Here is a 72,089-nt window from a genome sequence, read left to right on the forward strand (position 1 = left end):
TGGCCTCCAGTGAGAATTTCGTTTTGATCTGTTCCAGAACTGTTTGGTTCATTATTCTGGTTGTCCACGAAATGTGAAACAGACACCTGCAGCATCCATCCATCCATCCATTCTCTTCCACTTATCCAAGATCGAGTCGAGGGGGCAGCAGCTTGAGCAGAGATGCCCAGACTTCCCTCTCCCTGGCCACTTCTACTAGATCTTCCGGGGGAATTCCGAGGTGTTCCCAGGCCAGCCGAGAGACATAGTCCCTCCAGCGTGTTCTCGGTGTTCCCCGGGGCTTCCTCCCGGTTAGAAGTGCCCGGAACACCTCACCACGGAGGCGTCCAGGAGGCATCCTGATCAGATGCCTGAGCCACCTCATCTGACTTCTCTCGATGCGGAGGAGCAGCGGCTCTACTCTGAGCTCCTCCTGGATGACCGAGCTCCTCACCCTATCTTTAAGGGAGAGCCCAGACACCCTGCGGAGGAAACTCATTTCAGCTGCTTGTATTCGCGATCTCGTTCTTTCAGTCACTACCCATAGCTCATGATCATAGGTGAGGGTAGGAACATAGATCGACTGGTAAATTCAGATCTTTGCCTTTTGGCTCAGATCCTTTTTCACCACGACAGACCGATGCAGAGCCAGCATCACTGCAGATGCCCCAACGATCCGCCTGTCGATCTCCCGCTCTATTCTTCCCTCACTCGTGAACAAGACCCCAAGATACTTGAACTCCTCCACTTGGGGCAGGATCTCTCTATCAACCCTGAGAGGGCACTCAACCCTTTTTCAGCCAGGCCTGCTCGTCACATGCCAGCTTCTGCGTACATGTTGAAAATATATATACATATTGTCACAAGAAGAGTCCAAAGACATTGAAAAAGGTTTGGGGCAGCCACCTGTATATTGTGCCCTGGCTGCAAAAGGGTCATTTGTAATGAGATGTGTACAGGTCTGAGTCCAAAACAGAACTGACTTAAAGGCTGTAAATATGGCGTCTTTAAAGGCCGTGATGAGAAGTGATGTCATCGGGACCAGGACCGGAACCAGAAGTGACCTCAACCATGGGGCCAGAACCATATGGGATTTCCCGTAGATGATCTGCAGAGGATTGAGAGAGAAAGTCAGTGCAGTTCGCCACCCCCTGGTCTGACATGGAACTACTGTTATTCAGGTCCATTAGCTGCCTCCCACTCGCACGTGTGTGACAATATATAAGGTATTCCATTTTCACTTGTCTTCAACAATTTGGACAATATATATTATTAAATCCATTACATAATATCCAAATGAAAACCCACTTTAATTCTAGATTTTAATGCGACAAAACAGGACAAACTCTGAGGGTGATGAAGACTCTCACAACCCAATCTAAGTAAAGATTTGGAAGAATTTAAATGATGGGACATCTTTCTGGTGCTAATTCTTCACCCAGTTGTGCTTCTTATGCTTTGTGATCAAAAGCCAAAGATACAAAAGAAAGAGTTTCTGAGGAAGCAGTTAACACTGTTCTTCATAATAATCGAAGTCAATGGCAGTGTAAAGTCAGTGTCAGTGCAAGAACTAGCAACACATTTGGAAAGAGACCTCCAAGCTCTGTGCTTTAAAGGGGGATTCAACCTGACCAAGTGGATGAGAAACAGAAGAACCGTCTAATTTGTCTATTCCTGAAATAGACACAGAACTTTTGAACCAAAGGATTTAGACTTGAGCCACAGTTTGTTCCAAACAGAGCGTGTCCTGGGCGTCCAGTGGTGCACCAAAACTGAAAGTTTTAAATTTCAGATGAAGGTACAAGACAAGCCCGCTACCAGGCGTGATGTTCTATCTATGTGCAGTTCAGTAGGTGACCCCCTTGGATTTTTAGCACCAGTTATACTGCCTACAAAGCTCATCTTAAGAGGTTTTTGCAAAGAGAAATGTAAATGGGATGATGACGTGGAAGTCAAGCACGAGCACAAAGGAAAAAAAATTGGATGGATGACTTAAAACTACTTTCTGGTGTGAATGCCATAATGGAGACACTAGCATCCCAACAGAGATGGGTGGCGATTCCTTGCCTGGACAGGACTTGATAATGGAAGAGAGAGGATGGACAAGCATCCCAGGTGGGTTGGTAGATGGTACCTTTCCCCTACTGGGAGGAAGGACAGAGGGAGACTGCTTCCCAGAGCCATACGTATTCCCCCTACACACAGGGTGGCAGCATCCCTCTGGTGGAACTCCCATTTGTACACACTCAAGGCATATTGGGAACTGTAGTCCTTATGGGCAGCCTTGTTGGGTTACTTGGGTACTAATAATTCTTTGCATTTATATAGCGCTTTTCTCACTACTCACAGCACTTAGAAATTGCAGGTTAAGCGCCTTGCTTAAGGGTCCAACAGAGCAGAGTCCCTGTTAGCATTTATGGTATTCGAACCAGCAACCTTCCGATTGCCAGTGCAGATCCCTAACCTCAGAGCCACCACTCCACCTACTAGAAGGGGGAACCTGCAGGGGAACACTAATGTTACTTTGAGGGGCATTCCACCTGGCCTGGAAGTGTTTCCAATGTGTGGTACTTGGGCACCAAAGGTACTTCAAGGTCCAGCATAAAGAAGCCACCTCCTCTGCATCAGATGGTCAGAGTCACGAAGCAGTAGACTATGACCACAGAGATGGCGTATTTTGAATATTATATCATGTTGGACCGGCTTTAACTCTCTGAAGAAGGTGGTTTATTTAACCTTGAATGTTGGGCTGAGTTGTGTCTGGTGTTTGGGGCTCAGGGCACCCCACAATGGCCACATTGGTTATAAAGTAAGTAGATGCATCAAACCAGTAGAATCGGGACATACACAGTATGCTCAAACGCACTTCTTTGCAGATGCCAGTGGAGATGCATGGATATGGCACTGTTACATGTCTTCTCTTCGACTAACTAAGAAACATTGTTCATTCTTAATGGGGAATACAAGAGTGGCACCTTTAGAACATGTCACAATTCCAAGACTGGAGCTCACAGCAGCTGTTGTGGCAGTCAAATTTGATAAGATCTTAAAAAGTGAACTTAAAATACTCCTTCAAGAGTCAACATTTTGGACTGATAGATTCCGAATGCTAAAATACATCTCAAATGAAAACACTCATTTCAAGACCTTTGTCGCCAACAGAGAGTCACAGGGATAAGAGGTCAATCACAACCTTCACAATGGAAGAACGTCACATCTGCCCTGAATCCAGTAGGTCAGACATCAAGAGGGCCGAGCATAGAAAGCTTCATCAAGAAGCAAAACATGAGCACCAGACCCAGGATTTTTATTGAAGCCAGGCCATAAAGTGACCAAAAAGACCAAACAACTGAATGGTGTCTTCATTTATGAAAACCCAGAAATTAATAACTGTGCAGTTACTGTGAGCAGGTTAGGTGGATTGGCGATTCTAAACTGGCCCTAGTGTGTGCTTGGTGTGTGGGTGTGTTTGTGTGTGTCAGTGTGGGTGAGTTGGCACCCTGCCTGGGATTGGTTCCTGCCTTGTGTCCTGTGTTGGCTGGGATTGGCTCCAGCAGACCCCCATGACCCTGTGTTCGGATTTAGCGGGTTGGAAAATGGATGGATGGACAGTTACTGTGACAGACAGAACCTACACTCTGTACTCAGAATGGTCACATTTTTAAAGAAAGAGCTGGCTTGGTTTCTCCAGTTTCATGAAATACAGTTAAACGTGCAACTGGACAACCTGAAAGTCACCCAGAAAAACATTGCAGAATACCTGACAAAGCACAAACTGACAATTAAACCAAACCCGCATGTTCTCCTGAAGATTTTGCTAAAGCTGGTAGAGCTTATCCACCTCGCTCAACTGAAAGAATAATGTAAAGAAAAATGCAGATCTTTAAACTGGACCCAGTCCTACAAAAAGAAATATTGAGAGCTGGAGGAAGACTCAGAAAAATTTCTAAGTCAGAAGAAGCTGCGGTATGTAGAACACGTATGAAGACACACTGAACTGGTCTCGAATCAACTCACCAGACAATTTAGGAGCACTTTTAGATTTGGCATGAATGTCATGTCCATTACTGCAAGAACATACCAGAAATAACTCACTACTGGTGACAATCTGAGGCAATGAGTTGGAGATCAACAGCCTGAAGTACTGAGGAAAAAAGAAAGGAAGGAAGAGCTGTAGGGTTTGCTGATCTCGTTGATTTTTCCGCTTCGACTTGCTAAAAAAGCCTTTTACACGCCGTGCGCTGAGCTGCGTGTTCACGAAAGGTCACCTTTACCTAAACGGGTGAAGCACTTTTGTTACTCTCATTACTGACGACACCGACGATGGCACTCGGGACACCACAGTCAAAAAGCCTGTGACGGATATGTATGCGTTTTTAAAAAGCCGAGTTCCTGTGGTCGTCCATAGTTGACTGCTGAAGGAAATGTCATGTATGTCGATATTTTTCAAAAGCGCTGTCCACATCAAAATCCAAGGCACTAATGAATGATGTGGATGTCAGAGGGTCACCATTAAATATCGGCACGAGGCTCGTCCTGATTTTTTTTTTTTTGCTGGATTGACATTTCAGTGATTGCATTCTGACCTTCCGTTTGTTTCCGCAAATCTGAACGGAGATCATCTCTTTGACTTTGAGCGTCGGTCCCTCTGTTAGACAGTCATTGTCCTTCTGCTTTAAACAACTCGCGCTCTCGAGTCCTTTGGAGAATTGCTTCAAGTTCGACCATTTTAAGCGTGGTGTAACTGCAGGTCGCCGTACCCAAGGGGGAGGCACTTTTTTGATAATTTTATTTGACGGGGCTTTAGTAAGCTAATGTGTGTTATTTATGTCAAAATTACATCGTTTTTAATGTTTAAAAATGGTTGCAAATTCATATGTTGCAGTTATATTTTACAAATCTGAATCTTCACCGGCGGCACGGTGGCGCAGTGGGTAGCGCTGCTGCTTCGCGGTTGGGGGACCTGGGTTCGCTTCCCAGGTCCTCCCTGCGTGGAGTCTGCATGTTCTCCCCGTGTCTGCGTGGGTTTCCTCCCACAGTCCAAAGACATGCAGGTTAGGTGGATTGGCGATTCTAAATTGGCCCTAGTGTGTGCTTGGTGTGTGGGTGTGTGTGTGTGTCGTGCGGTGGGTTGGCACCCTGCCCAGGTTTGTTTCCTGCCTTGTGCCCTGTGTTGGCTGGGATTGGCTCCAGTAGACCCCTGTGTTCGGATTCAGCGGGTTGGAAAATGGATGGATGGATGGATATTGTATATCATAGTTGTGGTGCAATCTTATTGTTGATAATAATAATTGCTTTTCTAATTGTAATTTTATTTACAGGTGCAGGTCATAAAATTAGAATATCATGACAAAGTTGATTTATTTCAGTAATTCCATTCAAAAAGTGAACCTTGTATATTAGATTCATTCATTACACACAGACTGATGTATTTCAAATGTTTATTTCTTTGAATGTTGATGATTATAACTGACAACTAATGAAAGTCCCAAATTCAGTATCTCGGAAAATTAGAATATCAATTAAGAGCAATGCAAAAAAAGGATTTTTAGAAATGTTGGCCAACTGAAAGGTATGAACATGAAAAGTATGAGCATGTACAGCACTCAATATTTAGTTGGGGCTCCTTTGGCCTGGATTACTGCAGCAATGCGGCGTGGCATGGAGTCGATCAGTCTGTGGCACTGCTCAGGTGTTATGAGAGCCCATGTTGCTCTGATAGTGGCCTTCAGTTCTTCTGAATTGTTGGGTCTGGCGTATTGCATCTTCCTCTTCACAATTCCCCATAGATTTTCTATGGGGTTAAGGTCAGGCGAGTTTGCTGGCCAATCAACAACAGGGATACCATGGTCCTTAAACCAGGTACTGGTAGCTTTGGCACTGTGTGCAGGTGCCAGGTCCTGTTGGAAAATGAAATCTGCATCTCCATAAAGTTCGTCAGCAGCAGGAAGCATGAAGTGCTCTAAAACTTCCTGGTAGACGGCTGCGTTGACCTTGGACCTCAGAAAACACAATGGACCAACACCAGCAGATGACATGGCACCCCAAACCATCACTGACTGTGGAAACTTTACACTGGACCTCACGCAATGTGGATTCTGTGCCTCTCCTCTCTTCCTCCAGACTCTGGGACCTTGATTTCCAAAGGAAATGCAAAATTGACTTTCATCAGAGAACATAACTTTGGACCACTCAGCAGCAGTCCAAAGGCGAGACGCTTCTGACGCTGTCTCTTGTTCAAGAGTGGTTTGACACAAGGAATGTGACAGCTGACACCCATGTCTTGCATACGTCTGTGTGTGGTGGTTCTTGAAGCACTGACTCCAGCTGCAGTCCACTCTTTGTGAATCTCCCCCACATTTTTGAATGGGTTTTGTTTCACAATCCTCTCCAGGGTGCGGTTATCCCTATTGCTTGTCCACTTTTTTCTACCACATCTTGTCCTTCCCTTCGCCTCTCTATTAATGTGCTTGGACACAGAGCTCTGTGAACAGCCAGCCTCTTTGGTAATGACCTTTTGTGTCTCGCCCTCCTTGTGCAAGGTGTCAATGGTCGTCTTTTGGACAACTGTCAAGTCAGCAGTCTTCCCCATGATTGTGTAGCCTACAGAACTCGACTGAGAGACCATTTAAAGGCTTTGGAGTTCATTAGCTGATTAGAGTGTGGCACCAGGTGTCTTCAATATTGAACCTCTTCACAATATTCTAATTTCCCGAGATACTGAATTTGGGACTTTCATTAGTTGTCAGTTATAATCATCAACATTAAAAGAAATAAACATTTGAAATACATCAGTCTGTGTGTAATGAATGAATCTAATATACAAGTTTCACTTTTTGAATGGAATTACTGAAATAAATCAACTTTGTCATGATGTTCTAATTTTATGACCAGCACCTTATTTGTACATAAGTTTGCAAAGTTGGTCTGAGCGGAAGGGCGCAGTAGTCACATGATAAGGTTGATTGGTGGAGCGGAAATGCACGCAGTGACACGCTTAATGGACTCTGAGCAGTTTAATCTTTAATAAGATAGTAAGAAGTGAAGTATGAGAGAGACTGTAATAGAGACTCCTGAATTTCTGGTCAGAAGGCGCACACGGTATGTTTTAATTTGTTATCCTTACACCTGTGTAACTCATTAATTGTTTAATTGAATAGCTTTATTTTATTTTAGTTTTTCACGGTGTTTGAGAGCTGTAAAGAGAGAGAGATAGAGCGAGAGTAAATAAATACTCTTTAAAAATCAGTCAGAGCGTGGTCTCATCTGTACCAGGAGAAAACCTTCGGGAGCAGCTACATTTTACAAGGGAGGAAGGTGGGAGAGAAGGCCACTCAAAGACAGCCCTGGGCGACAAAAACTTGTGCCGCAGCAGTTGGCTGTGACGGTAAAAAGCGTTCTTTACTTTCAAATATGTACCTTAAGTGTGAATGTTGAGGGTTCTGTGCGATTCTGACCTAATAATAATAATAACAATTCTTTGCATTTATATAGCGCTTTTCTCACTATTCAAAGCGCTCAGCAATTGCAGGTTAAGGGCCTTACTTAAGGACCCAACAGAGCGGAGTCCCTTTTTGGCGTTTATGGGATTCGAATCGGCAACCTTCCGATTGCCAGTGCAGATCTCTAGCCTCAAAAATCTCGCAGTAATAATTCGCGAAGTTGATCCGCTAACTGCTCATTTTGGTCTCACGAAGGGGATTGTCTCAGTTTGGCTTGTTTTATAAAGCCGAGCCATTGTTCTCGTTCAAAATCGTCGATTTGCATGTAGATCACTGATTTTTTTTTTCTTTCCGCTATCTTTAGCATTCAGCGCTCCGAGTTCACCCTGTTTATTGCGAAAGTCTGTTTCAAACCACATCCATATATTTTGTTAAACCAGCTAAATAAAAAGCAATCCATAATAAACAGATCACTTAGTGGGAACTTTTCAAAATAGTTCCATTAGTACTGCCAACTACAGCTAAGTAAAGACAAAATGCTGTGATATTACGTTATGTTAATTCATTTAGTTCATTCTACTAAACATTAATTGGTCCAGCAAAGTAAAACGATGTTCAGATTGTGTTAGTTAATTTAATTTGTTGAACATAGAAAAAAATCACTTGACCACATTATGTTGACTGAGTATAAGTCGTTTAAGGAGATAATACTACAAAATATTATTCTCAGTTTACATAACTCAGTTTTGTGGAAATTGTTGACATAACTCAGTTAAGTAAAATCCATCCATCCATCCATTTTCCAACCCACTGAATCCGAACACAGGGTCACGAGGGGTCTGCTGGAGCCAATCCCAGCCAACACAGGGCACAAGGCATGAACCAATCATGGGCAGGGTGCCAATCCACCGCAGGACTAAGTAAATTCAGGAAGAATTTTTTTTTTTTTTTGAGTGAGACGAGGGCAGATCAACGGGATCTCCTTTAAGGCTTTCGCTTTCAGGCATACGATGGGAAAGCTGATCTTGCCTCTTCTTTATTCATAAGGATTTTCAACTAATTCATATTTTGAGCCCGTTCTCAGTTCGCTTCCCGAGACTTCGCCGGGGCTCCACTCAAACATCCTTAAAGGTGCGCGAGTAACTGACCGGCGCTACCTGCAGGCAACATCTTCTCAACCGTCACAATCGAGCAGTTCCTTAGGCAAAGGTAAGTCAAACTTTTGCTATCTTGGCTAATTTCAAAACTATCATCGCGATGACAACACGATCACAGTGGTTAGCGTCTTTAGCTTATAGTGCCGATCGTGCATACAAAAATAGAAGAAGACGAGCACGACTAATTCCTATGCAAAAATCCATCCATCCATCCATTTTCCAACCCGCTGAATCTGAACACAGGGTCACGGGGGTCTGCTGGAGCCAATCCCAGCCAACACTGGGCACAAGGCAGGAACCAATCCTGGGCAGGGTGCCAACCCACCGCAGCAGTGCCTTTCACAGATCTATCTATCTATCTATCTATCTATCTATCTATCTATCTATCTATCTATCTATCTATCTATCTATCTATCTATTATATAGTGCCTTTCATCCAACCATCCATCCATTTTCCAACCCGGTGAATCCAAACACAGAGTCACGAGGGTCTGCTGGAGCCAATCCCAGCCAACACAGGGCACAAGGCAGGAACCAGTCCCTGGCAGGGTGCCAACCCACTGCAGCCTATGCAAAAATCCACAGACTAATGCGCCCGAGATAGCAGGAAACAATAATCTCCGCTTACTTATGGACATGGACACCAATGTGGAGGACAACAAGAACTCTCTGGGTTCAAGCAGGGCTGGGTCTACCGTATCGACCATCTAGACCAGGCATGTCAAACTCACTACCATTGGTGGGCCGCTTCGACTGCCATACGTGCGTCAGCGGGCTGTACTGTAACAAATACTATTATACTATTATACAAAGTTACTATAGCTTTCTTTCCAATACTGTAGTACTAGGGTGTTGTACCGTGTTAGCCATTATGAATGTAGAGAAAAGCCAAGCAAAATGACACCTTTTATTGGCTAACTAGAAAGATTACAATATGCAAGCTTCTTGCCTGAAGAAGGGGCCTGAGTTGCCTCGAAAGCTTGCATATTGTATGCTTTCCAATACTGAAAACTTTAAAAAATGTAACACTTAATGTTTAAAGAAAAGCAATTTATTTCCATGCAGTCTCCATAAATTAGAGTCTTAACCTCTTAGCTAGGTCCTTATTATATTACTAGGCTCACCCAACTTTTATCCTCAATTTGTGTGCGCTCCATGTGTACATCAGACATGTAAGTGTAGGGAATGAGAACATCAAAGTGCCCATTCATAACATCTCCCGAAAACCTAAGTTTTTTTTTTTTATCCCCTCGAGTGCCTGTCCAAACTTGGGAGTGTAGGACTCCATAATAATATACTTGAAACTCCTAGGGGAACAACACTCCCGCTGCCATTAGCTCAGAAATGGTACCATAAGTTTGAGACTTTGTAAAATCCTGTAGTACTTCTTTATATTCCCTGCTCTGCTCTCCAATAAATGAAAGTTATCGCAAATATACTAATAACCCAATTGTGCTTTACTCACTCAGAATATGGAACCAAATTAGAAAGCATTTTAAGATGGAAAATCTTTTATCAGTGGCACCTCTGCAAGAGAACCACCTCTTTCAACCTTCGCAAGTATATCCAGTTTTTAATACCTGGAAAAGTTTTGGGATTAAAATGCTCAGAGATCTTTATATAGACAACATATTTACATCTTTTGAACAATTATGTTCAAAATTCAACCTACCAGCTACACATTTCTTTCACTATCTTCAAATTAGAAATTTTGTTAAACAGAAACTGCCTGATTTCCCCCACCTTGCACCCTCCACAATGCTGGAAAAAATACTGCTCAATTTTGAGGAATTAAACACCATTTCCGCATTATATAAAATCTTATTAGAGTCCCTACCTTTCAAAGATCCAAGAGGACATTGGGAAGAAGATCTCTTAATCAATATATCAGAAAAGGAGTGGAAGGTAGCAAAGCAGAGAATTCACTCGAGTTCTATATGCGCAAAGCATAGAATTATTCAACTAAAAATTATATATCAAGCTCATGTCTCGCTTAAAACTGTCCAAAATGTTTCCAGGGCAAGATCCAACCTGCGAGCGCTGCAACCAAGCTCCTGCCTCACTGGGTCACATGTTCTTGGCCCGCACCCAACTAACATCATTTTGGACAAAAAATTTTAAGTGCCTTTCAGACAGCCTTGGTATCACAATCCCTCCTAACCCACTAACTGCTGTGTTCGGTGTTCTTCCAGATGGACTTGAATTGGAGAAGGACAAGCAAACGGTGATTGCATTCACTACACTTGTGGCACGCAGACTTGTTTTGTTAAATTGGAAGAATCCTAACTCTCCTCTGATAAGTCAGTGGGAAACCGATGTTTTATATTATTTGAAATTGGAAAAAATCAAATTCTCAGTTAGAGGATCTGTACAGAATTTATTCAAATCCTGGCAGGATTTAATCAATATTATTTTAGAATAAGAGAAATAACTATTATTGCATTTAATTCCCTTCTCCATCTCTTATTTATATAGATATTTACTTCTCCCTTTCTTTTGTTTAATGTTGCCTTATTAAAAAGCCCTAAGCAATTTTCCTTTAGCTAAGCTCTCCTTCTCAGGGGTAGGGTTTGATTTGTCTTCAATTTTGTTGGGTTATAAATTGATCTGTTAGTATGGAATGATTAAAATAAAAATATAAAAAAAAAAAAAGTTTGAGACTTTGACATTTCAGTGAGATACTGAAGCTCATTTGTATAAGAGATTCCTGACGGCATCATTGTAAATGTCTGAAACCTTGACCAATTACTTAAAACATGTCGTACAATGTCAGCCCGAATCTGTACCGCTAAAGACGGAGTTTCAGGCACTAAATAAGCTTGCTTATTCTCATCTATAGCTTATTTAGCTCCCCTGATATTTACTACGCGGTGAGGCATTTGTATACTCCATCAACATTAATTATTTCCAGAGACAAAATTTTGTCTATTTTTCCAGCGCATCGCGCACAAAAGCAAGGGAACGATGGGAACACCAGAACTCCGCTCACATCGCGTCGCTTCGTGCCGCAAGTAGTAAGTCTGTGATAAGCGGAATACCGCTACGCTTTGCACTCACGGGACGGAAGGACAATCCGGACCGCTTTTATATAGTGTCTTGATGATTGATATTCATTATATTATATTCATTGCTTATATAGGAGCCTTACAGTCTGAGATTTATTTCTTTTGTCCCGACACTTGGCATCTCTTGTTAGTAACCAGTTCGTCAATATCAGGCTTGAAATCTTGTGCAGCTGCAACTTTTATGAGGGATGAAAGGTGCTCGACGGTAAGTCTTGAGCGATGTGGGGTTTTGGTAGCTTTCATTAACAAAAAAACAATTGCTCACAAAGGTAAGTGCTTCCGAAAATAGACAGTACTCTCGATGCCAACTTACGGATCTGCACATACGAGGGTGGCAGGTAAGCATACAAGCCTGGCACACCAACTTCGTTGTATTTTGCCTTCAGAATAGAATCTGACTGCACTTCAATCAATTCCATTTGGATATTCTCAGGCGCATTCTCAACGTTGTATAAGAGAACAGCGCAATGCCCTGTTTGTGTGAACTGAAATCACGAAAATGCTCACTGAATTCATTGCTCAGTAATTCAAGTTGGAAAACAAATCCTCCAAAAATTAAATTTTACTTTACTAAGTTTACTTCAAAGTTTATATTGTAAAATAAGCCGATATGCAAAAAGCCACCTGACCTACAATAATTTTACAAACTCAAAATCACAAAAATGTTAATAAACAACTCGCCAACTTCTCACGTCCACTTCAGATCTTCAGCTGTAGTCTGCACTAACTGTTCGTTACAATACTAGCACAAAATTACATGAAACTAGAGCAAAACAACGTGAAGATATGCGGGCTATTACTACTCGTGATGGTCAGTTCTGCCCAGTGGCCAGTCTCAGCAGCCCAGTCAGTAGTGTAGCCTTAGCAGGGGCGGCATAGGCTCGTGGCGGCCCTGGGCAGAGAAAGAATCGGTGGCCCCTTCGCCCGCCAATGTCAATATGGTATCTTATACACGGCGGATGGCCACGTCCTTTGCGGACACTGCATAGCCGCCTTGTGCTCATGACACGCTTCTATATGCGCGTGTCCGTAACTTGAAAACCAAGTGGCGACCCATGATATTCTCATTACGGCAAAACGTTGTAATACTACATATAGCTTACTGCTCCGACCCTAGCGACATTTGTAAATACATCCATCCATCCATTTTCCAACCCGCTGAATCCGAACACAGGGTCACGGGGGTCTGCTGGAGCCAATCCCAGCCAACACAGGGCACAAGGCAGGAACCAATCCCGGGCAGGGTGCCAACCCACCGCAGGACACACACAAACACACCCACACACCAAGCATACACTAGGGCAGGGGTAGGCAACGTCGGTCCTGGTGAGCCGCAGTATGTGCAGGTTTTTGTTCCAACCCAGTTCCTTAACGAGAATTCAATTATTGCTGATGAAGCACATATTGCTTAAGTGACATTTTGATGCTTCATTTTAGTGGTCTCGCTTGTTAAGGTTCTCCAACCTTAATTGCTTATTTCAATCTTAAACTGCTGCATTCAGTGTTTTAATTGCTCCTTATTAGCAATAAGATGTAAAAGACAAAGCAGCCAGCAGTTCTCCAGCTAGCTTTTTTCCAATTCCATCTGTGTGTGTTCATCATGCACTGTTTGATTTAATAAAACACTTAATAGAAAAATGTGACAGACTGAAAATGATCTGTTTTAGGCTTCAAATCATTTGGATGATATCCTTGGAAAGGAAAAAAAATCTACGATATAAGAGCCTTACATTGCACAGACTAACAAGCCATAAAATTAAATAAGGTCTGAGATTGGCAATGATTGGTTTCTAATTAAGCAATTGGGTTGGAATGAAAACCTGTAGCCACTGCGGCTCACCAGGACCGACGTTGCCTACCCCTGCACTAGGGCCAATGTAGAATCGCCAATCCACCTAACCAGCATGTCTTTGGACTGTGGGAGGAAACCGGAGCGCCCGGAGGAAACCCACGCAGACACGGGGAGAACATGCAAACTCCACGCAGGGAGGGCCCGGGAAGCGAACCCAGGTCCCCAGGTCTCCCAACTGCGAGGCAGCAGCGCTACCCACTGCGCCACCGTGCCGCCATTTGTAAATACAGCGTACTAATTAACAAGAAACAGAATGTTTTTCGGCCACATTGCCGTCAGCTCTGTGGTTATTGTCCTCACAGGTGGCGCAGTGGTAGTGCTGCTGCTTTACAGTAAGAAGACCGTGGAAGATTGTGGGTTTGCTTCCCGGTTCATCCCTGTGTAGATAGCGCTTTGAGTACCGAGTAAAGCGCTATATAAATGTAATGAATTATTATTATTTTCTCTTTCTGTTTTATTTTCAGTATACATTGGCGTGGCGGCCCCAGGTGCACAGTTTGCACATGCCTAAGGCCACCCCTGCTGCAGCCTAGCACTTCAATTGTGACTCTGCGGCTTATTAACTTGTCAAGGCTCGTGGCTATACTAGCAGATGACGTTTCCGGTACCGTAATGCCATGGGAAACGCGCTTTTGTCAGAAGGCAGAAGTAAGAAAAGTCAATAAGTAACACCGAAGATGCAGAATACTATGGTTTGTGATTGAATCAATCATTTTGTACAAGTTCAGTGCTAACTAGGATCTGTCATGGGGGCCGCGTGTTTGACATGCCTGATCTAGAGAGTTGCTGAGGGCGGCTAAGTTTTCAAGGAGCGGCATGTTTAGAGGTAGCAGGTGACGTCGGGAGTGACAGTCTCTTGTTAACTCATTTTTGTCCAGTATGACTCTTGCTATGGCCAAGAAGAAGCAGCCTCTCCCCGCGTTATTCAATATTCATTTACAAATAGCGTCGTAGCAACGAGACCAACCCACTGCCACTTTAATTTATACCACTGTGAATGACTGTCATGAAATCCACGGTTCTTCGATTTGACACATGCGGATGATTCCAACAGAACTCCAAAGGGGTCCCTCTTAAACCACTGGAATTCACATCCTTGCTTGACTCGCGTGGCACTCCAAATGGACAGAAATTCTCCTTAAACCCTAAACTCCCAGTTTAGTTTAGGAAACAAAAATATCAAAGTTGGCACTGCGGATAAAAACCACCAAACATCGCCGAACCTAAACGAACCGACTTCGAACCGAAAACGTTCGGTTACATATCACCCTATTCGCACAAACTGGCACAGCATTTTGAAAATTGAGTGAGATATGAGAAGAAAGTGGATTTCCCGAAGATGTGACGTCGCCCTCGTCAGTTACATTTACTGCAATACACAAATGGACAAAAACGGAAGATTAAGTTGACCCAGTATTAAAGTTTTGTACTTTTGTTTTTAGCCTGCGATCGACTGGCGTCCAGTCCAGGGATAGTTCCTGTCTTGTGCCCATTATTGCTCTAGATAAATGAATATAGAAAATTAATGATTTATATTTTTCCTACTTAAATGTATGTGCCTGATTTATTATTAATAAATGTGACGTTCAAAACCGAACTGGGTCTCTCTGAATTAGAAGAATTTCTTACATTTTTTCCTCCTACAAGTTTTTTTTTTTTTGTCAAAGAAATATCAGGACCTGTTAAAGCCCATTGCGGTATTCCTTCAGTGATTTTTGGCTACTGCGGTGGGCTGGCGCCTTGCCCGGAGTTTGTTTCCTGCCTTGCGCCCTGTGTTGGCTGGGATTGGCTCCAGCAGACCCCCGTGACCCTGTAGTTAGGATATAGCGGGTTGGATAATGGATGGATAGATTTTTGGCTATACATTGAAGAGACGTTCAAAAAAGTTGCCGGACTTTTATATTTTCGTTGGAAACGGTGAAGACGGGGAGAGTAATAAATTGGGCATTAAAACTTGGTACGCTAGGAAAATTGCATCGCAAACGAAGGTGTCTTTGTAGAAAAGTGACGTGTCTTTGAAAGTCTTAGTAAATTGAGTTAAAGTAAGTGCGGAAACTTCCTCGTACCTCGTGTTGGGGATTTTATAAGGCGAGTTTTAAACCTTGGTGGTCTTAATTTGGCCACACTGTAAATCTCGTTTCATATCAATAATTAAGTCAAGAGGACACCAAGATGAGAATCGTGTATATAAAAGCGGCAGGTTATAACCTCAAGGCGATGAAACTCACTAAACAAAACCAAGAAATAAATAAAAAGAACTGAGCAGGATATACGACTTTACTGAGTTTAGCGCACCGTTTATCAAATCAGTGAGCATGGACGTCTATTAAGCAGTGGTTGTCAACATTCAGCCGGGGCATTTATTTTACTCAATTTATTTTACTCCCGACCTTAATTCCAACCACAATCGCCCACCCACCCTATCTGCGGTATGGATAGCGAGGGGCGCCGTTTTAGCAACTCGAGTTTACTGAGGGGGGGGGACACCCCTATAAGCTCCCATAATCTTCGAGCGGCAATGACATTGCACACCTCGAGGAGGCTCAGGTCGGGCATCCCATATTTTATCCCGTTATCACTCGTGATATCGGGACCTTGTTTGAACAATGTAACATAATATAAACCTTTAATTTGTTTTTAGAATCTGGCACAATGGAAGATGATTCAGTCAATTGAGGGTCTCACACACCACACAATTTAGAGACACCGGGTATGTGTACACTTTACAAAACACGGTCCTAAAATGGCACTGGGCTGGATTGTGTGGTTCCTCATAGCGATAGTCCGTGAGTGAGGTCCATTTCAATCTCGGAAGGGGTTCTTTACAAAGCTGGTTCTTTATGCCTTGGAAAGATGTGCTTAGCGCACTAACAGATCGAGGGAACCTGAACCCAGCCTGTGTCATTATTTTTTTTCCTTCATCAGGAGTCCTTTGAAAAACTGGGGTGCTTTGGTATTTCATAAATCTGTTATAAATAAATACATTCTCTTTCTGGTACCTTTGGTAACTAAAAATGGTATCGGTCTGAAGAGCCACTGCGGCACCCTTTATTTGTCAGAGTGTAGAGCAGTGGTCCTCAAACTGTGGGGCGGGCCACCCTAGGGGGGCGCGAAGTAACAAAAAGGGGGGCGCGAAGATGTGAAAAAAAGAAAACAAGAATCGAAAATATGAAAAATACATCTATTGAAACCAAAACAAATTAACTTAAACTACATTCTGATACTAGAAAAATAAATATAGAGTTAGATAAATGTCGATAAAAGTTAAGTAGGTATAATAAAATATGCATCTATAATAAATCATTAATTAAAAAAGAACAAATTGATATTAGTGGGCTCCTTTAAAAAAAAAACGTTAGGGGGGCGCGATTAAAACTGTTATGAAAACTCGGGTCGCAAATACTTAAAGGTTGAGAAACGTTGGTGTAGATTATGAGTGCGTGTGCGTGCGTGGTGAGTGTGGGATGTGGAGGGAATCTGTAGAAACAAGCGGATGGCGCTATACTGCCGGTCGAAACCGGAGCCCTAGGTGGGGGCTACACCCTTTGTTGTCGATAGTGAGGTGTCAGGATTAGACTTCGATGACTGCCACTGTAAAAAATGATGCGTTAAAAGTACTTAAAAAAACAAGGCAACAAATTACAAGCAATATTTTTGAGTAGATTTCATATACTGCATTATTGAGTAAACTTAATTTATTAATTTACTCAAATTTACCTAAAATAAATGAGTTTGATTAAATATAAGTAGTGGCAAAAATGGTGTTATTTTACTCTGATTTTCATTTGAATTACAGTACTCAAAAAAAAAAAAAAAATGAGTAATGATGCAAAGCTGGGCAGCTGTCCGGTAGGGGGTGGTTAAGGATTCCCCTTGGTATCCGGAGGGCGCTCCTTAACTTTCATAAACGGTACCTACTGGATTGACCGGTTCTGGCGGTAATGAACATACCGATTATTTTTGGTGTGGGCGCCCAGTGCCGCCCCACATCTAAATTCTTCACTGTGTGCTGGAATTCGAAGCGCGCGCTGGCGGCTTTTAGGACAGCAGCATTAAGCACTGCGCCACTCCACACTAGACAATAAACTGGACAAATTCGCAATTAATCCTTATGATATCAAAAAATGTCAATTGAAAATCAAACAAATGGGCCAGACAATGGTGATGTTGCTAAGTGCATTACTCTGTTCCTGAAATGAAAGCCATTTAAAGCCAGAACACTTGATTCCTTTTCATCGAGCTGTTCGGCAGGTTCTTTCAGGGCGGAGTCTTCAATCACACCATTCTTCGTTTAATGCTTGCATTAAGGCTGCGCCATCGGATTTCACTTTTGTCGTCTTTCACCGTTTGTCCTGGAGTTTAGAAACTGACTGATTTCGACTTTGATTGACGTTTACTCCCATCTCTGTAAGTGTTTTTAATAGTTTATAAGGATGAAAAATAGCTTGTGTATATATATGAGGGACGTTCAAAAAGAATCCGCACTTTCCGCAGTTTCAAAAAGCAAATTACACCACTTCTGTACATAGTCACCTTCCGAAAGAAAATATAAAAGTGAGGAAAATTTTTGAACGACCCTCGTATATGAACAGGGGTGGACAAAAGTAGGTTTACTGTTGTGAGTACGCGAAACAGAGTTTATTCTTGTACTAATATGTATTTGTGAATTTGTATCAGTATTTATTTATTTATTTGTTACACACGACCTGTATCTTACGCGCACTGTGCCATTATGTGACATTATTTTGAGATGATTAAGCTATTGTAATAATCATAACCTGCATGTCTTTTTTCCACAGGGACAACTGTAAACCTCTTGCCCAGCCCTGTGTGTTTATATGTAGATATGTTTGTAAATGTAAATGTACTTTTTTTAACTCTTCCGCGTTCAGGTTTAAAACTTAGTGCTTTATCGTTTGTTAATAGGAGTTTCTGCGTTCCTGCCTTCTTTCACACAAAAGGTCAGTCACTATATGGACGCTCGCGGTGTCCGCCAGTTGGTACTCTTTACGATGTACAGTATTATCTCATGCTTACATTTGCACCACAAAAAAAATGTGGTTTAGCATTTTCCGTGTGCCGCAATACCTCCTGGATAATGGAGCACACGGTTAAGTCCATTCGAGGAGCTGACCAACCGCAGGTTCTTTCAAACTGAAGGACACGCTCAAGGGTTACAGGTGATTTTTAAAATGTCAATTATTTTCCAGTTACCTGATAAAGACATCCTATACGTGCGTACGAAATAATATACGAGGAGCATTAAAAATCTTCCGCACTTTTTAAACTCTTGTTTATTAAGAATTTCGAAAACAAATTACATCACTTTTCTACATGGTCACCGTCGTTTGCTATGCGGTTTTTCCAGCGTCTTATCAACATTTTAATGCCCAATTACTACTCCTCCCTCCTGCCTTCACCTTTCCAACGAAAATATGAAAGTGCGGAAAAGTTTTGAACGTCCCTCGTATTTGTGCCTAAATGAAATAAAAAAAACGTCAAGTATGAAATCGTTGTATGTTTTCATGTGTTTATTTATTTCACCACTGCCGTTTTATTTATAGATTTGTTTCATTGTGGCACAAATGTTCTTCTCTAAAGTATTACATGTGTTCCGATCTTATTTCGTGTACTCTCTTGCTGTTTGTTCCTCTTTCAGCGTTTTATCTGTGAATCTCGTTAAACGCGCTTTTCCAGTTTTTGTATTTTATACTGGCTAGTGACTTTATTTGTTTCTGGTGTAAACCGTGAGTGTTAGAAATTAACTGAAGAATCTGCGTTACTGTTTGCCGGGTTATTCATTAGTATTAAGTTGTAAATACGTAGCGCCGTACTTTATATCTCAAGTTTATGTAATTGTACTTAAGTTGGATTCATTGTGTTCTGACGTCCAGAGGAGCTGCGGTACAGGGAACAGAAAGTGATGCTGGGGGGCTGCGGGTCGTGGAAGGTTAAGTGAAAGACAGTCTGAAAGGTATAAAGTCCAGGACCGGCTCGACCACGTCTGCAAACAGGCAGCCTCCTGCACTCTAGTAGCACTTCACTGGCTTCTGTGGTTCTTCTTAGAGAACTTGCTTGCCACAGAGCCACTTGATTATGTAATTAAAATGGGCTCTTTGGGCTTTGTAAAGCTTCCTGAGATACAAATTAGAAACCTTTAGTGACTACAGTAGGCTGCCTAGCAGGAGAGAACCACAAGAAAATCGGAACTGAGGCTTTATGATTGTATGCGGCGAGAGTCCTTTAAAATCATAAACCTGTATAGACTGTATAAAAAATATTGTCTCTATTTGTGGTTATTTATGGAATCTATTAATGGATCTAAATAAATAAAGGATTTTTCTGGAACCTATGGTTGTTATTGGGAACAAAAATAAAAAGGTTCCCCTAATGGCGTCGCGCTAAAGAAACACTCTGGCACTTTCATTTTTAAGTAATAGGGCGGCAAAGTTATGGGCCAGTATTTAATTAACTGCAATCAGCGGCAGATCATCCATCAGGGGGTCTGTCCCCCGGCAAAGTACAGTTAAAGAAAATCAGGATTCACTGAACTCGGGATAATTCAGTTCCAGAAAACCTTCAGTGAATCCAAAGATGCTTATCTGGAACAGACTGAGCCATCATTATGTGATCCGCGAGGTCATCGCTTATCCCGCACCCCTTATTTTTTTGCACGTTCAATAAAGAAAGAAATGCTGAAATATGGAACAATAAAATAACAAAATAGATCCAGTTTACAAATACGAGGGACGTTCAAAACGTTTCCGCTTTTTTTTTTTTTTTTTTAACTGTAAGAATGTCAAAAAACAAATATCATCACTTTTCTTTATAGTCACCTCCGTTTGCGATGCGGTTTTCCCAGCGTCATACCAACGTTTTAATGCCCACTTACTACTCCTCCCGCCTTCACCGTTTCCAACGAAAATATAAAAGTGCCGAAACTTTTTGAACGTCCCTCGTAAATAACTTATTTAACAGGCTTTAAACAGAAAAAGAAAGTACCACAAATAAATAACATTAGAAATTCGTCACTGGAAAATGGAGAGAGTTAACATTGCAAATAAAAGCCTTTTTAAAATCTTGACTTTTTGGCAGCAAATCATTTCTAACTTAGATTCATCATATGAGATATTCCTAGACGCGTGTCTGTTAATGGTCATCATTGCAAGGCCATCGAGATGGTCTCTGTATAATTTTCCCCAGCAGTGTATGTATTGTTTAAAAATCCCTGGTGGCGTAGCGACCACAGTGTCCCTGCTGCAGTGCCAGTGCTCCTGTCTCCAAGACCAGCAAGCCAAGCGGGTGGCAGCGATGACAGGAGGAGGTTTCCTGGACTCGGTCGCTCACTACACTCCGGTCGGTTGTCACTCACCCTTTTAAAGGGTTAAGGTTTGGCACCGCCCGGACTCAAATGTGTCTCCGCCTGGCAGGCTGCGCGTCACGTGACAAGAGCAGGGTGTGAGTCCTGGCACCTCTGGTATTGACAACGGCTGACTGCCAAAGGTGAAGCGCCTCTCCCTCACTGTCTCGCAAACAGGTAGTGAGTGAGGAGGTAGAATGTCGCACGATATGCCTGACAAGATGCCTGCACTAATGTATGAAACAGCGCACACATTGTCCTGTGCATAGTGCAGACGGTGCAGGCGCCGCTGCGGGTCTCAATATAAAACTTTCTTTGTGCTCCAGTCCTGTCCGGACAATTTTTTTTAAACCAAATAAAGACAGGAGTCTCTACAGATGACCGCAATAATCCTCCCTGGTCACTAGAGGGCCTATGCCCAGAAACGGCCTTGCCCTATGGCACTGGTTTGAGCTCCTGCGAATGAAGACAGTAGCAGACTGTGACTTCACATTTTCACTTGTGGTTAAGTAAAAGAAGGAAAACAAATGTCAGCAGAGCTTCTGCAGTTGCATCTTCTTTCATTCTATTTATATAAATGACTACCTGTCTGTGTTTATAGCTTTCTGATTGTAGAGGTATAAGCTGAAGTTGAAAATCAGGTGTGTCAAGAATAACATAAAAGTATACAGATGATACCAAGATAGGTGGATTAGCAGATAACTTGGAATCCATTACATCATTACAGAAGGACTTGGATTTCAAACACGCTTGGGCAGATTTGTGGCAGATGAAATTTAATGTCAGTAAGTGTAAAGTATTACACATAGGAAGTGAAAATGTGAGGTTTGAATAAACAATCGGCGGTCAGAAAATCGAGAGTCCACCTTATGAGAAGGATTTAGGAGTCGTAGTGGACTCTAAGCTATCGACTTCCCGACAGTGTTCAGAAGCCATTAAGAAGGCTAACAGCATGTCAGGTTATATAGCGCCTTGATGTGTGGAGTACAAGTCACAGGAGGTTCTGCTGTAGCTTTATAACACACTGGTGAGACCTCATCTGGAGTCCTGTGTGTAGTTTTGGTCTACAGGCTACAAAAAGGACATAGAAAATGTCCAGAGAAGAGCGACTGGGCTGATTCCAGGGCTACAGGGTTTGAATTATGAGGAAAGATTAAAAGAGCTGAGCCTATACGGTTTAAGCAGAAGAAGATTAAGAGGTGACCTGATTGAAGTGTTTAAAATTATGAAGGGAATTAGTCCAGTGGATCGAGACTGTGATTTTAAAATGAGTTCATCAAGAACACGGGGACACAGTTGGAAACTTGTGAAGGGTAAATTTTACACAAACATTAGGAAGTTTTTCTTTACACAAAGAACGATAGACACTTGGAATAAGTGACCAAGTAGTGTGGTAGACAGTAAGAAGTTGGGGACTTTCAAAACTCGACTTGATGTTTTTTTGGAAGAAATAAGTGGATAGGACTGGCAAGCTTTGTTGGGCTGAATGGCCTGTTCTCGTCTAGAGCGTTCTAATGTTCTAAAAAAGCCTGGGGCAGCCAGAGACTGAGGAGCGGAGGCAGCTGTAAGGTAGTTGGCACTTCAAACATTTTAAAGCCTGTGCAGCTGCTGTCCTTTTGTCTCACTGCCTTGTCTCTCTTCTCCCCCAGATATCCTCTGCTCCTGTTGGGGGTCCTGCTCCCAAGGTGCGCCCTTATGAAGAGGAAGATTTTCTATTCTTTTATTTGAGAGACAGAACTGTCCCCTCCTGGCAACACGAATTAGACAATCCACAAGTCTCCGAATTAAAGTTTAAATCCAAACAATATATTCAAACTCTTTTTGCTGTTGTTATTTCACAGTGTAATAATTTCCGTTTGTTTGCGCTATTTCGATCTTTACTATAATTTTTTTGAGACTTTCGAATTTTCGTACTTCCATTATCTCTAACCCGCTCTGCATGTGTATCGCGTCAACGTTTTTGAATTCTTTATGACGTTCTACTTTGTCTTTTTCCAGCCCCGGCCCTGGTTAAATCTCTTGGCACAAAGTCTCGTCTTGCGGGACGTAAATGTGTCTTTCTGAGAAAGTCATGTCTCATCTCTCTCAACAGGTCTTGTCTCGTCCTAAGCTTTTTTATATAATAGAAATATACAGGTGCTGGTCATAAACTTAGAATATCATGACAAAGTTGATTTATTTCAGTAATTCCATTCAAAAAGTGAAACTTGTATATTAGATTCATTCATTACACACAGACTGATGTATTTCAAATGTTTATTTCTTTTAATTTTGATGATTATAACTGATGGAAGGCGCAGGCTTCACCGCCATATTGTGAGTGGCACTACTGCGGAGTGAAGGCACAGGCGTCACCGCCATATTGTGAGTGGCACCACTGCGGAGTGAAGTAAACGCGCGTCTGAAACTGCGGAAGCAAAGCAGGCACGGGTTCAAAACGAACAAGCTTGATTGACGGATATACAAACAATGTATTTTAGGATACCCAACGCCGGGGGTAGGCGAGCGGAGCGAGCAGGGGGCGGAGACCCCTTGTAATAATAATAATAATAATACAATTTAATAAGTAATAAAGCACATTATAAACAAAACTTAAAACATCAGAAAATACAGAAAATATAAAAATGAAAACCAAACAGAGCCACTGTAATCATAAAGAAAAGACATTTTAAACAGATGGGTTTTAAGTTTACATTTGAAAGTTGAGAATGATTCAATATTTTTAGCCCAGTAGGTAGTGAGTTCCAGAGCTAGCAAGCAGAACGGCTGAACGCTCCGCTCCCAATGGTGGTAAGACAAGCGAGAGAGACGGTCAGGTGGATGGAGGAGGAGGAGGATCTAAGGTTTTGAGAGGGAATGGCAACATGAAGAAGGTCGGATAGGTATGGAGGGGTGAGGTTATGAATGGCCTTAAATGTTAACAGCAGAATTTTAAAATCAATTTGAAACTTTAATTGTGAGCCAATGAAGCTCCTGCCAGACCAGAGTAATATGGTGAATAGATGAGGTTTGAGTAATGATGTGAGCGGCAGAATTCTGGACTATTTGAAGCTTATAGAGAGATTTATTAGAGAGACCAAACAGGAGTGAATTGCAATAGTCCAGACGAGAAGTAACAAGACTGTGAACAAGAATGGCAGTGCTATGGGGAGAGGGGTGGATGTGATTAATATGACGTAGGTGGAAGTAAGCAGACTGGGTGATGTTATTAATGTGAGATTAGAAAGACAGAGTACTGTCAAGGATGACACCCAGACGCTTGACCTGAGGTTATCGGGAAACAAAGGAGTTATGAATAACAAGTGAAAGATTATCAGCTTTGGATAATGATGATTTTTTACCAGTGGGGAGAACCTCAGTTTTGTCACTGTTTAATTTAAGAAAATTTGAAGAAAACCAGGATTTAATTTCAGCAATGCAGTCAATAAGTGAAGATGGTGGAAAAGAAGAGGTGGCATGGTAGAGCTGGGTGTCATCAGCATAATGGTGGAAGTGAATGTTATATTTACGAACGATATTGCCGAGGGGAAGAATGTAAGTAATAAAAAGAAGAGGCCCCAGGACAGAGCCCACCTGAAGTTACAGCGGTGTTTGGGATGTGAAAGTTTTAAGCTGAATGAACTGAGTGCGGCCTGAGAGGCCTGCGGCACTGAACCAATCAAGTGGAGTGTGGGTAATGCCAATCAAAGATAATCTATTAAGGAAAGTGTTATGACAAATAGAATCACAGGCCGCACTCAGGTCAAGGAGGATGAGAATAGTAATTAAACCGGAGTCAGCAGCCATTAGATGGTAATTGGTAATTTTAAGAAGTGCATTTTCTGTACTATGGAGGGGGTGAAAACCTGACTGGAACTCTTCATATAGATTATTATGAGATAAGTGGGAGTGAAGTTGGATAGCTACTATTAGATTAGGACAGATTAGAAATAGGGCGAAAATTATTGAAGTTAGTAGGATTGGCACCAGGTTTTTTCAGTATTGGGCTTATTGCAGCAGTTTTAAAAGATGAAGGAAGAGTATCATTAATGAGAGTAGAGTGAATTATAGCAGAAATAAGAGGGACCAGAGAGGGGAGGATGGCTTTAACCAGAACTGTGGGAAGGGGGTCCAGCTGACAAGCAAATGGCTTAGATTTGCGGATGAGATCTGAGATTTCTAAGAAGGTTGGAAGCTGGAAAGAGGAAAATCAGTGAATAGATGAGTGTAGTTCAGAAGAAATACAGAGAGAATCTGGACCAAGGTGCTGATGTATCCTCTGGATTTTCTCATCAAACTGACAGTGTGGGATTGACACCCCCTCAACTAAAAACTATTGGTGGAATTGATTAGAGGCAGGACTAGAGGAATGGAATGCTAGAAGTCAGATGAGGAAGAATAATGGCTGAAATGAAAAGAATTGTTTCTAGCTCCGTCATTTCTTTACGATTGTGATTTCTATGATTGTCATCATAATTGGCAAAGCAATTAATTGACCACAATGTGAACACTGGGGTCTCCGATTGTGATGCCGTAGCACTACCAGGGCACCACTGCGGGTCCTGTTTTCTTAAATGAGTGACAGGGGATTATTCAAGTATGTTTATCATGAATACTATTAAAAGGTTACAGTTTGTTATTATTTTAACTCTATTTTGGATTCTTAGCCTATAAAGTGTGTTATTTTGGTTAAGGTGTATGCCATCTCCACAATTTTTAATTATTTTTCATTACTGTCATTATTATTGCAACCCAGCCACAGGGGATGCACAAACCAGTGTGTCTCTTCGTGCTGGTCCCAAGCCCGGATAAATGGGAAGGGTTACGTCAGGAAGGGCATCCGGTGTAAACTTTTGCCAAATCAATATGTGGCGTTTACTGCTCTTTCTTATGATGCAAGGAGCACAATTAGCTAAAAACACCCTGGATTTCCTTCTTTCAGTGCACCACAATGGAATTCGCCCTTTCAACAAAATGCGGAAGGGACGCATCAATGGGTAAATCTAATTCTTGTTTGCTAGCAGACTATGGCTTCTGTTCATTTAACGTCTCTGTTTTCACCTCCAATAAATGACATTTGCTGTGTGAAAAGTATTATTGGATAACGCTATACTGTATATACAATAAAAACAAAAAAAAACTAGACAAAGACAATAAAATGTTCATGAAGGAATTCTTTTATGATCACCAAGGGACATTTTTTAACTTACTCATGCCTGTAGGCTAAGAGTTTACGCTATCCTTGTTTCATTTTTATATTAAACTAGCAAAATACCCGCGCTTCGCAGCGGCGAAGTACTGCCTTAAAATTGTTTTTAAGAGGAAAAGTAAACCTTTTTAAACTGAGGGAAAATATACCAATAACAATTTGTTAAGGATCTGTTTTTTTGTGAAGCTGCCTTTACACAGCTTCTCCGCTGTTTTATAAACGAATGCCATATAAGGCCGTCCTTTCTCCTTGCTTCGCGGTTCTGTAGTGTTTTATTGTTCGTTTATTACGATTGTTATAGTTATTGTGTAGCTATTTGAGACTCACTTTTCTGTTCAGGTACCAATTTCCTTTATGTAATCCGCAGATTCTCCGCAATTTTTTGTTCGTTTATTAAGATTATAGTTATTTATTGATTCCCTTCTTTAGCTGACTGCCTGCTCATATAAGGCGCTCCGCTGTTCCGGTTGTAATATGACCAAGCCGTGCAAGCTTCCGGTTGAGAATGCAATGTATAGTTGTACAGGAGAAAAGCAATCTTGCCTCAAATCAATGGCAACCTTTTGTAGGTCTATGAACTTAATTTATGCGTCACTCGCTCGCTTCTTATTGTTTTGCTGCCTTCTCAATTGTGTAATGAATGTTTTCTTCAGCGCTCTTTGGGGCTCTTCCTTGTTTTCTACATACTGCGTTCACAGTCAGTTCACGTGATTATGTGGGAGGCGTGATGACGCGATACGCAACTCCGCCTCCCACGGCCATCGAGCTGCACTCTATTACAGTATATGGACAAAAAAGAGGTTCCAGTTATGACCATTACGTGTAGAATTTCGAAATGAAACCTGCCTAACTTTTGTAAGTAAGCTGTAAGGAATGAGCCTGCCAAATTTCAGCTTTCCACCTACACGGGAAGTTGGAGAATTAGTGATGAGTGAGTCAGTCAGTGAGTGAGTGAGTGAGGGCTTTGCCTTTTATTAGTATAGATGTTTGCTTGTTCCATTTTGATAGACATCTGTATATTGTGATATGCAAAAAAACAAAATAAATTAACTGTAATCTTACAATATACTGTAACTCTATTGGTTGTACGATTACCTTGCAGCTAGTTATCTTTACGTTGGTTTCATATGTTTTTCTATGATTGTTGGATGTGTTTTATTAAGTTCCTGTTCTGAACAGTGCAGACATAATAATAACAATAATAATAATAATAATAATTCTTTACATTTACATTACGCTTTTGTCACTACTCAAAGCGCTTCAGTGAGTGGGGAGCCACTTCAACCACCACTAATGTGCAGCACCCACCTGGATAATGCGATTGCAGCCATTTTTGTGCCAGTACACTCGCCACAGATACAGACTGGTGGCTCTGAGGCTAGAGACCTGTGCCAGCAATTCAGAAAAGTTACAGTGGGAATTCCATAAATGCCAGAATTTGACTCGACTCCATTGGGCCCTTAATCTGCAATTGCTCTGTCCTCTGTATGACGTCAATCTGCATCCAGCTGTGGTATAGTGAAAGAATGGCTGGGTTTTAAATAATTCATTGGCCATGTCATTCTCCGTGGGCGCACTCGCACATCCTCAGGGGGTTGATGAGGCAGTTGGGGCGAGACGCACCAGTACGTGAAGGTTCTCAATTGCTTCATTGGCTTCCTGCAATGAATGATTGAGTCAATGCACCCACAGAGCTGTATAAGTATGGGCCAGCACAAGAGACTGGGAGAAATAAAGAAAGGAAGGGAAGGAAAGAGAACGGAGGTAAGAGAAAGAAGACGGCAGGAGGAGAAAAAAGCCAGAGTGAGAGACAGAAAGAGAGAGAGAGAGAGAGAGCAGGCTCACTTGAGCAAAGGCAGGCAGCTGGAAGGAGAGCCCTGGCAGGGTGTAAAGCCGACACTCGGAGGCGGATGGATTGAGTCGCTCCTGTTGAGCTTTTCAGAGGAGCAGGATTGACCAGGATCATGGATGGCTCACCGCTTAACACTAGAATTACCAGAGCCTACAACAAAATTTGTAAATCTGGCCCAGCAAGCAGACGCAAATGAAGTGCATGTGCGTACTGTATAATATTAACAAAAAGATCAGCTTACTACTGAAAATGGCAAATTTAGGAGTGAGTGGGGATCGAACCGGGGACTCTTGATTACACTTGGTTTGCGTCTGTACTTGTGCCGTTACTTAGAGAGTCAGATTGGTGGGAGGGGTGATGTTAGAGCACGTGAACTTATTCAGTGCAGCAGGAACAACGCACATGTTGATCTTTTTTTCTTTCAGTACATGTGCCTTCCCTGTTTATTTATATATCTCTGCCTGTCTGTCTCTCTATTACGCAGTGCTCTGTCTGTCTGTGTGTTATGGATCTTAAAAATAAGTTATAAGGACAGTTGTTCATGTTAATTGCAGTCTCAATTGTTAAAATATTTTAAAAGGAGCATCCCACATGAAAATATAACGATGTCATTAACTGACAGTGCATACCAATTTATAAATTTTATGTCCGTTTGAGGTTAAAAAGAAAAAAAAAAAAAAAAAAGCAACACTTTATCCCCAGCAGGGAATTGAACTCAGGTCTGTAAGGCACGGCAAAGTTGCTGCACTCTAAGAAGCAAATCTTAGCGTGCTACACCACGGAAACTGTTGTAGCATTCTTGAAGCTTTTGTGAAAGTGTTTATTTGATCTTTGGAACTCAGGTTTTACATTCTATAGTTTATGACTACTACATTTTGTAACATTTATTACTAAAATATGAAAAATTTTCTGTTTTAACAATGTGTTTACACAGATTACTGTAGAAATGGAACACACATGAACAGCGTGTGTTCCAAATAACAATCTATTATTTCCACTCTAAAACTCCACTTCACTCCCAGATAATCAATCAAGGCATGAGCTGGGAAAAGTTTGCGCAAAATTCTAAGTCGCTGGGGGGGATGGAATAGCCGGCTGCTGGAAGCTTGTCTTTTATCAGCACATTTAGAGGACAAAGGATGCTGGCGGAGAGGTGTGAGCGGATTTAAGAAGCGATTTAAGGTGGGCCGGATCTATGAGTTTTTTCGTAGGCTCTGGTAATTCTAGTGTTAAGGCCAAGGAGGCAGCAGGAGTTGGGGGGCCTGGGGAGGTTAAGCCCCAGCGTGAGTGCCATGGCCCTTGGGGGAACCCGAGTCTCAGTCCGGCGTGTGTGCTGCACGTAGCAAGGGGACGGAAGGCTACCAGACCAGGAGGAGAGTCAGGTACACCTGCGGATAGGGCGAGTCCCCTGTTGCAAGGCCTGTATGGGAGAAGCAGGGGAGCTGCCAGTTAAAAGGAGAAGGCACCAGGTTTTTATAAAGGACCGCTTCCAGACAGTATTAACCTCATTTTAAAGGATTTATTTATTTTGGGTTTTAACCTACACAGTCATCTGTTTTTTCGGATTATTTAATTAACTTTGAGCACTGAACAGATAGATAGATAGATAGATACTTTATTAATCCCAAGGGGAAATTCCCATACTCCAGCAGCATACTGATAAAAACAATATTAAATTAAAGAGTGATAACAATGCAGGTATACAGACAGACAGTAACTTTATAATGTTAACGTATAATGTTAACGTTTACCCCCCCGGGTGGAATTGAAGAGTCACATAGTGTGGCTGAGGAATGATCTCCTCAGTCTGTCAGTGGAGCAGGATGGTGACAGCAGTCTGTCGCTGAAGCTGCTCCTCTGTCTGGAGATGATCCTGTTCAGTGGATGCAGTGGATTCTCCATAATTGACAGGAGTCTGCTCAGCGCCCGTCGCTCCGTCACGGATGTCAAACTGTCCAGCTCCGTGCCTACAATAGAGCCTGCCTTCCTCACCAGTTTGTCCAGGCGTAAGGCGTCCTTCTTAATGCTGCCTTCCCAGCACACCACTGCATAGTAGAGGGCGCTCGCCACAACCGTCTGATAGAACATCTGCAGCATGTTATTGCAGATGTTGAAGGACGCCAGCCTTCTAAGGAAGTATAGTCCTATATAACTGTGGACACTGTTTTTGGTTTTGTTTTTAGTAAAAGCACTTTGCACCTTCCCCTTGCTCCAAGAGTTTTGTCCCCATTTGCACAGCTCATATATTACCGACGGTGTTGAGTTCCAGAGGCTCTCAAACCAAGAAGAGGGAGCGTGGAGCAGGACCTGCACCATCACATCAGCCCTGCAAAGGAGGTCCTCCAACTTACAGGGAAATCTTGGTGCCAGGATTGGCACTCCAGCCACAGTGAGAAACCTCCCACTGTTCCAATAATAATAATCCTTTACACTTATATTGTGTTTTTCTCACTACTCAAAGCACTCTCCATGCAGGGAGGACCTGGGGATACAATCCCACAACCTCCTTGCTGCAAAGCAGAAGTGCTACCACTACGCCACCTGTGTGGTGTTAATGTGTCACCCGCTGCACTTGGGTCCCAGTCCAGGTGGTTTGTTGTGCGGTGGGTGCACATGATCCCAACTTGTCTCTCACCACACATTAGCTGGTAGGTGGTGAAGTGGTGACAGATAGTTTGTAGCGGGGTACACAGTAATAGTGTATTCGATGTATGTGCTGAGTGCGTGTTGTTTCCATCATCCCGTTTACTGTTCGTTATGTGTATGTCAGTGAATGTTGTCCCCGTAAGTGCAGAGGGGAATGATGAGGGAGAGAGACCGCAGCCACAGGATGGAAAGCACCTGTTCACAATCAGTTACATCCGGCTCTTTACTATTTAAACGATCAGGAGGGAAACAACAGAGAGAGGAGGAAGGAGAAAGACGGAGATTTCATTTAACGACAACGAACCAGCATTTCGTGCTATTTTTCTCATCGTGCTTTGTATCCAGTTTGTTTTTCATTCAGCCAGATTCACTTCAGCTCAGTCATCACCAGAGATCCCGGGGTTGGACTTCATTATCCACCACACGCCAAGGAAACACGGTGAGATTGTTCCATTTTCCGGGAGATACAAACACATCCATGCTTTGTTAATCAGTCATCCGTATTCAGGACAGTAATATACCCGGACTCAAGTTCACGATCATTGTCATTTCCGTATTCATCCATTGTTGTTATTTGTGTTTTGCGTTTGTTATACATTACAGGGGCAAGGGAGGATTTGTTATTGTATATATGGTGTTTTCACGTTGCTGTTTTGGTGGAGGGATATACATACAGTATATACAGTTAGGTCCATAAATATTTGGACAGAGACAACTTTTTTCTAATTTTGGTTCTGTACATTACCACAATGAATTTGAAATGAAACAACTCTGATGCAGTTGAAGTGCAGACTTTCAGCTTTAATTCAGTGGGGTGAACAAAACCATAAAAATGTGAGGCAACTAAAGCATTTTTTGAACACAATCCATTCATTTCATATCTTTTGTAAATATAACATTCATTTCCACTGTTATGCTGATGACACCCAGCTGTACCTTGCTAGTAAACCCAACTCTTCTTTTCTACCATCTTCGTTTATTGATAATATCTATCTATCTATCTATCTATCTATCTATCTATCTATCTATCTATCTATCTATCTATCTATCTATCTATCTATCTATCTATCTATCTATCTATCTATCTATCTATCTCTATCTATCTATCGACTGTATTGCTGAAATTAAATCCTGGTTTTCTTCACATTTTCTTAAACAGTGACAAAATTGAGGTTCTCCCCATTGGTACAAAGTCATCATTATCCAAAGCTGATAATCTTTCACTTGTTATTGATAACTCCTTTATTTCCCCATCACCTCAGGTCAAGAGTCTTGGTGTCATCCTTGATAATACTCTGTCTTTCCAATCTCATTATCACCCGGTCTACTTACTTCCAACGACATAATATTAAATCACATCCGCCCCTCCCTCACTCCCCATACCACTGCCATTCTTGTTCACAGTCTTGTTACTTCTCGGCTGGATTATTGCACTTCACTCCTGTTTGGTCTCTCTAATAAATCAGCTTCAGCTAGTCCAGAATTCTGCAGCTCACATCATTACTCGAACCTCATCTATTCACCATATTGCTCTGGTCTTGCAGCAGCTTCATTGTCTCCCACTTAAGTTTCAAATTGATTTTAAAATTCTGCTGTTAACATTTACGTCCATTCATAACCTCAACCCTCCATATCTGTCCATCCTTCTTCATGTTGCCATTCCCTCCCATAACCTTAGATCCTCTTCCTTCATCATCCTGACCGTTCCTCTCACTCGTCTTACCACCATTGGGAGCTGTTCTGGAACTCACTACCTACTGAGCTTAGAAATATTGAATCATTTTCAACTTTCAAATGTAAACTTAAAACCCATCTGTTTAAAATGGCTTTTTCTCTATGATTACAGTGCCTGTTTGGTTTTAATCTTTATATTTTCAGTTTTTTTCTGATGTTTTAAGTTGTTTATAATGTGTTTTTTTTATTTATTTATTGTTTGTTCGGATGTCCTTGAGTTCTTAGAAAGGTGCCTTGTATAAATAAAATGTATTATTATTAAATGAATAAATGAAACAATTTATAATCAATTGCATACCTTGCTCCCTATACCAAGGATCCAACAATTTTAAAGATTACCATTTTATTGATTCCGTTATTTCCTCAGTTTCTCCACACTTCCGGTATTCTACATCATTATGTCCCCTACGTGCTGAATGATTTTGCGGTCATTTACACAAATACCACAGAGCCGATAGTCGACACACTCTGTGTGATTTTTCTACCATAAACAGTTGCAATAAACAAGTTTGTTTCAATAAATGGCTTCCACTTCAATTTCCATTTTTTTTCGCGCCCCCCCTTATAGATATCCATCCATCCATCCATCCATTTTCCAACCCGCTGAATCCGAACACAGGGTCACGGGGGTCTGCTGGGGCCAATCCCAGCTAACACAGGGCACAAGGCAGGAACCAATCCCGGGCAGGGTGCCAACCCACCGCAGGACACACACACAAACACACCCACACACCAAGCACACACTAGGGCCAATTTAGAATCGCCAATCCACCTAACCTGCATGTCTTTGGACTGTGGGAGGAAACCGGAGTGCCCGGAGGAAACCCACGCAGGGAGGACCCGGGAAGCAAACCCAGGTCCCCAGGTCTCCCAACTGCGAGGCAGCAGCGCTACCCACTGCGCCACCGTGCCGCCCCCCTTATAGATATCTAGGTTGAAAAACACTGCAAACACTGAACATAGAGGGACACTGCTGTACAGGAGCTCTGCTTTCACGGCTCTGCCATTGTGTAGAGTAACAGAGTTTACCCGTCGATGATGACGCCCTAAAGAAAAAATGTGTCTAACTGCATTAAATGAAGTGACTTAAGCAACAACTTTAAGGTTTGAGTGATAATGAGAGGTCCTACATTTGCCTTCTGGGCCATGGCTGACTTCCCCATCTAACGCTTCTTCTTATTTTTTTTAGGTATTTGTCTTTTGTCTTCTGTTTGTGATGAACAAAAACCCTTGAATCTTGAATCTACAGAGAGATCGTTGTGACAGCAGTCATGAATTTTATAAAGTGGATGCTGAACAGCCCTCGACGACTCTGTGTGATTATCTTATTTCTCTTCACTTTTTTTTCTTACTTCATATTTATAAAATTTCCACCGTATTTTCAGCACCTCTTTCACCAAGAAACACACGCCGGCAGCCCCCAAGGATTCACTTTGTCAGTTTATTTTCATGAAAGCAGTAAAGCAGCAGGGAACGTCACTGGAGATGTGATTCGGATTATGGCTGTCGTGAGCACAGACACACACAAGGAATACCACTGCCATGTTGAGTGTGACGGCCATGTGGTCTCCACAGAAGCACATCCTGAAGTCCACTCCACGGTTTATGACTTCCCTTACAGGCTGGTGGACCTCCTGTGCCCAAACCCATGTGGATTGGCCGGTGCTTTGACTAAAGTGACTGTGAATACACACAATGACCAGGGGCTCTCAATGTCTGCCATTCAAGCTCCTACTGCCCATGAGGGGGAGCCTCAGCGTGACTTCACTGCCTGCATTTCAGTCTTTAGCAATTACAGCAGAGCACATCTCGTCCAGCTTGTCCACATGTATCAACTGCTGGGGGCTAAAAAAGTCTTCATTTACACAAACAGTGGCACCACAAAGGCACAGGAGGTGCTGGCTCAGTTCACTATGGAGGGCTGTGTGGAAGTCATCGACTGGAGAGTTAGTCGTTTTTTCAGTGAATCCAACTGGGAGGATTTCCTAAACGATATTCAGGTTGCTGCTTGGAGAGACTGCATTTATAGAAACTCGGGCACCAGCCAGAAGCTGGCACTGTCCACCTCAGGGCAAACCAACTTTTACAGTACAAGCAACACCTGGGCAGGACTTCTGCAGTTCTTTGTGAAGGAGAACTTCACTGTCGGCTACCTGGAGGTGCAGGACTGTCACAAATCCATACTCTCCTCTTCAGATGTTGGAGAAGAACAAGAAAATACAGAAAGACGACAAGCAAAGTGTGGCCACCCATCCAGCAGGAAAGCACTAGGAGTGGACACCACCTTCTTTTACATCTCTCTGGCCAAGGATTCTAATGTTGGGGAATGGCCTTCTTTCGTGGCACAGTGCTTTGTGAAGGAGCCTCCTCAAGGGCAAGTGGCTGTTGTCAGGATGAGAATTCAAGAGAAAGGTGAGGACATTTTGACATAAGGGTCCCCCATGAAACACTCATTGGTCTGTCTCTTCCTTAGCCTTTTTGTTTCTCTCATTCTCTTTTCATAATAATCTGTGATATTGATGCAAAAATTAGTTTTAGCCAATTCTTTAAAAAAAAAAGTGTTTCTTAGAGGGCGGCACGGTGGAGCAGTGGTAGTGCTGCTGCATGGAGTTTGCATGTTCTCCCCGTGTCTGCGTGGGTTTCCTCCGGGTACTCCAGTTTCCTCCCACAGTCCAAAGACATGCAGGTTAGGTCGATTGGCGATTCTCAATTGGCCCTAATGTGTGCTGTGTGTGTCCTGCGGTGGGTTGGTTCCCTGCCTTGCGCCCTGTGTTGGCTGGGATTGGCTCCAGCAGACCCCCGTGACCCTGTGTTCGGATTCAGCAGGTTCGAAAATGGATGGATGGATGTTTCTTAGAGTTTTCAAAGGTGAAGAAAGAAATATTACTCCATAAAGCCTTGTTCACGGTTTTTGATTTACAGTAATCCCTCCTCCATCGTGGGGGTTGCGTTCCAGACCCCCCCACGAAAGGTGAAAATCCGCGAAGTAGAAACCATATGTTTATATGGTTATTTTTATATTGTCATGCTTGGGTCACAGATTTGCGCAGAAACACAGGAGGTTGTAGAGAGACAGGAACGTTATTCAAACACTGCAAACAAACATTTGTCTCTTTTTCAAAAGTTTAAACTGTGCTTCCATGACAAGACAGAGATGACAGTTCCGTCTCACAATTAAAAGAATGCAAACATATCTTCCTCTTCAAAGGAGTGCGCGTCAGGAGCAGATCATGTCATAGAGATAGAGAAAAGCAAACAAATCAATAGGGCTGTTTGGCTTTTAAGTATGCGAAGCACCGCCGGACAAAGTAGCTGCAAGGAAGGGAGCAAGCATTTCTCAGCATTTTTTAGAGGAGCGTCCGTATCCTCTAGGCCAGTGTGCGAACAGCCCCTCCGTCAGGATCAGAGATTGTCAGAGCGAGAGAGAGAGGAAAGCAAACAATCAAAAATCAATACGTGCTGTTTGATCTTTTAAGTATGCGAAGCACCATGCGGGAAGCATATCGCCTGCAAAGCAGCCACATGCAAGCCCAGCAAAGAAGGGAGCAGTGTGAAGGTAATCTTTCAGTGTTTTTTGAGGAGCGGCCGTGTCCTCTAGGGGTGCGAACAGCCCCCGTGCTCACAATATATTTGAGGAGTTTTATTTAATACATAATACGCGCTGTGGTTGGGTAGCTTCTCAGCCATCTGCCAATAGCGTCCCTTGTATGAAATCAACTGGGCAAACCAACTGAGGAAGCATGTACCAGAAATTAAAAGACCCATTGTCCGCAGAAATCCCCGAACCAGCCATAAATCCATGATATATATTTAAATATGCTTATATATAAAATCCGTGATGGAGTGAAGCCACGAAAGTCGAAGTGCGATATAGCGAGGGATCACTGTATCTGTAATTTTTTTCTGCAACAGTGACAAAACACAATGAATCTGAAGCACACCGCTATAATCAATTACACACCACTGCAATCGATTCTGTTTTATGGCCATTCACATCACTGTGGAGGAGTGCTGTGCTTTTTAAAAGCCATAAAATGCTGCATATTTTCCATGTGAAAACACACCAAAATGCACCTTTATCTGAAATAACATCCACGAGTTTCTGTCCTGCCTCGTGTGTTTCTTACCCGTTCATCTGTTCTGTTTCTTGATTCCTGCAAATGAAGCCCAAAGAAATGCAACCTCCTGGGGCCACAGAATCAATTCTGGCTCTGTCATTGCTTTACGATTGTGACTGCCAGGATGGTCATCATAATTGGCAAAGCGAGCATCATACTACCAGAACAACAACATAAATCTCGCCACTGATATAATGAGTACTTTTATTACATACATTTACATTTATTATATATGATAGATAGATAGATGTGAAAGGCAAAGCACACTATATGATAGATTTTATTTGTCCCCAATTTGTCTGTTTGTATTTTCCAAGGGTTTGCCCAGCTCTGATGCTTGTTCAGGTCTTTTTGAATAGCTTTTGCTCCTCATTGTCCACCATCCCTCCAATTTAGTACTATATGATAAATCTCTCATCATTCATAAGTTTACTGACTCTAATGATGTCAATGTCATGAATATCCATCCATCCATTATCCAACCCGCTATATCCTAACTACAGGGTCACGGGGGTCTGCTGGAGCCAATCCCAGCCAACACAAGATGCAAGGCAGGAAACAAACCCCGGGCAGGCTGCAAACACACACACACACACACACACACACACACACACACACACACACTAGGGACAATTTAGAATCGCCAATGCACCTAACCTGCATGTCTTTGGACTGTGGGAGGAAACCGGAGCACCCGGTGGAAACCCAAACAGACAACATGCAAACTCCACGAAGGGAGGACCCGGGAAGCGATCCCAGGTATCCTAACTGCGAGGCAGCAGCACTACCCACTGTACCACCGTGCCGCCTGTCATGAATATAAATCATAAAATCTAATGGTCCAAGGGCAGACCTCTGATGGACTCCACTGACGACCACACTCTAAGTATAGCAAATTAATGAATGACCTGTCCAGGACCAGACCTGGATGTGTTAAGACAAAGAAGCATCTTTGGATTCTTTCTAATGTCCTTTGAACACCTTGTAAAGAATACCAAAACACAACTTCATTGGTTTGCTGAAGTCATTTTTGAAACATCTGCACAATCTCACATGTTTAGACAGCCTCTCTTTCCAAGCTTTGTGGGACACAGTGTTATTATACTTGTAGGTTACGTGAGTATGGCCATTGAACTAAGGACTCTGGAGCAGGGGAGCACATGGTGACTGCATGGTTGTTTTTTTTTCCTCAAGGGTTTATTATTAATATGCTGGCCTACTTAACATCAGAATGAAAATGCTAATGGTGTTATATTTCCAGAAACTGCATAAAGCCAAAGTACTAACTTTTGATATTATATGTTTCATATATCTCATTGACGGTGGTCATTATCAATTCAATTCCTCATTGGCTGTGCTCCAGTTATTTTTTTCAGTCGGTCCCATCAAATTCCAGTTACACACTGGAGGAAAGCAGGCCCCTGATAGATGACCTTGTCAATAATTTCCAGTCCGTCTGTCAAACATATAAATGCACTCATATACTAACACTACAATGTGGGTTTTATTGTGTATTTCAGAGAATGCCCCTCCATTGGTCACTCCTGTGAATGGCACCCAAGCTTTTGTCATTTCTGCATTTTATGATGACCGACAGCAGCAGGACGTCATTCGAATCCTAGGAATTGTTAAGCGAGATCAGTATGAGAAGATGAAAACAACATTGTATTGCCACGTCCAGTGTGAAAGCGCCCTTCACGTTGGGCCTGTCAAGGTGGAAATTCATAGTGAGCACTTTGATTTTCCATACGGAGCCACAACATTCCTCTGCAAAAACCCATGTGGGTCAACGGCAATGTCCAGTGTGACTGTGAGTACAAGCATGGATAGCAGACCACCAGGAGTCGCTTTGAAAATTCAGAACACTAAAGAATCTCGACCTGCCAAGCTCCAGCAGGACTTCACTGTGTGCCTTTCCACGATGTTCAACTTCAGTAATGTCCTGCAGCTCATTCAATCTCTGGAGATGTACCGACTGCTGGGGGCCGGCAAGGTGGTCATCTACAAAACGAACTGCTCTGACCAGGTTCAGGAGGTGCTGGACTACTATACCAAAGAAGGGTTTGTGCAAGTGCTTAATTGGACGATAAATTTGTACCTTAACCCATCCACAGGCTGGCTCTTTCCCAACCACTTAGGAGATTTGCACTATCACGGCCAGATCGCCGTACTGAATGACTGCCTGTACAGGAACATGTACTCCAGCAGATACTTGGTTTTTATTGACCAGGATGAGGTCATTCTACCCTATAAACACGGGAACTGGAGAGACCTGATGGACTACCTAACAAAGGCAACTAGAGCCAACATCTTCTGGTTCACCAACACTGTCTTTCCAGCTGATTCTCCTGCTAAGGACCCCTCAACCCTACAATGGAATGACATTAGTGGAATAAACATTTTAGAGCATGTAAGAAGAGAGACGAAAGTTAGGAGGACAGAGGCAAAAAAAATGATTATAGATCCCAGAATTGCCTACAAAATATCAGTACACTATCCACTGGAGAATTTTGGAGTAAGACATGAGGTGAATGAACAGGTTGCCTTATTGTACCACTGTAAAGAGTACGCGGAAATTACAGAACAAGCATATGACCCAAGGATCTCACATTATGAAGCTCCACTGAGTATAAATGTGAACAAAGTGCTGAGCAAAACTGTAAGAAGGTAAATAGAATGTCATAGCTGATGTTGGTCAAACTGATAGGCTGTTTTCTCAAGGGTAAATGTTCTCGTCAGGTTCGTTATCAGGTTGGTCTACTGTTAAAATGAACACACACACACAGACCCTAACCACAACAGTGCCCTATGAATGACACACACACGCTGATTAACCCTTTGCACTTTATACCACACATCAGCCTGTCACTCAGCACTTCAAGAGACTTACTTATTATCGGCACGGACAACATATGATGTTTTAAATAGACCTCAGACCTAAATGTTACTTTTGGTCTCCAAGAAAATATTAAAACATACAAAGACTCAGTATCCTTGACTATAGGCCATTTATCAGCCAAGAATAACTTCTTCTCATACTGTCCCTTCTTTTGAGTGGCGCTCCTCACTCTCAGCCTTATAAACCTTGCAGCACAGAAATAATGGCAAAAATCTGGCTACACCAGGTGCTAAAAGAAATCTATCTTATTAATTCAATCACTCTAGACATTAAAACAAAGCATAGAAAGTTAAAAGCAGCATGGTATTTATTACAATAATAATAATAATAATAATACCACTGGAACAAAGAATAGAAAATAAGTACTGATAGGAAAGTCTGAATATATATAGTCTTTAGGAAAAGCTTACGAAAAAGTTGAAATGACAAGGATGAATGTCCCAGGGAGGCATTTGATTTATCAATGGATGTTCATGATGCCTTTCTGACGACCAATGTCGTCTTCGTCTGTTCTTCTTCTTCTCCTCCTTCTTCTTGCTTCTTCTCCTCTACTTCTTCCTCCTTCTTCTCCTTCTGTTCCTCTTACAAACCAAGGCATATTTATTATGAAATATCATGCCTTGGTTACACAACACATGAACCTGATTGGCTGGCTGTCAATGTGATTGATGAATTTTGCTCAAACTCTTTCGCAGATAATAAAGTTCTTTGATATTGCCTGTTTCCCTTTCCCAGGCCATAGATGTCCATCCATAAAGTAATCAATAGCTTGAGGTGTCAGCTCAGCATCCTTTCCCAGGTTGTAAATAGAATGTCTTCCTTTCAATGTAGGAAACAGCTGTTTGAAAGTGAGGTGTGAGGAAACCTGCTTTGATCTGTCTTAGTTCATCTGTTGTCTTGTCTCGAACAAAATATAATGGAAACCAAAATGTACAGATTTTATACACCATAACACTCCTTATCCTGTTTTCCTGGCTTATCTGGCCTGCCCATTCTCCATCCATAGTAACAGGTGAAAAATCACCATGGAACAGGAAAAGTGGTCAGCCAGCTATACAAATTGATATGAACTTCCCAGGACTTTGTGGTGAACATGTTTTTGGATTATTCTTTGTTCTTTCATAGAATTCATTTTACTTTATAAATTTCCTTCCTTACATTGCATTCAGAAAGTATTCAGACCCCTTCACTTTCAACTTAATTTGTTGTGTGTTGAAGATTTTATTTTTAATTGGATAAATTTGCCACAATCTGAACAGAATAACCCGTAATGCCAAAATTAAAACTTGTGATCAGAAAGGTTTGCAAATTTATTACAAATTAAAAACTGAAATTTCTTATTCATCGTGTATTCAGGCCTCTCATTCAATACTTTGTAGAAGTCCCTTTGGCAGCAGTTCCAGCTTCTTCTTCTTGGTTAGTCCTTAGTTAGCCTTTTTGCTTAGTCTTTTGCATGTTTGGATTTGGATGGGAAGCATCTTCAGGTTTCCCCAGACATGTTCCATGGGGTTTAAGTCTGGGCAAATCAAGGACAGTCAGAGAATTGTCCGGAAGACACTCTGGTGTGGTCTTGGCTGTATGTCTCAGGGCCTTAAGATGTTGTCCCAGTCTGAGGTCACATGCATTCAGAAGGTTTTCTTCAAGGACCTTTCTGAGATTGGCTGCATTCTTCCTATCCCCCAATTCTGACCAGTCTCCCACGTCCCTGCTACCACCAGGCAGGTGATGAGCAGTACCTGGTCTTCACTGAACGTAGTGCTTGAAGTGTGTCCAAACTGTTTAATTTTTGTCTCATAGGATCAGAAAATCTTTTTCCTCATGTTCTCGAAATTCTTTACAATTCCATATGCCTTTTACTCAAGAGTGGCTTCCATCCTGCCAATCCACCATGAACATCTGATTGATGGAGTGCTGCTGAGATAATCATCCTTTTGATGGGTACTCCAGTCACATCAGACAACTTCTGAGGTTATGTTAGAGCAGTCGTTGGGTTCTTGGACACTTTCCTGAACAAGGTCCTTCTTGCCTGGTTACTCAGTTTTGCCAGAGTAGTGGTGGTTCCAAACCTCTTCCATGTCACAGTTATTGAGGACACTATGAAAACACTGAAAGCTTTAGAAATTTTTTTATGCCTTCAGTCAAACCTATGCCTCACCACAATTTGATTGTGGAGGTCTGCAGAGAGTTACTTGGACTTTATGGCTTGGTTTTTGTACAGACATGAAATATGAATTGTGGGACCTTCTATACACAGGTACAGTATAAGTGTGCCTTTCTAAATGATGTCCAGTCAGTTCAATTGGCCACAAATGGACTCCAATCAAGTTCTAGAAACATCTCAAGGATAATTAAAGCAAACAAGATGGACTTGAGGTCAATGTGGAGTGACACAGCAAAAGGTCTGAACACTTCTAGGAAGGAGAGATTTCAGTTTTAGATTTTTAATACATTTGAAAACCTTTCTAAAAATGTTTTCCAGTTGTCATTATGGATTATCCAGATGAGACCGACGGGTAAAAATGGCAAATTTATCCATTTAAATCTTCAACACATAAAAGTATGCAGAAAGTGAAGGCGTCTGAAGACTTTCTGAATCCACTTCACTAATCTCCTAGTCCTCTCCATTTTTTCCTTACTGTCTCTTGTGAGTTGATATGGATTGTTTTTCTTGAACAGATATTCTGTAAGTACTTTTTTGTAAGTATCTTTTTGCCTTTTGATCTTATTTTGCATTTCTTTGGTTCAGATTGCCTTTCAGAGATATTCAATTTTCTTTTTAGCTCTCAATTTGTTAAATAAATCTTTCCTTTATTAAAGATTCTTTTTAGGGGATTCTCTTAGAGCCAGAGTTTTTTCAGTTTCTCTCCCTCTTTTGAAATATTTAGCGTCTTTCCTTGGATTGTTTTTGAACATTGTGTTGTGAGCCTCATTTGGGCCTCAGTAGGCTGAAGCATCCCACTTGCCTAGGGTCAGGCTTCCCTTTGGTTGAGATCTATATTGGGGCAATCCAGGTGAGATTCTGGCCCTTTTATTTTCTGTAGATCTTTTTGAAGTCCTAGACCATTTCTCAATCTTGTTGTACCAGAATCAGAGCCCTATGTTATCTAGTGAAGTGCTGATTCTCCAGTTGGGAGAATCTCCCCACCTACTTGTGCACTTCATTGGTTCAAATCAGTTCAGTTCAGTTAATTTGTGTATAGAATGTTTTATTGAGTGCAGGCACAGAGTGCTGTGACAAGGTCTCAGGCAAAAATGCAATCCTTAAATCATTGCAATCTGTGAATTCTGTACCCACAGATTTGATAATCTGTTGTAATGGCAGTGTAACCCATTTTGCGACACCCGTGGTCTAATCTCGCCTATTCACAGCCATGTGCAGCAGAAAAAAAATACTTAGAGGCCCTCAGCGAAACCTGACATTGAGCAATAACAGGTCTGTGATACCCTGAGATGCCCGGCCTGCACGCACTGCACTGAATGGATCAACGTGTGTGTCTGCCTAGTGCCTAGTGAGAGGTGTGGGGTAAGCCATTGAACTCCATTCATGATAGGGACTGGGGCTTTCCCATGAATGAGGATTTCCCAGTAAGTGCAGGTCATAAACTCACATCGATTAAATCACAGCTCTTTTTACACATCACCTGATTAAATGGTTTAGTGAGGTCCTCAGATTGAATTTGATGATAAAGGAAGTAGAAAATGGTTACAAGACTTCTGTAGGTGAAGCTGTGCAAAGATCATTACCAATCCTCAAGGGCATCCCACTGACCCTGTCTCCCCAGCTGGTCATCCCACCTAACCTAACCCAATTCATCAAAGCTTCAGTATAGAATTATGAAGGGAATTAGTCCAGTGGATTGAGACTGTGACTTTAAAATGAGTTCATCAAGAACATGGGATGCGGTTGGAAACTTGTTAAGGGTAAATTTTGCACTAACATTACAAATTTTTTCTTTCCACAGAGAACCACCGACACTTGGAATAAGTGACCAAGTAGTGTGGTAGACAGGAGAACTTTAGGGACTTTCAAAACTCGACGTATTGTTTTTTTAGAAGAATGAAGTGGATAGGACTTGCGAGCTTTGTTGGGCTGAATGGCCTGTCTTTGTCTAGATTGTTCGAATGTATCTTTTAGTTTCTATATCCCTGGAGTTTTTCAGAAAAGTAACCATGGCAGATAACGAGAATTGACTGAATACATTTTAGAAATGACTGAACAATGAATTTTTCACACATGAAGACACAGATTTGTTTAAATACATGGGAAAACAATGTAGTTTGGAACTGATTAACATCAACACAAGCCAGCAATATTCATCGATTAATTCTTTCTTGAAGTACAGCAAGTTGACATCTTCTCACTGCTCCAGATCATTAACAACCAGCAATACTCAGTCATAAAATTAAAATGAGGCCCTTTGAAAGAAGACAAGGAGTCATGGCTGTTAGTGGCGTTTGTGCTGGACGGTTGTGTTGTTTTTTTTTTGTGGTGACCACGTCTGCCCAAACTTTCATTTTGATGCCGACTCTTCCAACCTGTTCGATTACAACTAGAAGGAATTCTTGAACTTTAGATTGAATTGCCTGGCATCACAAATTTCTAGGAATTTGTCTCAGTGTTACAGCCACAGAGACAACAATAAAAACACAACAGCAAAACCTAAAATGTCACACATGTGACATCGCCACAACAATACTCACAACAGCAGATAAACACTGTCATACACAAAAGTGAATATTCTCGCTTCAGTATTCAGTCGCCTGGACTCTTTCACCCAGTGGTATCTGAGCATTTCATTTGATTGTTAAAGTAGATGCTCTTTGGTGGTCCTGCATTACCATTTATTTCAGTTCTATTCCTTGTTGCGCTCATCCCATAGTCCAGAATCTGTGTGCTTGCACAAGTTTATGCTCTTTCCTCTCCTGACTAAATTCTTTTTCTTTTGTTCACAGATCTTACCCTCTTCTGGTCACACCTATAGACGACATTGACGTCTTCATTGTTTCAGCCTTTTATGATGGTAGAACATTAAATGAGTTGCCATCGGACGTGATCCGTATTATTGGAATTGTAAAACGGGAGCTGTTTGAAAACCAGCACAGGACACTTCATTGTCACATCAAGTGTGAGAGTGCTGTTCATCACCGTTACGTTCATGTTCACCTCCATGATGATCACCATGAATTTGCTTATGGTACAGCAGACCTCCTCTGCCAGAACCCATGTGGATCTGCAGCATTGACCCAAGTGGCTGTGAGTACCAATGATGTAAGAATCTTGTCTGAAATCTCTCTGAATGTTTGTAATTCCAAAATTACTCAAACTACTGGTCCCCAAAGGGACTTCACCGTGTGTATTTCAGCAATGGCTGGTAATTATGACAATGTCCTGCAGCTCGTCCAGTCCATTGAGATGTACCGCCTACTGGGGGCTGAGAAGGTCTTCATATACAAAACTAACTGCTCTGCTGAGGTTCAGAAGGCGCTGGATTACTACACCGCAGACGGGTTCTTGGTAGTCTTCAACTGGACTGTGGATTCCTACGTTAAAGCATCTGAAATATTTAATCATGGCCAGAACACGGCCCTCCATGATTGTCTCTACAGAAACATGTACACCAGCAGGTACCTGGTTATAAATGATATTGGGGAAATAATTCTTCCGTATAGACATGACTCTTGGAAGGATCTGCTCGACTCCCTCAGGAGTGAGAACCCCAGGCTGGGAATTTTTATGTTCTCAAGTTCCATCTTTCACCCCATCACTGATCCGAAGATCTCCGGTGAATTGGAACGTGAAAATACAACTGGAGCGAATGAGGTAGGATGGTCAAAGTCTAAGAAGATCATTTTAGACCCACGCCTGGTGCGAGAGGTGCTTATTTCAGAATTAATGGGACGGGTAGAGGAGGTGAAGGAGGTTAGTAAAGATGATGCTGTGCTGTTTCACCTTGAGGATCACAGTGTCGGTCCAACAGGAAAATATGAACAGAGAATACTAAAATTTGGATCGAAACTGGACGAGAATGTGAATGCAGTGCTGAGAGAAACATTAAGATGAGCTTCTTGTAATGATGCATTTAAGACAATGACATGAGAAACACAGACCCAACTTCCATCTTTCATCAGACTTGACATATGCTTGTATTGCACCGTTTACTGAGGAAACATCACAAGGCACTTTATATTCAAGACAAGATCATGAAAAGACCACACACGAGTAAAGGAGGGGCTGGTGTATGGGAGCCAAACCTCCAGACTGCACAAATGGCCAATTGGACTCATTAGAACTTGTATTGTCCTCCATGGAAATGGGGAAGTGTGTGTGCAGCAAAGAAGATGCTCTTGTCTTATTTAACAAACATGAAAGCCATTCAGCTCCAAGTGCCAACTGTCAAGAAAACTGACCACTGAAAGTCCGGCCAAAGAACCGTATCAGGTCAGAAACGGCCCAGAGGAATTCAAACATCAAAAAATGAAAAATTCAGAAATCAAGGACAGGATGGTTAGTCTGGAAATAAATCTTAAAAAAGCAAACAATGGGCTGAACTCAAGGATAAGATGATCAGCCGAAACTACAAACAGTCAATTCCTCGTTAAAGTGCTGCATAAGAAACTGAACTTTAAAAACGTTTCAAATTTGAAGTTGGACTTTTAAAATTATTTTTTAACAGTTTTTATTACTCAGGTATTCCACTTTGAGCTGCTTGGGCAACTGAATGTTTGAAATAATTAAATGACTAATCATAATAATGTGTTTAAATAATATTTGTGAACCTTATGACAAATGGAAGGAAAATAGAATAAGAAATGAGGAAATATTATTAATGCAAAGAAAATAATACTTTAATCCTATGTGATATGGATCGAGAGATTAGTTAGAGAAGTATTACACCATCCTAGCAGGGAAAGTCGTGGTGTGCTGCCGGGAAACTGACTGGTGAATGTTTACTAAGCTAACCGTTAAACGAAACCAAAGTGAAATAAAAATAAATCTTAATAAGCTATCGAAGTCGAAGAAACAGTAGATGGTCAAGCTGAATGAAACACGTTGCTTGGTTCTGAGCTCTTCACTTGTGACGATCAATTTTTTCCCCTTGTCCTGTCACACAGTCCTCCCAGAATAATGCTTCCCCAGTTCTGTTCACCTCTTTCGTAAGTCGTTTTGTATGAAAGTATCCTGCTAAGCAAATAAATGTTAATGAAATGTGATGGGGCATGGGCCCCCCTTGTAGGTGTTATAAATAAGAGATGTTAATGTGGTCTGAACTGACAATACACAGCACCAGAGCACTACTGGTACTCACAAGGCAAGAAGGGGTAAATGTCAGTACAGAGGAGCAGGACGCACACCGGCCCACTTCAGGCACTGACTTTACTGGACCTCCCATCCAAATAGGGCTTTATAAAGTAGGAGTCTCCAGACAACATTTGAGCAGATATTCTAAAAAAAAAAAAAAAAAAAAAAACCCATCCAATAAGACTTGAAAGAAATATTAATCATCTTGAGGATGAGAAGGAAGGTGTAGATCTCTGGCATGGCTGCTGTATTACTGTAAGAATATTATTTTCTTTAGTACTGTAAAAACAACACAAGAGGAAGCGAAAACAGGAATGGACACCCTGATTAATATCCTGTCAGAAAAGTACAGAAAAGTTGAGATAATAGACATGTAAAACTGCTCTCTTTGGTCCTCAGAGCTGGTTACCCAAACGTAGAATACTTTAGAGGTCCTTCCCTGGTTTATGTGTAAATTGGCTTTTTATTGTCTTTTTCATCCGTTGTTCAATTTTTGATAATTTATTATGAATATTTCTGTCAATGTTGTTCTGTGCATTTATTATTTAGACATATTTATTAAATTATTTTTTTTATTATGTTTACAATTACTTATGTAATGTTTCTTTTAAATGTCATTGTGTGATGCAGTTGCACCGATTATGCAGCAACACTGTCACATAGTGTCTTAGTTTGGTTACCGGTATGTCGTGAAGTCTGTCGTCTCAGCATTTCTGTATGTGATATTTGTTGTCTGTTGGAAAAGAAGGCAGGCAATGGAGTACAGGTAGGATCAGATAGATAGATAGATAGACACAGACAGAGACAGAGACAGAGGCAGACAGAGTCTTTTGAAGTTTTTGATGAGTTTTCCTTACAATATGGATCCGTAATCAAATCAAATGGGTCAGAGTCAGAGAGGTGTGTGGACCAATCAGAGGACATATGTATCACCTAGATACACGTCTTATCTTGGAGACGTTCAAAACCCAGCTGGGTTGCTAGACTTTGAGTGTGGCCACCTCATAGATGGAAAGTGTGATTTCCAAGAGTCTGTGAGTAACTACAACTGAGGAGCGCTGCGGTCTGATCGGATTGTATTTCCTCAGATGGATGACACTGCTTTGTTTTTCTTTTATATTGATGTTGGAACAGTGAAGCTACACCAAACCCAGGACATAGGAGTGAGCCAACAGCTGTTAGCACTTTCCTGCATTTGGTGTTGCATGAAGGGCACTTGGACATTCTGTTTTGTGTAATTTGTTTAGAGTCACTGTTTAAGCATAGTACTGTATATTTTGAATTATTGTGATTTGTATTATGTATTATATGTATTATTAAGGTTATATTGCTGCAAATGTGGCTCACTTTTATTTGCAGAATACATTTATTAGAAACACATCTGTGTATCCGGCTATTATTTCTAAAGCTAAACACAGGGGCTTTGATTGAATGCATAGGGTGATGAATTTTACTTTAATGCCTTTATTGGATGCAATTTTGCTTTAATATAAAGGCTAGCATTACTGCCTCACAGTCACTCAACCTTGGTTCACAGTTGGGGAGGATTCCCATGACTACAGGAAATGCTCAAACCTCAACACTGCAACATCCAGAAAAACAAAATGAACTTCAAAAAGATCAGAAAAATTACAATCTTCAAAATAAACTGTCTGCATAAAAAAACAAATTTATTGGGGAAAAAACCCAACTAAATATTTGCGAATAATAGGGAAAGGGAGTCCTTTGCGGTTCATGAAAATTTACTTTAGAGTCCATTGTAGGTATTAGCAACAACAACATTTATTTATATAGCACATTTTCATACAAAAAGTAGCTCAAAATGCTTTACATAATGAAGAAAAGAAAAATAACAGACAAAATAAAAAAAATAAGACAACATTAGTTAACATAGAAAAGAAGTAAGGTCCGATGGCCAGGGTGGACAGAAAAAACAAATAAAAAAACTCCAGAAGGCTGGAGAAAAAAATAAAATCTGTAGGGGTTTCAGGCCACGAGACCACCCAGTCCCCTTTGGGCATTCTACCTAACATAAATGAAATAGTCCTCTTTGTAGTTGGGGCTCTCACGGAGTCACTTGATGCTGATGGTCATACAGACTTCTGGCTTTTAATCCATCCATCATTGTTGGAACATCATGGTACTTTGAGTAGATGGTGGTGGTGCAAGCCACCACCAAAAGGACACTGGAAAAGGAATCAGAAGAGAGAGTAGGGGTTAGTACAGATTTTAGAGCCACCATGAATAGTTATTATAATGAATTGGATATACAGAGTGTCAGGATTTAATTTACAGTGAAGGTATGAGAAGACCATGTTAAAGTAATGTATTTTCAATAGTTTTTTAAAGTGCTCCACTGTATTAGCCTGACAAATTCCTATTGGCAGGCTATTCCAGATTTTAGGTGCATAACAGCAGAAGGCCGCCTCACCACTTCTTTTAAGTTTTGCTCTTGGAATTCTAAGGAGACGCTCAGTTGAGGATCTGAGGTTACGATTTGGATATAAGATGGGGCGAGATTATTTAAGGCTTTATAAACCATAATCAGAATTTTAAAGTCAATCCTGAATGACACAGGTAACCAGTGTAGTGACATCAAAACTGGAGAAATGTGCTCGGATTTTCTTTTCCTGGTTAGGATTCTAGCAGCTGCATTCTGCACTAGTTGCAAACAATTTATATCTCTTTTGGGTAGTCCTGAGAGGATTGCGTTACAGTAATCTAGTCAACTGAAAACATCTTTCACTGATATAAGAGGTCTAACTTTTGCTATGTTTCTTAAGTGAAAAAATGCTGTCCTAGTGATCTGATTAATATGCGATTTAAAATTTAGATTACAGTCAACAGTTACCCCTAAGCTTTTTACCTCTGTTTTGACTTTTAATCCTAATGGATCCAGTTTATTTCTAATAGCCTCATTGTATCCATTATTGCCAATCACTAAGATTTCAGTTTCCTCTTTATTTAACTTGAGAAAATTACTATTCATCCATTCTGAGATACAAGTTAGACATTGTGTTAGTGAATCAAGAGAATCGGGGTCATCAGGTGCAATTGATAAATACAGCTGTGTGTCATCAGCATAGCTGTGGTAGCTCACGTTGTGCCTGCCCTGAGATAATCTGACCTAATGGAAGCATGTAGATTGAGAAGAGCAGCGGACCCAGGATAGAGCCTTGTGGAACACCATATAGGATATCATGTGTCTTTGAGTTGTAATTACCACAACTAACAAAGAATTTTCTCCCTGCCAGGTAGGATTCAAACCAATTTGAGACAATGCCAGAGAGGCCCACACATTGACTAAGGCAATTTCTAAGAATATTATGATCAATGGTGTCAAATGCGTCACTCAGATCTAAGAGGATGAGAACAGATATATGACCTCTGTCTGCATTTACCCGTAAATCATTTACTACTTTAATGAGTGCAGTTTCTGTGCTGTGATTTGTTCTAAAACCTGACTGAAATTTATCAAGAATAGCAGGTTTATTGAGGTGCTCATTTAACTGCATAATGACTGCCTTCTCTAGAATTTTACTTAAGAAAGACAGGTCAGAGATGGGTCTAAAATTTTCAGGAGCAGAGGGGTCGAGATTATTTTTCTTAAGTAGGGGTTAACTACAGCAGTTTTAAGACAGTCTGGGAAGACCCCCGTATCTAATGAAGAATTTACTATGTCAAGAACATTATCAGTTAGCACGCCGATACTTCTTTGAAAGTTATCGTTTCATTTTGATTAATGTGTTTTGCTATTTTTTAATCTCTTATTCTTGGATTACTGCTTTTGTATTTTGGACTGGATTGGGCTTCTTCAGATTATCTTTTTAGCCATTTCCTTCTTGCCATTTTAAATTATTGTGTTAAATTTTTGTATTGTTCATTGACTGGCCTCTTTCTCAAGCTAAAGGTTTTTTTTGGATTTCTCTTTTCTTCCCTTGAGAGACGCTTTGTGAGGCTTGTGGCACCCAACCCCGAATGCATTAAGGAGAAATGGGATTAGCTGATCCCCATCTTTCCTGTCCTCTCTCAACATTTTCTTAAACATCTATCTGCCACAGCAAGGTGTTATGTGGGCATCTCCTTGGCCTGGTCCAACCACTTGGGTCCCCAACAATTAGAATCCTGTGAGCAGGATCGCCCTCAGGGAATCGCGCAACATGGCCATAGTGCCATAACTGACACTCCCTCACCATGCAGGTAATGTGCCTCATTCGGGACTCCCTGAGCAACACACATTCACACCAGCAGTACCCAAGGATTCGATGAAGAGACACACATGAAGGAGTCCAGTCTTCGTCTCAAGTCACCGGATAGCGTCCGTGTCTCACAACCGTTAAGTAAGACAGGAAGCACTAGGACTCTAAAGACTTGGACCTTCGTCCTTTTGCAGAGACATCGGGAACACCACACACCCCTTTCCAGTGACTTCATGGCCCCCCATGCTCTCCCAATCCGTTTACTGACTTCATAGAAAGAGTCACCAGAGACATGAATGTCACTGCCGAGGTAAGTGAAGATCCATTGAAGATCACAGCATCATCAGCCAAGTCAAGATCAGGGAATCGCACTTCACCAACAGAAGCCCCACAGACACTGAACCCCATAACCCTGCCCAACACCCAGTCCATGCAAGCATTGAACAGAGCAGGAGCAGAACACTCCCGTGACAGACCCCAGAATCAACTGGGAAAAAGGCAGAAGTTCAATCAATCAAGACTGAAATATATCTACACTTGTGGAGGTTTCAACAAGGCCTACAATACCCACACTGTAGCCAGACAAGTCTCGCCACAGGACTGCAACATAATTTTTTTATTTACAAATTGTCACATTAGGCTGTAGGTCTGATGCCCCTACCGCTCTCAGGTTAAGTGAATAATTATTGTGGGATGGGAGCGGGTGAGTTGCAAATATTAGCTTACAGGTGAAGCTGGTAGGGGTAATGAGGATGGAAGCACTTTTACATGCAGGTGCAGGCAGGCCGGTCTTAACAGCATTATTGTCCCCGGAGCAAAGCAGTGCACTGAGGCCCCAACCTACACAACCACTCAGCAAGTCACAACATGCATAGATTAGCATGAGGCCCGTATGCTGCCCAGTGTGCCCATGCATTCAGACGGCCCTGGGTGCAGAATGAGGAAAAAAAGGTAAAAAAGGGAGAAGAAAAGGACAAAGATGGTTTGTTTGGTTTAGGGAGAAGAATGGAAAGAATCGAAAGAGAAGGAGTTTTGTTATTTTTTAAGGAACTTTAATTTGTTGAATGAATGAGATCTAGTCAGGGTGATATGTCAGAGAGGTCATGTGGAGCCCCTCTGGAAATGCAACAGGCTGATGTGAGTTTGCTCTGACCACTGAGGGCCGGTTTTGCTGGAAGTGACGGCTGCTGTGAATGTGTTTTGTCAGCAGTTCATCACAAAGTGAGGTGGTATATACTCTGCTGAGAATACCTTAGGGGTCCATGTGAGTGTCCGAGTGGAAGGAGACGCAGTGCCCGCTAGAGCAGTGTTTCCCAAACTCAGTCCTGGGGACCCCCTGTGGCTGCAGGTTTTTGTTCCAACCACATTCCTGATCAGTGATAACACCTAATAACGCTGAGCTCATTTAATTAGCTGGTATTTTTTTTCTTTTACTCGACATTCAGAAAAGCATAGCAGCATGATTTTTACATTTATAAATATTTCTGCTTTTGTTATAGATTTTAAGTCTCTTTTGTTGATTTCATTATACTTTGCCCTTTCTCTGTGCAGTTTTTCCCCTTCGTTGTATCTTAATAATGACAATTTAAAACAAGCAGATCAGACACCCAGGCAAACACCACTGAAAAATCAAAGGCTGAAACTACTTTAGAGTCAGACCCAGTAATTAGTAAATAATGGATTAATTAAACAATTAGAACACCTTGAAAAGCAGAATGAAAATCAATATACAAAAACTGTTAAAAAGAAAAAAAATACATTATTCCTATAAAACTGTTTGGTACATTTTAATATATTTTTTTTTTTTAGCAGACTTAGTTTTCTAATTTCTATATTGTTCCTTAAACACGGAACTTAGGAAATATTAGTTCACTTAATTAGCCCAGGAGTTCAATTAAAAACAGAAGCTGGTTGGAACAAAAACCTGCAGCCACAGGGGGTCCCCAGGACCGAGTTTGGGAAATACTGAACTAGAGCATTGGAAAGTCCATATCTTGTGCTAACCTCAGAATTCGTTGTGTGACTTCCATTAGCAGGACCAATATCAATGAAGAGAAGTGTGCCAGTACCTGTGGCAACCATACATGCCCAAGGTGTAGCACCATATTTAACAGATGAGGGAAGTATTATTATTCTTATGCATCCAGCCCTCACTCTCTCTCGCGCGCCTGTATGTGTTGTGAGTCGTTCATTCTCTCTGGCTCGCTCGCTTGCTGCACGTGTTCCTGCAGGCATACGCCTCATAATTATTTATTAATGGCTGAACACTTCCGGAAAGACACAGTTGTCTAAAAGGGGTGGTGTTTGAGGATACAACAGTAAGTGAATGAAAAGATGGAACTCTGGAGAGAGCAACATACAATTATTGTCCATGACTGAAAACTGGTTTTGGCAGATACATGCATATCTTTTTGAAAGTTTGGCCCTGTGCCTTATTAATTGTCATTGCAAAGGCCAGTCTAACAGGAAATTGTCTTCGTGTAAAAGTAAAAGGCAAATTATCCGCGTCAAACAAACTGTTTTACATGCTGCATACCAACCCGCGGCGTAGCATACGCTGCATAATCACACCGCTTTTTTAATGTTTTTTTAAAGCAGAGGGAAAAAAATGAACATTTGCAAAATCCGTAATTTAAAAAACAACCAAGAAAAGTAACATTGCAGCAATGCACGCTACGAACCAACATACAATCATCGTTCAGTACGCACTGCCTGCTCATGTGCCCGCCCCCAACTCCTCACCTGAGTCGCTGCCATCTGTGCACTTCTGAGCCACGTTGTTCTTTCATTGTTCTTTGCAGTTCCGGCTGATTTTCTATATATGATCCACCAAGTCACCCGACCATGGTAGTGGCGGGGGGGAGTGGGGGGTTTGTGCGGGGTGCATACACAGGGCAGGGACGTAATCAGTGCAAGCGTATGACCTGCACTTACTGGGTATTCCTCGTTCGTGGGGAACAATTGCAAGCCCCGGTCCCCATTACGAATGGGGTTCAACGGCTTACCCATGCCTGTTGGCACCGGGTAGCCCCACGTTGATCCATTCAGTATAGCGCGCGTGTAGCCCCGGACATCCAAGGGCATCACAGACCTGTTAATGCTCAATCTCACGTGGCTGAAAGCCACTTGTCCCTCTAAGAAGTTGGACGCCAACTGCTTGGCGATCGCGTAATTATTTAGAAGTAAGGAGTCTCATTTGTTTTCGGAATTAACCAGACTAATCGCTCCACCAACTAAGTACGGCCAAGCAACACCACGCACAGAATCGAGAAAGAGCTATCAATCTGTCAATCCTCTTCGTGTTCGGGCCGGGTGAGGTTTCACGTGTTGAGTCAAATTAAGCAAAATTTGTGTGTGGTGAGTTGTTGCGTCCGGGCACATGAGCAGGCACTGTGAATGCCTTGAGAGCGTGGGTGGACGTGTGCCGGGGAATAATGAGTATCTATATAACTTCTTAGATATAGACAGTGTCTGATAGTTGTGATGGTTTTACACTCCAGTACATTGCGGTGAATGCTGGTAACAGTCAGGCGGGCGGGGGGGCAGGCGTTCTCGTCCCATGCTCTTAGAGTTGGTGGGCGTGTCTCTCTATCGGTTCGAGTTGTTGGGCGGTGCTCTGTCATTTGTATCCCATGGTCGGACGACTTGGTGGATTATATATGGAAATGCAGCCGAAACCGAAAAGAATAATGAAAAGTCAACGTGGCTCAGTGGTGCACGTGTACTGTAGCAGAGACGAAAGCGAGTTGTGAGTTGTTGCGTCAGGGCACATGAGCAGACACTATGAATGCCTTGAGAGCGTGGGTAGACGCGTGCTCGAGTTGGTGGGCTGGGCTTTGTGAGTTGACTGACATGGCTAATTTTTGCATATCCCATGGTTGTCTTCCGGCAGTGTGAATGCCTCGAGAGACAGGGCGTCCTTGTTTGGTGAGTTGTTGCAGTGTGTGAGTTAAAAGCTGCGATGGTTTTACACGCTGGTAACAGTCAGGTGGGCGGGCAGACATTTTCGTCCCATGGTCTTGGAGTTGGTGGGCGTGGCTCTGTGAGTTGTTGCCGTATCCCATCGTCTCAGCGTTGGCGGGCGTGGCTATATCATGCGTATCCCATGTTTTACACGCTGCATACAGCGATTCACATCCGCGACAAGCATGCCTCTTCTTAGATGGTCCTGCCACGTCCACCCTCATTCTCGAAGCATACACACCACCTGGTCTTGCAGCCGCTCGCAACAGCAACTCACAGAGACCCGCCGACTAACTCTAAGACCGTGGCGTGTAAAACCGTTTGCGATGGTGGACACGGTCGTGCGTCGTAACCGAAAAGAATAATGAAAAGTCAACGTGGCTCAGAAGTGCATGTGGACTGTAGCAGAGACAAACGCGAATGACGCCACATTTTGTGAGTTGCTGCGTCCGAGTTGGTGGGCGTGGCTCTGCGAGTTGTCGTCGTATCCAATGGTCTTAGAGTTGGTGAGCGTGGCTCTGTCCTGTGTGCTCCATGGGTGTCTTGCTCGCTGGCGGCTTAGTAAATTATATATATAGATATTGTCACAGGTGGCTGGGGGGGGGGGGGGGGACCCGGCCGGGACACCCTAGAGGACCGGAGAAGGGCTTATGCCTCCCCCAGACCACGTGGGGGCAACCGCCCTGGTGACTGTGGGGACCACGGGTACAGAGCTTTGAAGCTCAACCCTGTAGGGACCCGTGGTCACTGCCAGGGGGCACCCCAATGCCTACGGAGCCCTGGACCTCAGCACTTCTGCCACACCCGGAAGTGCTGGGGGTAAGAGGATTGGGTACACCCGGAGTGCTTCCGGGTGCGCAGCCAGCACTTCCGCCACAATGGGGAGTGCCAGCGGAAGATTGTTGGGAGGCACGTGGAGCACATCCAGGTGATTATTAAAGGGGCTGCCTCCCTCCATTCGGGTGGAAGAAGAACGAGGTCTTGGAGAGGCAAGGAGGCGGCCTGAAGAGAGAGAGGCATTGGGATAGTTGGCCTGGAGTTTTGGGGACTTTGCGGTTGCGTGTGCACTTATGTAAATATGGAGAAGGAAAATAAATATGTGTTAGGTTATGTAAACGTGTCTGCCTGTCTGTGTCCGGGTCATGTTCCACAAAATGGAATATGTATGAAATGGCCGATGTTAATGTCTATTTTGAGACAGAGAGCAAGATTGAATAAGAGGGGGACAAATATTCTAAAACATAATTCTGCCACCAGATTATTTTCACAATGTCTGGTATTTTGAGCTGTGAATGTAAAACTCAAAAAAAGATAAATGAATAAATACAGAATAAATACAAAACACATTAGTAGGTTTATTTTTTCACCAGTTGGCAGACTCTCTTCACCCACCTACCTGTACTTCAGTAGAGACACTGCCAACTGAGGAATTTCACAAGGTTTGTATCGCCTTATTGTTAAATGACCTTTTTAAAGCAAAAGTGATTGATCAGCAACACTATGCTGATCTTGTTTCTTGACCTTGTCAGTCTCTCGATCAGTGCTGCTTTATTTTATAAAAGGATTTCTCCTGTGCAAAGTGACAGGTGAATTATTGTTAACCAAATTAACAGAAACGTTACTCACTCGTGATTTTTCTGTCCATATGGTAAAGGTTTTGTTGACCAACACATTCTGACTTCAGGCATTTGAATTACATCTTGATATACAAGAAGCGCAAACAAATGCCACATCTTATCATAACGGATAGACATTAGACTTGTGCAGCCTGGAATTTGCCTCAGTGTGTGCTGCTGTAATAGTTGCTATGTACATATTGTACCTTGGGCTCAGTGAGAATTACAGCTAACAGCTGTAACAGCTATGAACAGGATCAAATTCTGTAAGGGATTAATGGAATCTTATACTTCTCAAGTGAATGTCAGCCAGAGTTTCTCCATTAACTGGGGTTTAAATCCTTCTTTCATGTCCTTTTTATTCATTTTGAGGTATTTATTCATATTAATGTTACTTTTGTTCATTATTTGCTTTATTCCAGATGCATGTGTTAAGTTCCTTGTGTTTTGTGGGTGGTACCCCAAGAGGCGTCACATACAGTCTGTCACTTAGCTGTCACTCACCACAGACTCAGATAAAGTGGAGTGAAGAAATTCAGCAGAGTGAAAACACAGAGATAACCCCACATACCATAAGCAGGTCCATAGGATGGTGTCAGTCTGGAATACTTTCAGCTATCGTTGTGGTAAATTATGGAAGAATGAAATAAATACAAATAAATAAAAAAACACTATCCATCTATTTATTTAACTACCTATTTATTTAAATATTATATAGTGCCATTATTTCTATTTTACTCTTATATAGTGACTGTCACATCATATCTATCTATCTATCTATCTATCTATCTATCTATCTATCTATCTATCTATCTATCTATCTATCTATCTATCTATCTATCTATCTATCTATCTATCTATCTATCTATCTATCTATCTATCTATCTATCTATCTATCTATCTACAGGGTGGGCCATTTATATGGATACACCTTAATAAAATGGGAATGGTTGGTGATATTAACTTCCTGTTTGTGGCACATTAGTATATGTGAGGGGGAAAACTTTTCAAGATGGGTGGTGACCATGGTGGCCATTTTGAAGTCAGCCATTTTGGATCCAACTTTTGTTTTTTCAATAGGAAGAGGGTCATGTGACATATCAACCTTATTGGGAATTTCACAAGAAAAACAATGGTGTGCTTGGTTTTAACGTAACTTTATTCTTTCATGAGTTATTTACAAGTTTCTGACCACTTATAAAATGTGTTCAATGTGTCAGGTCCGAGCATTCCTAGATGAACAGTTTCCTGGAAAGTGGATTGGTCGTCGTGGGCCAGTTGAATGGCCCCCAAGGTCTCCCGATCTGACCCCCTTAGACTTTTATCTTTGGGGTCATCTGAAGGCAATTGTCTATGCTGTGAAGATACGAGATGTGCAGCACCTGAAACTACGGATACTGGAAGCCTGTGCTAGCATTTCTCCTGCGGTGTTGCTATCAGTGTGTGAAGAGTGGGAGAAGAGGGTTGCATTGACAATCCAACACAATGGGCAGCACATTGAACACATTTTATAAGTGGTCAGAAACTTGTAAATAACTCATGAAAGAATGAAGTTACGTTAAAACCAAGCACACCAGTGTTTTTCTTGTGAAATTCCCAATAAGTTTGATGTGTCACATGACCCTCTTCCTATTGAAAAAACAAAAGTTGGATCCAAAATGGCCGACTTCAAAATGGCCACCATGGTCACCACCCATCTTGAAAAGTTTCCCCCCTCACATATACTAATGTGCCACAAACAGGAAGTTAATATCACCAACCATTCCCATTTTATTAAGGTGTATCCATATAAATGGCCCACCCTGTATTTACAATACTGTATAATGCATTTTCTTTCTGTTGACATATTGTATAGTTCTTATCTATCTATCAATCTATTAGGTCACTGGAAAGGGGAGGTCTCCATGTAGTGTCCTCATGACTAAACACAGGGCCGTTCTTAGGCATAGGCAACGTAGGCTGCGCCCAGCCATTTTTTTAGCCGTAACCAAATACAACATACAGGTCCATATTTCAGAAGTACAAATTTTCAGTGGGAGAATTATCAGTATGGTTACATGTGAGCAGAGAGGAAACAGTGACGACACGGTGACGGTGGGTCCTGGGGTATTGGGTGGGGCCCCAGTGGGAGGGCAGCTCCTGCTCCTCACCTGCCAGGGCATCTGCACATCAGATCGATTATAATGGCTTAGCATTAATATCAGTTGAGCACAAAGTCATGGACTCCCTCGATTATTCACACTTAATGTAACTTGTTATTATTCATTATTAATCAAAGACTTTGCAAAAATGAAAGTATGCAAGGTATTTTTACATTAAAGGTTTGATTTTCATGCTACGTTAGCTTTAGTCAGTAGGTTCCTTTGACATATTCCTCTCAAATCTGGTATATATAATATACAGTATAATCATAAAATGATAAGCTTTACCTCACTAATTGTTACACATTTATATGGATAAAATAATTATTATGCATTCATATGGATAAAATAATTATCATACATTCATACGGATAGAAACAGCAAGGCCCCAAAAGATACCTTTGCCTAGGACCCCCAAAAACCTAAGAACGGCCCTGCTAAACAGGTTTAATTATCTGAGTCTGTCAGAGAACGGCATGTCCCAAAGTCCTGTGATTCACTTGGCCGCTCTGCTCTTGTGTCTTTCTTGTGGTGTGGTGACCAGAGGCCTCATTTAAAAAGTTTGCATACGCACAAAACAAGACACGAAATGTGTGTATATAGCCGATTGGAATCTGTCTTTCTCTGCGTTGTATCAAGGACAGTCAAGAACAGGGTGTCACAAAGTGGCTTCTCCCCTATGTCCCCAACAGCATCCACCGTGCTTCTCCTTTCTTTAATAATATGATAAAACACATCACATACAAAACGTTTTGCAAAATACATAGCCTCACACAATAAAAAATATTCTACATTTTATAATGTTATATTCTTAACAAACAACAAAAAAGAAGACTAGCATACCTTTCCAGAAACAAAAAGGAAAAAAAGAACAGGGCATCACACAAGTGGCTTTTCCCCCAGGCCTATTAAATAATAAATCAAATCAATTACAAATTATTGTAAACAAAACTATTAATACAAAATAAATAAAATGAGATGTAGAATAAAAATGAAAACCCAAAATATACATATGATCAAATGTACACAGCATCGAATTACATGAACATTCTGTTCACCACACTAAAAAAAAAAAATAACCGTTAGCTTTTTCTTAATTTTCAAAACTGAACATACAAAAACTACATGTAAGAGATTTGGAAAGGTACACATAACTGAATATACACTTGAACATTTCCAAATGATATACATGACAAATAAAATAAAATAAAAATCAGATAAAGCTTGAGGAGAGCTGAAAACACCACCTACCCCAAACAACATCCACCGGGCTTCTGGTGGCAGAGCCAAGAAACGAGGTGCATGCAGGTTGTGAGGAGTAATGCTAATTAACACCCATACTATAACATATTATACAATCGCTATACTACTGTTTACAAGAATAATGATTTTAGGGAAGTTCATAACTAAAACAAAACAAAATTACAAGTAACATATTAAACTTTGCTGCATGGACGCAACTTGCCACACAAACGTTGTAAGAGTTTAATTTGAACCCTGGTCCAATGTGCACCTGGCATGTGTCTGAGTCTCATATCCTTGTAAGCTTATACTTAAAAGCTGACACTGTTATTTTATTATTCACTATGATAAATGTATTTCTTGTTATTTTATATAACCCCTTAAGGCAGGGGTCCTCAATCACAGTCCTGGAGGGCTGCAGGTTCTTGTTCTAACCCCGGTTATTTAATTAGAAAGCAATTCTTGTCAATAATTTAATTTAATGGCTTGTTAGTGTTTAATTCTGCTATGTCAGGTCATTCTCATATCCTGGATTTTCTTCCTCTTTCTAAGGATATCATCCAAATGATTTGAAGGCTAAAATGGATGAGTAATTCTCAGTCTTTCACTTTTTTCTTTTCATTTTCCTTCCAAGTATTTAATTAAACCAGTAGTGCACGATAAATACACAGAGGTGTACATGGTAACAAGCTAAATGGAGAAATGCTGGTCTCTTTTGTCATTTGCATGTTATTGCTAATAAGGAGCAATTAAAAGCCAAGAATACAGCTGTTTAAGACTAAAATAAGCAATAAGGGTTCAAAATCTTAATAAGCGACAGAGCTAAAGTGAAACAGAAGTGTGACTTGAGCAATAAGTGCTTCTTATTAAGCCACTGGGTTGGAGCAAAAACCTGCAGCCACTGTGGCCCTCCAGGATTGTGATTGAGGACCCCTGCCTTAAGGTTATGTTGAATGGTGCGACTCAAACCTCCTACACCTGAACACCAGCAAAACCAAGGAGCTGGTGGTGAATTTTAGGAGACTCAGGCCCCTCATGGACCCCGTGATCATCAGAGGTGACTGTGTGCAGAGTGTGCAGACCTATAAATACCTGGGAGTGCAGCTGGATGATAAACTGGACTGGACTGCCAATACTGATGCTCTGTGCAAGATAGGACAGAGCCGACTATACTTCCTTAGAAGGCTGGCGTCCTTCAACATCTGCAATAAGATGCTGCAGATGTTCAATCAGACGGTTGTGGCGAGCGCCCTCTTCTATGCTGGGGAGGCAGCATAAAGAAGAAGGACGCCTCACGCCTGGACAAACTGGTGAGGAAGGCAGGCTCTATTGTAGGCACGGAGCTGGACAGTTTGACATCCGTGGCAGAGCGACGGGCGCTGAGCAGACTCCTGTCAATCATGGAGAATCCACTGCATCCACTGATCAGGATCATCTCCAGACAGAGGAGCAGCTTCAGCGACAGACTGCTGTCACCGTCCTGCTCCACTGACAGACTGAGGAGATCGTTCCTCCACTACACTATGCGACTCTTCAATTCCACCTGGGGGGTAAACGTTAACATTATACAAAGTTATTGTCTGTTATACCTGCATTGTTATCACTCTTTAATTTAATATTGTTTCTTTATCAGTATGCTGCTGCTGGAGTATGGGAATTTCCCCTTGGGATTAATAAAGTATCTATCTATCTATCTATCTATCTATCTATCTATCTATCTATCTATCTATCTATCTATCTATCTATCTATCTATCTATCTATCTATCTATCTATCTATCTATCTATCTATCTATCTATCTATCTATCTAAGAGAAAAATGTTATATGTATGGCATAACCATTCTTCTATAGCACTAAGTTTCCTGTTTTTGTACCCAGCTGGATCACAATATATATATATATAGGTCATTTTTCTTTTCTTTTCACCATGAGAAACAGTGTGTACGTGGTGAAATTCACACATTTCCTAATATAAGAATAAAAATAATACATTTAAAATGTCATGTACATCCTAAGCAAATGGGATTATCAATCAAATTGTGGTCATCTAAGGTGTCAGCATCTGCCATGTCCTGTTATCAACTAGGTGTAACTAATCATGTTAAAAGTTTTCTGAATTTGTAATGAATTCCTTTTAAAGAATAGTGACCTAATCAATTGGAGTGTATGAATATAGCACAGAAGACACATTTTTCTTTGCAAAAACACTAATTTGATGCTTTTTGCCTCTTCGGAGATTTAGATAAAGAATAACCTGCCTGTGTTTTATTGCTTAAATCGGGGCATTTCAGTGGAGGGGTGTCTGTATTCATAATTTTCTTCCACAATGTCAATGTTTATAAAAGAAAATGTGACCAGGAAGGAATAGCATATTTACAATAAGTATGACTCATGTGTGCACAACATTCCGGAGAAACAGATCAAGACAACATTCTTGATAAAGCACTGAAATGCAGTCAGACCCACCAAATGGCAACTTGCATGCTTCTTCTTAATCCTTCTTCTTCTTCCTCTTCACCTTTTTCCCTTTCTATTTGAGGTCGATGTGTTTGATAAACCTTCTCCAATCAGCTCGGCTTCTCCTGCACCTCCTCCCCAGTCAGACCTTTTTCCTTCTGATCTTCTTTTACTTTATCCATCCATCTCCACTTTGGCCTCCCTCGCTTTCTCTTCCCCAGTATTTCCATTCCCATCAGTCTTTTGCCCACATATTCCTTGTCCCTCCTCATGACATTTCCATTCCACTTCCACCTACTTTTCCTGTATGTTCTTAGATAGGTGTGATGATGCGGGTTCTTCTTCACGCTCCCACTTCCCTTTTGGCAGCCCTTGAATCCAACACCGTTAGTAATGTAATCGGATGAGCTGGACAATGAGGACACCAATGAAGCAATGGGAAAGGTGCAAAAGTGCTTTGATTACAAACAACAAAACCAGTCCAAATAAAGCCCCAAAATAAGTGCAGTGCTTCAAATGTCATCAAATAAATAATCTACTAAAAACAGTGAAAATGTGGATGTAAAAATCCAATAAATAGTTCCATTAAAAACGAGGTTAAAACAATAGCTGGAAGCAATCCTTTTAAAAACAAAACCCGGTGCCTTCTTCAACTGGCAGCTGTCCTGCTTCTCCCATCTGGGTCATGCACCAAGGGAGTCACCATACCTGCAGCTGACCTCCTCTTCCATCTGGTCTGGTAGCTTCCCAATCCCTGGATTCGTTCAGCTGATCCTGACCAGGACTTGGGTTCCCCAGCAACCAGGGCGCTCATGCTGGGGCTTCCACCTCACAAACCTCCGCGGCCTTACACAGCAAGTCATCCTGGTTCGTGGTTGCTCCTGCTCCTCGGCAAAACTCAGCAGGAGTAACCCAATCCATCTGCCCTCAGGTGCTGGCCAAACACCCCGCTAGGGCTCACCTCTTTCCGATGTTTTCTTCTTCTCAACCTCATCCATGCTTCTACTATATATAATGGGGACGTTGCACAGATGTGGTGATTAGCAGCTCCCGGCATCAATTATGGATAAGAATGATTCCCAACCTGTGCACTTAAGCGAGGAAATGCCCGCAGCACATTGCATCCAAGAACAACTCCGGCCACACCACCATGACCCCTCTTTAAGCTACGAGTGCGGCAATTATTTATTTAAAAACTGGCCTTTTCTTCTAGGCCGCAGACCTGCTTTAACACAATATTGTATGTCTTTCTGATTGTCTCATGACTTCTTCTGTTCTTTTTTGTAACTCCACACATCCATATCAACATTCTCATTTTGGCCACATCTAACTTCTTCTGCGCTCCATTTACTGCTCATGTCTCAGCTCCATACATCATTGCTGGTCTTACCAGAGTCTTCAAAGCCCGACCTTTAACATTCTTCTTAATTTTTTGATTACGCAATACTCCTGATATGTTCTTCCAGTTATTCCACCCACACTGCACTCTGTGGATTATCTCTGCCTCTAATTCTCCATCTTAGGTTACCACTGATCATTGATATTTAAGTGTATCCACTCTGTTCAGTAGTTCTCCCCTCAAGCTAACCTCTGAATCCTGGTCATCATTAAACCTCATACATTCCATCTTCTTCCTTTTTATTTTCAATCCTTTATCTTTCAAAACCCTTCTCCATTTTTTCAACGTCCTCTCCACTTCCTGCATTCTGGTGTTACACAGCACAATGTCATCAGGGGGATTTCTCTTTATCATACGAGTCATCACATCAAAGATGTAAGGACTTCAAGAAGATCCCTGGCGTAGACCTCCTCAAACTAGGATCTCAATACCCCAACATTGCTTTGAACTCGAGTCCTCAATACCTCAGACATATCCTGGACAATCTTCACACACTTAACTGGTCCTCCTTTCTCTCTCATGCACCTTTATCTTCGGTGTGTGACTGAGTCAATAGCTTCTTAGAAGTCAAAGTAAATTTTGTTGTATGCTTTGCATTTGCAAATATCCTGCTGAAAAGGACCCATCAGGTCGACAAGATCTTCCTCTCATACAGTGCATCCAGAAAGTATTCACAGCGCATCATCACTTTTTCCACCTTTTGTTATGTTACAGCCTTATTCCAAAATGGATTCAATTCATTTTTTTCCTGAGAATTCTACACACAACACCCCATAATGACAACGTGAAAAAAGTTTACTTGAGTTTTTTGCAAATTTATTAAAAATATAAAAACTGAGAAATCCCATGTCCATAAGTATTCACAGCCTTTGCTCAATACTTTGTTGATGCCCCTTTGGCAGCAATTCCAGCCTCAAGTCTTGTTGAATATGATGCCACAAGCTTGGCACACCTATCCTTGGCCAGTTTGGCCCATTCCTCTTTGCAGCACCTCTCAAGCTCCATCAGGTTGGATGGGAAGCGTCGGTGCACAGCCATTTTAAGATCTCTCCAGAGATGTTCAATCAGATTCAAGTCTGGGCTCTGGCTGGGCCACTCAAGGACATTCACAGAGTTGTACTGAAGCCACTCTTTTGATATCTTGGCTGTGTGCTTAGGGTCGTTGTCCTGCTGAAAGATGAACCGTCGCCCCAGTCTGAGGTCAAGAGCGCTCTGGAGCAGGTTTTCATCCAGGATGTCTCTGTACATTGCTGCAGTCATTTTCCCTTTATCCTGACTAGTCTCCCAGTTCCCCACAGCATGATGCTGCCACCACCATGCTTCACTGTAGGGATGGTATTGGCCTGGTGATGAGCGGTGCCTGGTTTCCTCCAAACGTGACGCCTGGCATTCACACCAAAGAGTTCAATCTTTGTCTCATCAGACCAGAGAATTTTCTTTCTCATGGTCTGAGAGTCCTTCAGGTGCCTTTTGGCAAACTCCAGGTGGGCTGCCATGTGCCTTTTACTAAGGAGTGGCTTCCGTCTGGCCACTCTACCATACAGGCCTGATTGGTGGATTGCTGCAGAGATGGTTGTCCTTCTGGAAGGTTGTCCTCTCTCCACAGAGGACCTCTGGAGCTCTGACAGAGTGACCATCGGGTTCTTGGTCACCTCCCTGACTAAGGCCCTTCTCCCCCCGATCACTCAGTTTAGATGGGCCGGCCAGCCCTAGGAAGAGTCCTGGTGGTTTTGAACTTCTTTCACTTACGGATGATGGAGGCCACTGTGCTCATTGGGACCTTCAAAGCAGCAGAAATTTTTCTGTAACCTTCCCCAGATTTGTGCCTTGAGACAATCCTGTCTCGGAGGTCTACAGACAATTCCTTTGACTTCATGCTTGGTTTGTGCTCTGACATGAACTGTCAACTGTAGGACCTTCTATAGACAGGTGTGTGCCTTTCCAAATCAGGTCCAGTCAACTGAATTTACCACAGGTGGACTCCAATGAAGCTGCAGAAACATCTCAAGGATGATCAGGGGAAACAGGATGGACCTGAGCTCAATTTGGAGCTTCATGGCAAAGGCTGTGAATACTTATGTACATGTGATTTCTCAGTTTTTTTATTTTTAATAAATTTGCAAAAACCTCAAGTAAACTTTTTTTCACGTTGTCATTATGGGGTGTTGTGTGTAGAATTCTAAAGAAAAAAATGAATTTAATCCATTTTGGAATAAGGCTGTAACATAACAAAATGTGGAAAAAGTGATGCGCTGGGAATACTTTCCGGATGCACTGTAAACCCATCGTGGTTGTCATTTAATATGCTATTTGCATAGAAGTACTTTTCTAATGTAATGCTATTTATATTTTCTATAATTTTGTATGCTACAGAAGTAACAAATATTGGCCTGTAATTATCTGATCCATTTGGTCTCCCATCTTGAAGACTGAAGTTACATTTTGTGACAGACTGGGGTGCTCTCGACCCCTTGAACCCTTAGACCACAAGCCAGACAGCAGATAAATGTCCAAGAATTTATTTATTATAATAATAATGGGCACGGCGGCACGGTGGCGCAGTGGGTAGCGCTGCTGCTTCGCAGTTGGGAGATCTGGGGACCTGGGTTCGCTTCCCAGGTCCGCCCTGCGTGGAGTTTGCATGTTCTCCCCGTGTCTGCGTGGGTTTCCTCCGGGCACTCCGGTTTCCTCCCACAGTCCAAAGACATGCAGGTTAGGTGGATTGGCGATTCTAAATTGGCCCTAGTGTGTGCTTGGTGTGTGGGTGTGTTTGTGTGTGTCCTGCGGTGGGTTGGCACCCTGCCCAGGATTGGTTCTCTGCCTTGTGCCCTGTGTTGGCTGGGATTGGCTCCAGCAGACCCCCGTGACCCTGTGTTCGGATTCAGCGGGTTGGAAAATGGATGGATGGATGGATAATGGGCACAAAGCACCCTCCACTCCACAATACTCAATAATCCAATATAATAATCAATAAACAAATCCTCCACTCCCAGCAGCTGTCACCCTTCCTCCCAACTCGGCTCAGCCTGCTGGGTTTCCCACAGTCCTTGACCTGGAGGTGCTTCTGTCCTTCTCTTCCGGGTCAGATGAACTCTTCTTTTTCTTCAGCCCGGACCTACTTCAGTTCTTTCGTCCCCGTGACGAGGTAGTACTTCCGGGCTATAATAGAAACACTTGTGCCTCCCTGCAGCGTCCCCTGGCGGCCCCCACGGTATCCTGCAGGGCTGTGAATCTGAACTCCATTGTCCATGATGCCCTGCGGGAATTTGGGGCCACTCCATGCTGCAGGGAGGACTCCATCTAGCGGCCTGGGTGTTATAATATGTTTTGTTATTAAGTTTAATGTCACTGTTCTCTGTGCCCACTATTATGGACTCATTCATACAGGTAAACCAAGTATGGTACGCAGGGGCTCAGCATCAGCATTTAGAATTGCCGAGCCAAGCACAGGACTAGAGAGCCAAAGACAACTGGAGAATTGAATTGTCAGCCTAAAGACAGACTAGTATAGTTCTGTCTTTTGTCAGCACAAAAATCCTCTTTTCTTGTTGGGAGAATGAGAACTGCATGTAGGCATTGTGCTATTCCTGTATTTTTGAAGGTGGGGTTTGAGTCCTTTCCTGTCCTTGTCTGGATCCAGAAAAAAGAGCCTGCAAGTGAAGCAACCAGTATATAAGGATGGACCTACGGCCAACACACTTTGAAGCTAACGGGCGGAAGATTATGTCCTCCGTCCGGAAAATCCTTTCAGCGTGGCGACGAAAGATGGCAGACTGCGTTGATCAAGACCCCCACCTGCCTGATTGTCTGTCATAAGCTTCCCGTCTGTAATACCGCGTAAAACCGTCAGTAAAGTGAGCTAAATTATCCTTATACTTCTCATGTAATCTTGTAACCGTCATATTGCATGCTGGGAGGGATAATACCTTTTTAATTTATAATTATTTAAATTCAGGTTAATTAAAACGCCTCAATTGAAAAGAACACATTTCCGGAGAGCTAATGCCTCTTAAGGAAACACTGGGGGAGTTGGCTGGGATAAACTGCCGGCCATCCCTCACAATTTACAACTTTCCAGTCCTCAGGTACTTCTTCGTTCTCAAGCGAATGCTCAAGTAGGCCTAATAAGGGTTTACAGACGATGACTTTCATTTCTTTTAGTACAGACATCTGTCCATACAGCAGAAGAGTAGACCCAGAAAGATGACGGATGTCACTTGTACCACATCACTGCTAACTCTGCGCTTTCTGGCCCCCCGTCAACACACTGGAAGCCAGTGTTCATTGTGGAAGCAGCTTTGAAGAAGAACAGCACATCCATAATCAAAGCTTAAAATCAATCTCCGCAGGGAACACGCAATGTTGGCTAATTGTCCCTTTTGTTTTTGCCAACCTTGGGCACTAAAATGGACTTCAATAGGGAGATTCTAATGGGCGGGGACCCAAATTATGATGTGTTACTCACGTAATAATAAAGAGATAAAAACTAAATAAATACAATGCACACCATGATAGATGTTTAAATGACCCAATCACATTCGGGGTTGGAAATGGTTACCTTCTTCTTGCAAACACAGATCGATAGGGTGCTCCAAAATGACCCAACAGTGCAAAAAATGATTTAATTTGTGCTATGCTGTGAGCTGACGTGTGACAGGTTGCCCCATCTTGCTGGAAATAACCTCCATTGATCTCCAGTTCATTCACAAATAAGTCAAAAAGACTCACTTGTTCGTACATTTATCCAGGAATACTGTGATCTTTATTTCGTTTGGATTGCTTCATTATTAAGACAGTAATACATCGTAACTCGGGGACCCGTCCATTAGAATCACCCTGTATGAAGCCCCAAACCTTCTCCCATTCTCTTTCATCCACAGTTTATATAAAAATGTTTGAGCTTTAGGTGGTGAACCTGCTGGCAGCCCTAAACAGTACACAGAAGAATACAGTATAACCACGGAAGGGTGTCTTTAATGTGGAAACCGCCTTAGGGAAAGAATACACAGAACTTTGAGCTCAAGGTACAAATTAAACCTGACTAACAGAATATTTATTAGAATTTCTGGTGGGGGTGACTCACCAATCTAACATCGTAGGGAGAATTCATTTCAATTGAGAAAGTACACAATTCCTTATTTTATCTGTAATCATTTAACTGGAAAGACCAGCTCCATTGTTCCTTTGCCCGCAGCACAGTACCAATCACTTCCTTCATCTGCCATCTTCCTTGGCACATATTGTTACCCTCTTTTTCTGTCACCAGTTAAACGTTTATTCCCTTTTTCCTCTATGAAATGACCAGTATAATGATATGTACAGTATAGGAGGAGAACGGGCCAATCCCAATTGGGGGAGGAAGATGTTTTCACTACCCGGACAGGAGGCCAGTGTGACGACACAAGTGAATTGGCTGATGTGACAAGTAAATAAGTTTGTTACCCAGCCAGAATGGTTTTGATGGACAGATTGATAAGAGCAGCAGGATTGAGAGGTGTTACATCCCTCATATGTTAGGTGGCAGTGGGTCCTGGTAAGCCAGTCGGGACACCTGCAGGGGGATGCTTGGCAGTTGGAGTCTGGAAGTGCAGCCTTGTCAGGGTCCCTGGGTGACCGATAGAGGGTACTGTTGGTGGGGCTCCCTACGTTTTTCTGTGGTCCAGAACAACTTCCAGGGAGACACAGTGTAACATTCCTGGGTCCGGGTTTAAAAGGGAGCACAGTGTCTTATATTAATAACCAGTAAACCCCCGATTCTCTAAAGAATCGCAAATCCAAGAATGGCAATTACTTTCTGTTCCCTCCGATCTTTGTAGGGATGAAAAATCAAAGAGGGTGGTGCAATCCTGGGAAAGTTTTCATTTAATTAAATAAATATATTTGTATTAAAGCTTGTTTCTTTTTGCAGGCCGTAACTCCTTGGTTCTGGTGTTTCGAGAAGCATTGTGGTGCCTTCATTCATTGTTTTATCCATGCGGTCACTCGTTTTTGTTTTTTCTATGGGTGTGTTTGTTAGGCTAGAAGTCGTTTGCTGTTAGGAATCATAATTAACACATAGAATTACCAGAGCCTACGGAAAAAACTCGTTAGATTCCGTCCCACCTTAAATCCGCTTCTTAAATCCGTTCGCACCTCTCCGTCAGCGTCATTTGTCCTCTAAATGTGCAGATTAAAGACAAGCTGCAAACAGGCGACTTAGAACATGCACGAACTTCTCCCAGCTCATACCTTGATTGATTATCTGGGGAGTGAAGTGGAGTTTTAGAGTGGAAAAAATAGATCGTTATTTGGAACACACGCCATTTAATGTGTGTTTCCGTTGTCTACAGTAATCTGTGTAAACACATTTTTAAACAGAAATGTTTTTCATAGTCTAGTAGTAAATGACAAAATGTAGGCATAAACTATATAATGTATGAAGCCTCAAGTCCAAATATCAAAGAAACACTTTCACAAAAAGGTACAAATATAACAGAAACAGGTGCGCTTTTATTCAAAAATATAAACTGCAGAAAAAAAGCCACCTTAGTGTGCGACATTGACATTAATTTACTCCTGTGGCTCAACAGTATCAGTTGCTGACTGGGAATCAAAAGCTCACAAGCTCGATCCTGCTTGATTCCCTTTTGAGAAGTGAACTGCTCTTATTTTTACTATTTTAGAATAAAAAGATACATTGATTTCAGTGTGTAACAGCAAGTGTAATTTATGATATTTGTAAAGGTTAGCTTTGTTTTTGTTTTTTTTTATTCACTTTTTCCTTCAGTCATGTTCAGGATCCTTCCCTACCCCATCTGACACTGCTGTTTTCACATAAAGGCGCGCTATAGCTCTGCAGTGTATCACGATACATATGACCATGTGTTTTTTTTCCCCCCAATGTTGCCAGTCCCCACATGTTGCTGTATGCTGTTTCTTTTGTACTCCAGGACATGCAGAGGAAAGCACAGTAAAGAGCAGTAACTTCAGCGTTATATGCAATCATCAGACACTCCCCATCGGACACTGCTGTTTTCACATAAAGACGCGATATAGCTCACCCAAGGAGCGACCTTCCTACATCACGACATGTGTACTTGTGTTGCAGTGTACACACCTCTCTGTGGCTATGGTTCCTATTACACTGAACAAGCACCTGTAATTTGCAGCTCTATTCATTATCTCAAAACAAATATATGTGACATTTTGAAGAAATCATTTTATGACGCGAATAGTATACCAATCAGAAAACATCCTCGAAGTAATGCAATATTATTTGAAAATGAACAGCGTCAGATTGGGTGTGATTATACTGCGCTGTTACTTAGAGTCAGATTACAAGCTGAATAAGCTAAATAAGCTCCTGTTCTGACTCTAAGTAAAAAAAACATGAATTAATCAACAGAAAATAACCGCTTAACGATTTACAGTGCATACCAATTTATAAATTTTATGTCCGTTTGAGGCTACAAAGAAAAAAAAAACACATCCTCTCCAGTGGGGAATCGAATTCAAGTCACTACGGCCGGCCTAAAACTCCCTAAACCAGAGGTTCTCAATGTCAGTCCTGGGGGCCCACTGTGGCTGCAGGTTTTTGTTCCAACCAGCTTCTATTTTTAATTGGAGTCCTGGGCTAATTAAGTGAACTGTTATTTGTCAAATTCTGTGTTTTGGGAAAAATGTAGAAATTAGAAAACTAAGTTTGGTATATTAAAATGTGCCAAGCAGTTATATTGGAATAATGTATTTTTGTTTTCTTTTTAACAATATTTTCATCTTGATTTTCATTCTGTTTTTTGGAGAGTGTTCTAATTGTTTAATTAATTCATTATTTTCTAATTAGTGGGTCTAACATGTGCTTTCTCAATTTTTTTACTTTTAATAAATTTGCAAAAACCTCAAATAAACTTTTTTCACGTTGTCATTATGGGGTGTTGTGTGTAGATTTCTGAGGAAAAAAGTGAATTGAATCCATTTTGGAATAAGGCTGTAACATAACAAAATGTGGAGAAAGTGAAGCGCTGGGAATACTTTCCAGACGCACTGTATATATATATATATATATACTGTAAATAAATAAAAAATGAAACTACTATATAGCTAATACTGTTATGTATATGTCTAGTGTCCTCCCTATCTATCCATTTATCTGAGCCTTTCACATCTATCTATCTATCTATCTATCTATCTATCTATCTATCTATCTATCTATCTATCTATCTATCTATCTATCTATCTATCTATCTATCTATCTATCTATCTATCTATCTAAGAGAAAAATGTTATATTTATGGCATAGCCATTCTTCTATAGCACTAAGTTTCCTGTTTTTGTACCAAGCTGGATCATAATATATATATATAGGTCATTGTTTTCTTTTCACCATGAGAAACAGTGTGTACGTGGTGAAATTCACACATCTCCTAATATAAGAATAAAAATAATACATTTAAAATGTCATGTACATCCTAAGCAAATGGGACTATCAATCAAATTGTGGT

General features: G+C 41.8%; 1 protein-coding gene across 1 annotated transcript; it reads left to right on the forward strand.

Annotated features, from left to right (window-relative positions):
* Positions 1–17,723: 17,723 nt before the first annotated feature.
* LOC114642066 (uncharacterized) lies at positions 17,724–46,845 on the forward strand. The gene is made up of 4 exons (XM_028791051.2): positions 17,724–17,902; positions 33,465–34,687; positions 37,914–39,060; positions 44,246–46,845. The coding sequence occupies exons 2-4, from the start codon at positions 33,547–33,549 to the stop codon at positions 45,351–45,353; spliced, it is 3,396 nt and encodes a 1,131-aa protein (XP_028646884.1). The 5' UTR covers positions 17,724–17,902; positions 33,465–33,546; the 3' UTR covers positions 45,354–46,845.
* Positions 46,846–72,089: the final 25,244 nt, after the last annotated feature.

Source organism: Erpetoichthys calabaricus, chromosome 9 (assembly GCF_900747795.2).
Source record: "Erpetoichthys calabaricus chromosome 9, fErpCal1.3, whole genome shotgun sequence".
NCBI classification, from domain to species: Eukaryota; Metazoa; Chordata; class Cladistia; order Polypteriformes; family Polypteridae; genus Erpetoichthys; species Erpetoichthys calabaricus.

Excerpts from the sequence above, each read along its gene's own strand:
- LOC114642066 (XM_028791051.2), top strand. The coding sequence starts at position 33,547 with ATGAATTTTATAAAGTGGATGCTGAACAGCCCTCGACGACTCTGTGTG. Across the intron at positions 34,688-37,913 it reads GATGAGAATTCAAGAGAAAG|AGAATGCCCCTCCATTGGTC; the intron begins GTGAGGACATTT and ends TGTGTATTTCAG. Across the intron at positions 39,061-44,245 it reads CTGAGCAAAACTGTAAGAAG|ATCTTACCCTCTTCTGGTCA; the intron begins GTAAATAGAATG and ends TTTTGTTCACAG.